This window comes from Coregonus clupeaformis, chromosome 6, assembly GCF_020615455.1.
Source record: "Coregonus clupeaformis isolate EN_2021a chromosome 6, ASM2061545v1, whole genome shotgun sequence".
NCBI lineage: Eukaryota > Metazoa > Chordata > Actinopteri > Salmoniformes > Salmonidae > Coregonus > Coregonus clupeaformis.
In genome coordinates, this window is record NC_059197.1 from 38,025,385 (window position 1) to 38,097,473 (window position 72,089).

The following is a 72,089-nucleotide window of genomic DNA, read 5'->3' on the forward strand; positions in this document are numbered from 1 at the left end:
TTGTCATTGTGTTCTTCCTCCCCACATCTAACAGCCCATCTGTATGTGTGCTCTGATGTCACGCCTCATCACAACACAGCAGCAGGAGAGGAGAGGATAGGAGTTGGCCATTTTGAACCGAGCCAGCCTTTTTCTCCCTCCAGTGTGTCTCTCTGTCAGCTGGTGCCAGTTTATTTGTCTCTGAATTAGATAAACAGAAACCTGGTAGTATTTGAGATGGATCTGTCTCCCTGCTCACGGGTCAGCATCAACAGAGACCCACAGGGAAAACAGAGAAGCATAATCCCTTTAAAGGGGTGGTGGTGGTGGCTGTATTGTTCCACAGTCTGTGTCCCAAAGGGCACCCTATTCCCTATATAGTTCACTACTTTCGACCGGAGCCCTATCGGCCCTTTGTGCCATTTAGGACGCAGCCACAGACTACTAGGCAGTCTGTCAGGAGGAATTTCCTCATTGGCTCCCAGTGGCTTACACACACAGCGGAGCACATAATAGCAATCTTGTCACCAAGCTGCAGTGAACCTGAAGAGGGGAAAGGTGGAGGCGAAGAAGGAGGGAAGGAGGCGGTAAGATGGTTGGCGCTATGGTGCTTGCCTTGGCCGGCCAGACGTCAAGTAGGCTCTGGCTAGAGGTGGCAATGGGCTCAGCTGGTGGGGGCTGGTTGGCAGTAAGGGTATGGGGGGTGATGCGGGTGGCTAGTTGTAGGATGTGGCTAGTGGAGAGGCAGGGTGAGGGGGCTGGCACTGCCCTTACCAGACCTCCGTCATCAGTGACGAGAGTAACCCCTGTGTTTATATGCTTGTCTTGCGTGGCTAAGACCACAAATGGTCTTTGTGTGTCACTGTGAAATTGAAGCCAAAGTTAATGGTATACATTGAATATATGGCACATAGTTTGCTTATCCCAGGGGAGAACGACTGCCCCCTCTCATTGAAGCCACTAAAGTTCAAGGTCGACCGCAGTACTGCATGCATTGTTAGCAAAAAACAAGATCCCCCTTTATAGTGAATGGAAAAATGTCAATCTTCATGGTCAATCTTCATGTAAATAAAAACAAATGTTTAGAGTACAATTATGTTACCAATAATTGTTTCTAATACACAAGATGTATGTTCTAGAACAGATTATTAAAAAATCGCACACAGAAGAAGTTATAAGGATAATTTGGTTGCTAATGGCAGCCTGCAGTACCCCGGTTGGCCTTCAATTTGAGTTACTTAGAGGAGGCAGCACTGAGCTAGCCTGCAACATCACTTCCTGGAGTAGCTCAAACTGTCTCCATGAGCAGGGCCAGATTAAGAAATCATGTTTCCATTGGTTCTGCAGACAGATTAGTCTTTCCTTTTCAGCAGTAGGCATTTGCTTTCCAAACTGTACGTTTTTCCCGCGATTGTATTTTGAAATCTGCAAAAGGCAAACTGACAGCTGCAACCAACCATAGCCATAGATGGCAGTTCCCACTAAAGCCAGGACTGGCATCCATTGCAACACCCTTTTAAGACACTTTATGTTGGTGTTTCCTTACTTTTGGCAGATACCTGTATGTGCTTGCGATAAAACTTAATCCACAGTTATTTTTTAAATAAACGATTGATCTTCTTTGGCTAAATTATGCTCTCTGGTGTATTTTGAACATTGAGAGCGGGCTCCTGTGGTTGGATAAAAAATATAATAATAAATTTATTATAATACATTTGGGCCCCTTACAGGCTTGGGCCCCTGACTCACACAATTGACCAGTCACATTTATTTATTATGCAGTTTATTAAAAATATATATTAATCAGTTACCCAATCAAGGTAGGGCCCCCATGTTACCCACGTGGGCCCCTTACCTCGTCTCTTCTCCCCATCTGACGATTAGCAGAGCGGCAGCAGGCAGCAGCAGGCTACACTACTGAGAGCGGGCTCCTGAATCTTCCTGTGGTTGGCGGTTGCAGGGAAGAAATATAAAATATATACTACATATATAATATATACTGTATATATAATATATTCATTATATATTCCCCCCCCCCCAAAAAATACTTTTAAAATCCTTTTTTTACTTTATATTTTTTGCTGTCGCTTGGGCCCCCCACAGGCCTGGGCCCATGGGCTTCAGCCCCAGTAAGCTCCTGTATTAAGCTGGCCCTGTCCATGAGACACCATCTTAACTGACTACATTTGGCTTCAATGAGCTATTGAGTCTTCACATAGGAATGAATGGTGTCACGTGATCTATGGCTTTGTCCATTCATATACAGTGCATTCGGAAAGTATTCAGACCCCTTAACTTTTTACCACATTTTGTTACGTTACAGCCTTATTCTAAAATGGATTAAATAAATAAAATAACTCATCCATCTACACACAATACCCCATGATGGCAAATGTATTAAAAATAAAAAACTGAAATAGCTTATTTACATAAGTATTCAGACCCTTTGCTATGATACTCGAAATTGAGCTCAGGTTCATCCTGTTTCCATTGATTAACCTTGAGATGTTTCTACAACTTGATTGGAGTCCAACTGTGGTAAATCCAATTGATTGGACAGGATTTGGAAAGGCACACACCTGTCTATATAAGGTCCCACAGTTGACAGTTAATGTCAAAGCAAAAACCAAGCCATGAGGTCGAAGGAATTGTCCATAGAGCTCCGAGACAGGATTGTGTTGAGGCACAGATCTGGGGAAGGGTACCAAAACATTTCTGCAGCATTGAAGGTCCCCAAGAACACAGTGGCCTCCATCATTCTTGAATGGAAGAAGTTTGTAACCACCAAGACTCTTCCTAGAGCTGGCCGCCTGGCCAAGCTGAGCAATCGGAGGAGAAGGGCCTTGGTCAGGGAGGTGACCAAGAACCCAATGGTCACTCTGAGAGAGCTCCAGAGTTCCTCTGTGGAGATAGGAGAACCTTCCAGAAGGACAACCATCTCTGCAGCACTCCACCAATCAGGCCTTTATGGTAGAGTGGCCAGACGGAAGCCACTCCTCAGTAAAAGGCACATGACAGCCTGCTTGGAGTTTGCCAAAAGGCGTCTAAAGGATTCTCAGACCATGAGAAACAACATTCTCTGGTCTGATGAAACCAAGATTGAACTCTTTGGCCTGAATGCCAAGCGTCACGTCTGGAGGAAACCTGGCACCATCCCTATGGTGAAGCAAGGTGGTGGCAGCATCATGCTGTGGGGATGTTTTTCAGCGGCAGGGACTGGGCGACTAGTCAGGATCGAGGGAAAGATGAACGGAGCAAAGTACAGAGAGATCTTTGATGAAAACCTGCTCCATTTTATAATAAAACTGTAATGTAACAAAATCTAGAAAAAGTCAAGGGGTCTGAATACTTTCTGAATGCATTGGCTTATCCGCATAAAACATCATATTTTTCCTGTCTATTCTAATGATGTTTTGTTACATTTAACCTCTTCTGCACCAATTAGGAACAATCTATGTGTACCTCAAGTTGGGCTAGTTGTGTATGTTTTTTCTGGGAATGTATTCTTGTTTTTTGTAGTGATGGGGGAAAAATCGATACAGTTACATATCGCGTTATAATTTTTGGATGATATTATATAGATATTTGATTTCAAGTAAAACATTTTTTTGTGTATATATTTTTTTGCGAATGTAGGTAGCGTTAGCTAGGGCTAATCGGCTGTACCTGACCCAAAAGCTTGTTCTCCATCTTCTATTTTAAAAAGTGAGTCTTGTCTCTCTGCAGCAGACACATAGTGAGAAATAGATTTGGAACATCAAATCGCAATTAATTCGCAGTATCGAATTGCAATACATATAGAATCGTGAGAATCGCAATATATATAATATCGGCACCTAAGTATAGTGGTAATATCGTATCGTGAGGTCCCTGGCAATTCCCACCTCTAGTTTTGTGTGTGTGTGTGTGTGTGTGGTATGTGTGAGTGTTTGTGTGCATGTGTGTGAGAGAGAGAACTATAGACTCTAACACTGTCATTGGACATGTTTGTTGTATTCCTTGTGCCCACTGCTCAGGGACACTTGTATTCGTGGCTGGAACAGGGATAGAGGAGGAGGGAGGAGAGGGTCGGGAGACAATAAGAGAGGTGCTGATTGGCTAAGGAGGCTCAGCCTTGGCAGCAATTGGAGGAGGGAGGAGGAGAAGAATGCTGGACACGCAAACCTCTGAAAATGAATGTCTCACCCACACAGTGTATACTCGTGCACCATCACACACATATTCCAACATGCTGAAGGAGCTGCTTCCTGTGCTTGGCCCTCCTATGTTGAACATAATAAACAGCTCTCTATCCACCGGATGTGTACCAAACTCACTAAAAGTGGCAGTGATAAAGCCTCTCTTGAAAAAGCCAAACCTTGACCCGGAAAATATAAAAAACTATCGGCCTATATCGAATCTTCCATTCCTCTCAAAAATTTTAGAAAAAGCTGTTGCGCAGCAACTCACTGCCTTTCTGAAGACAAACAATGTATACGAAATGCTTCAGTCTGGTTTTAGACCCCATCATAGCACTGAGACTGCACTTGTGAAGGTGGTAAATGACCTTTTAATGGCGTCAGACCGAGGCTCTGCATCTGTCCTCGTGCTACTAGACCTTAGTGCTGCCTTTGACACTATCGATCACCACATTCTTTTGGAGAGACTGGAAACCCAAATTGGTCTACACGGACAAGTTCTGGCCTGGTTTAGATCTTACCTGTCGGAAAGATATCAGTTTGTCTCTGTGAATGGTCTGTCCTCCGACAAATCAACTGTACATTTCGGTGTTCCTCAAGGTTCCGTTTTAGGACCACTATTGTTTTCACTATATATTTTACCTCTTGGGGATGTTATTCGAAAACATAATGTTAACTTTCACTGCTATGCGGATGACACACAGCTGTACATTTCAATGAAACATGGTGAAGCCCCAAAATTGCCCTCGCTAGAAGCCTGTGTTTCAGACATAAGGAAGTGGATGGCTGAAAACTTTCTACTTTTAAACTCGGACAAAACAGAGATGCTTGTTCTAGGTCCCAAGAAACAAAGAGATCTTCTGTTAAATCTGACAATTCATCTTGATGGTTGTAAAGTCGTCTCAAATAAAACTGTGAAGGACCTCGGCGTTACTCTTGACCCTGATCTCTCTTTTGGCGAACATATCAAGACTGTTTCAAGGACAGCTTTTTTCCATCTACGTAACATTGCAAAAATCAGAAATTTTCTGTCCAAAATGATGCAGAAAAATTAATCCATGCATTTGTTACTTCTAGGTTAGACTACTGCAATGCTCTACTTTCCGGCTACCCGGATAAAGCACTAAATAAACTTCAGTTAGTGCTAAATACGGCTGCTAGAATCCTGACTAGAACCAAGAAATTTGATCATATTACTCCAGTGCTAGCTTCCCTACACTGGCTTCCTGTTAAGGCAAGGGCTGATTTCAAGGTTTTACTGTTAACCTATAAAGCGTTACATGGGCTTGCTCTTACCTATCTTTCCGAGTTGGTCCTGCCGTACATACCAATACGTACGCTACGGTCACAAGACGCAGGCCTCCTAATTGTCCCTAGAATTTCTAAGCAAACAGCGGGAGGCAGGGCTTTCTCCTATAGATCTCCATTTTTATGGAACAGTTTGCCTACCCATGTGAGAGACGCAGACTCGGTCTCAACCTTTAAGTCTTTACTGAAGACTTATCTCTTCAGTAGGTCATATGATTGAGTGTAGTCTGGCCCAGGAGTGTGAAGGTGAACGGAAAGGCTCTGGAGCAACGAACAGCCCTTGCTGTCTCTGCCAGGCCGGTTCCCCTCTCTCCACTGGGGTTCTCTGCCTCTAACCCTGTTACAGGGGCTGAGTCACTGGCTTGCTGGTGCTCTTTCATGCCGTCCCCTAGGAGGGGTGCGTCACTTGAGTGGGTTGAGTTACTGACGTGATCTTCCTGTCTGGGTTGGCGCCCCCCTTGGTTTGTGCTGTGGTGGAGACCTCTGTGGGCTATACTCGGCCTTGTCTCAGGATTGTAAGTTGGTGGTTGAGGATATCCCTCTGGTGGTGCGGGGGCTGTGCTTTGGCAGAGTGGGTGGGGTTATATCCTTCCTGTTTGGCCCTGTCCGGGGTTTCTTCGGATGGGGCCACAGTGTCTCGGACCGCTCCTGTCTCAGCCTCCAGTATTTATGCTGCAGTAGTTTATGTGTCGGGGGGCTGGGGTTAGTTGGTTATACCTGGAGTACTTCTCCTGTCTTATCCAGTGTCCTGTGTGAATTTAAGTATGCTCTCTCTAATTCTCTCGTTCTCTCTTTCTCTCTGAGAACCTGAGCCCCTAGGACCATACGTCAGGACTACCGGGCATGCTGACACCTTGCTGTCCCCAGTCCGCCTGGCCTTGCTGCTATTCCAGTTTCAACTGTTCTGCCTGCGGTTACGAAACCCCTACCTGTCCCAGACCTGCTGTTTTCAACTCTTAATGATCGGCTATGAAAAGCCAACTGAGAGACCTGAGCCCTAGGACCATACGTCGGGACTACCGGCCGTGGTGACTCCTTGCTGTCCCCAGTCCGCCTGGCCTTGCTGCTATTCCAGTTTCAACTGTTCTGCCTGCGGTTATGGAACCCCTACCTGTCCCAGACCTGCTGTTTTCAACTCTTAATGATCGGCTATGAAAAGCCAACTGAGATTTATTCCTGATTATTATTTGACCATGCTTGTCACTTATGAACATTTTTGAACATCTTGGCATGGTTCTGTTATAATCTCCACCCGGCACAGCCAGAAGAGGACTGGCCACCCCTCATAGCCTGGTTCCTCTCTAGGTTTCTTCCTAGGTTTTGGCCTTTCTAGGGAGTTTTTCCTAGCCACCGTGCTTCTACACCTGCATTACTAGCTGTTTGGGGTTTTAGGCTGGGTTTCTGTAAAGCACTTCGAGATATTAGCTGATGTAAGAAGGGCTATATAAAATAAAATTGATTGATTGATTGACATACACACAATATATTCACTTCGACAAACACTTGCTGGCTTTAATCAGAGCTATGCAGAGAAAGATGAGGTAATTTTCAGATCATGCATCATCAAAGCAGTTCAGAGCCTCCCTCCACCACAATAGCCCATAATGAGATCCTGTTCTGTTCTGTTTGCTCCCTCCATCAACATGCATATTTCACTGAGCTGAGGTAATTATGGATTTGGATGGCAACCCGCTTCTACCACGTTATGAGTGCTGTGCTCTGATTGGTTTTAGGGCCAATTAGACTGAGCCGTAATGCTAGAGCAGAGGGTTTCGATCTTAGTTCTTAAAAGTTCTAGAGCTTGTTTGTTCTGTGTTCCACTGCCATCACCATCATTCTACTCACGTTACACAGCGACGACTCAGCGATCTCAACGACGCTCGTAGAACTCTAACTTCATCTGCTGGATAAAACGCTTAATACCTACACCCCCCTCCCATTTCCTCCCTAACGGCCTAATCCAGGGAGCACTCACAATATAATTATACATTTTTACTGATGCTTTTATCCAAAGCCACTTATTAAAGTGGGAGCCCAGTTTTATACAGTGAGGTTTAGTGGAGGCCACCAGATGTAGGCCCTACCTTTGATCAAGGGACACCGCCACAGTTAAGTGTCCCACCACCAGAGAGTTGAACCCGCCGCAGCCCCCCCATCAGCACACACACACACATACGTACACTCCCAACACACCTACACACACCCTTCAGAAGGAAGAATTCAGAGTTCCCAGGGTTCCCTCTGCTGCACTTCCTGTGGCCCCTGGTGGGGAAGCATCTCCCAGAAACCTTTGCAGTCGGTGCAGCAGCCTGGCGTGGCGTATTAGGTTGACCTCAAGATGGGTAGCTAGATAAGTTAGAGGAGGATGTGGGATGATGCCCCAACACCACCACTCTACTGGCCTCCTACATCTTCTACCCCCCCCTACCCTACCTGGTAGTCAGGGCAGGGGTATCTCTGTCTCACCCCACCAGCTCCAACGGCAGGGGCTTGAGGGAAACACGCCAAACCATGCTGCACACACACACTCCTCCCACCCTCCTCTTCTCTCCTCCCTCCCTCCCCCACAGCGGATCTCTCCGCATGTGGATCAAATCAGAATCATCCACTAATTGACTATTTACAGGGCTCCAGAAAGGCTGTAATGGACTTGATATTAAATCCCCCCTCCACTATTTAAAGCGTGTCTTCAGAGTGCCTGGGCTGGGCTGAAGGAGAGAAGGAGTCAGCGAGGGCCCAGGTTTTTTACAAGGCAACCCAGTTAAGCCCATCGGAGTGGGTCAGAGTGGGTACCACCCAGCCCAGTTGTGCGTTCCAAATGGCACCCTATTCCCTATGACGTGCCCTACTTTTGACCAGGGCCCATAGGGCTCTGGTCAAAAGTAGGGCACTATATAGGGAATAGGGTGCCATTTGGAACTTACCACCAAGCAGCTCTCAGATGGGATTATGGGACGACAGCGGTAAGGGGAAAAAAGGGCAGCGTGGAATGGAGAGAGGCAGGGGAGAGAGGCACCGGCACAGCCAGATCTCAGCACCAATGAGTTCCAGATGGAACGCTAGGCCCCCAGTCAGGTTCTCAGAGATAGGTTGCATCCCAAATGGATTTTGACTTTTGTAAGGCAGTGCACTATGAAGGGAATAGGATTCCATTTGGGACGCAGACATAGATACACTGCCATACCTCCGCAGCTCTAGAGTGGGGATACACTGTGCTCTGCAAGGGGCTTAAACTTGGCTTCTTTATAACAGAGATAGACTGCGTTTTATGTGGAAAGTTAGCATAAATGTAGATCTGCTGCTACGTCTGTCTGTTTATGCTCTATTCGAGTTAGCTACAGCCGAAAAAAGGTCATCATAAATTGAAGGATGAGAATTAACTTTCGTTTTTTTCCCAGTAGGTTCTTAAGAGTGGCTTTTGGGTGTCTCCTGTTTTACAGGCAGGTTGTTCAAACCACATGATGCTTTTATTTCTCTGTCCTCAACTCTCACACCATAGCACTGTTTCTGTTAGCCATCGTTAGCCATTGTAGGACAATCAAATCAATAGAGATTATTTTGTAGTCAAATGACTCTTGACTGAGTCTGAAATACTTAGTTTTCTGATTATAAAATGGTCCAATATTCCCTATTTTTCTCTGTTGTTGTGTTTCCTTTCTGCTCTTAGATCTGGCTGGCCCCAGCTGCAGTCCGATTCTGCTCACTCCTCCAGATCTATAGCCCTGCCCAGTAGAACCAACTGCATTCAGTTGGACATCCTCCATAGAAACATTGAGGCCAGTCTAACTCTTCAGCCTCACAACCACCATATCCGGCACACATACACGGCCATCCTAACCATACTTCCTCCTGGTCTGCACATGTGAGAATAACACACTTGTGTTTATTACAATACACATGGTTTATTACTAATTATAAACCGGGTGGTTCGAGCACTGAATGCTGATTGGCTGACAGCCATGGTATATCAGACCATATACCACAGGTATGACAAAACATTTATTGTTACTGCTCTAATTACGTTGGTAACCAGTTTATAATAGCAATAAGGCACCTCGGGGGTTTGTGGTATATGGCCAATGTACCACGGCTAAGGGCTGTGTCCAGGCACTCCATGTTGCATTGTGCCTAAGAACAGCCCTTAGCCGTGGTATACTGGCCATATACCACACCCCCTCGGGTCTTATTGCTTAATGATATCCTGTATCTCATTTTTGTCAAACATGTGATTTGTATGATGCTCTATGTCATACTCTCTTAATGAATTAGTCCAGATATTTTATATTGTATATTAGTGTAAATATTTATTATGGTGAAATTATGATTTGTACCCACAATGGTTAGGTTCTCTTGTGTAGAAACACTGCAAGGCCCCACATCCAATAATTTCTACAGCCATTTCAGAGAGGAAATTCTCTTTATTTCTTGTATCTGTGGTGTATGTATTGTGGGATGTTTGTCACACCAGTAAAAGTGTATACATAACCTAAGTTGCCCACACAGCATATGGGAAAATACATGCATAGCCACTGTCATTTTAAGTACAAATATAATTCATGTTCAAGATACTAACAGGATCTGTTTCCCTCTTATCGGCAAAGAAAGACCTAATCGCCAAGTTCTCACCCACCGTTTGACATGATAGACATTTCATTCTGTTTGAAGACCCTAGATCTCTGGCAATTGGTTTGTTGGAGTGGGAAGTTCTCCTAGAGACAGACAGAGAGAGAGAGAGAGAGAGAGAGAGAGAGAGAGAGAGAGAGAGAGAGAGAGAGAGAGAGAGAGAGAGAGAGAGAGAGAGAGAGAGAGAGAAAGGAGGTGCTGACAAGAGCCAGGGCAGAACCATCACCATAACTCAGGACCATAATGATTGCTGTGTGTGAGAGAAAGAAAGCAGAGGTCTACAGTACCGGTATGTATGTATGCCCTGGGATGACGTCCTTTACCTTTCCCATTCATCTACATACTGTACTGTACAGCCACGCTGCCCTGACACACACACACACACACACACACACACACTGACATATGACATACACACAAATTATTTCATTTGATAGATAACTAACTAACCCAGTCAATGTTCATGGTATGATGCCATTTAGGTGGGTGTAGTTGTTGTTTATGTTTAATAATGTCGTTGATAGCTTGATTGGAATAATAATAATTTGGTGGGTGCTTATATTTGTCCTATTACACAAATGTACAACTGTGTATTACTCCGCATGTGTGAATTGGAAATGTTTTTTTTCCATTTCCCACCTCTCCCTGAGACACCCTCGGAGAGTGGGGTCATGGCCAGGGTTTTCCATTATCAACGGCGACCCTGGAGCAATTAGGGTTAAGTGCCTTGCTCAAGGGCACATTGAAAGATTCAAACTAGCGACTGTTTGGTTACTGGCCCAACAATAGAAATAGAATGTATATTTCTGTGAGCCCAACGCTCTAACCTGCTAGGCTACCTGCCACCCGTAATGATTGATGTGAGCTTATGTGTCTTAGATCACCAATGACAAGTAAGTGCTAGTGGAGGATAGACGGAAATTAATTTCAGACTGAATCCAAGATAGCCAAGGTAATAACCATTACCATTATTATTACCATTACAATACATCCACAAAGATACTCTGTTGACTTATTTTTTTTCATAACGCTAAGCAACGATGGGAGGCATACAAATATTTATTTCATCAGGTGTGCAAAAGCAATATTCAAAGAAGTTATATCGAGGAAAAAAATTGTAAATAATGAAGGGATAGCGTGGGTCTGCTAGGTAATAGACCCACCATATTGTTCTATTATTACCCATTCCTACTTGTCAAGGTCAGACAGGCCAGGCCTTGCCGAATGTTACCCAGTTGTTCCTTCTTCAGTTCAGCTCAACTTGACTTCACAATGTGGCTCCTCGCCCGCCCCGCTCGGGCTGTTTTACATTTGCAGTCTTGTAAGGATTTTTCCAACGCAGTCATTTGAGGCTGGGATTTGTGCGGAGCTCTGTGTTCTGCACTAGCGTTGGCTTAACAACGATTCCTTAAGCTCCCATCTGGTTGGCCAGGGACCTTCTCTGAAGTCCCACTTCAACAGGCAGGAACGCTGCTTCGGAACAGACTGCAGGTTTGGAGCCAAAGTGCTAAGCGATTACTGCCCTATTGTGGTTCAAAGACTTGGGCTAACGCTAAGGGCCGTTTCGCTTCATGCTTAGTGTTGTCACGCTAGCTTACAACATGGCTAGCAGAGGCATATGGCTGAAGATGAGATCTAGAACTACACACACTTAAGCTCTGCTCAAATGGACTGCATGGGTGGACTTGTTGTGTAGTTCACCTGCAGCCCATGTTTACAAGTTCAACCGATTTCTACCTGGCAAAGCTTCTCAACACAAGCAGAGACGGCAAAATTAAATGAAGGCTTTACTCAAGGTCTCAATAAAACAGTTGGCCTGTTACTTCAATCTCTTTGCACATACACATCCATGTCCCACTCCCTTGTTTGCTGATAATAATATGATCAAGTTTTGCATTTAAATGTTTTTCTTAGAAACGTTAATCAATTTGCATTTAAATGTTTTTCTTAGAAACGTTAATCAATTCGTTACTGGTACATAGGTGTCCATCTTAACCCTAAACACACCACTTCAAACACATCAAAGGCATAATGGATATTCTTCACTTTGCTGAAAACATCTCCTTTTGGCATTGTTTGACATTGAACGTTTTGGATGATTTTTTAAAGCCATTATATGGCACGTTTTTGCATAATTCTATAGAGGGGTTCTTCCTCTGGAATACTCATCATCATCATAGTCACAATGCTCCTCCAGTCAGGATAACATGGGTCTAAAGGAGCAGAGCTTTTGGGCAGATGTAGGCTTCTATTGGAGTTTGGCCACTCTGATCTGCTTCTCCTCATGAGAAACTACTATGGCTTCCACTGTGCAACTTGGCAAGGTCATCATGGCTGTATTTCAACATAATCTCATTTCAGATGCCTCACAGGCAGTTCAAAGTTGGCTGGCTGGCTAGGGGGAGTCTGGTTGACTCTGGACTGACCGGATGGGTGGACATCGCCGCTGCCTCAGGAGCCACACTGCACCCCTTAGCCCTAGCTATCATTCCAGTGGGCCCCTACACTGCTCTGCCCCATCTGGTACTGGTAGGATGGGTCCCGGATGGATGGGGGGGCGCTCTGTGTTGGGAAGGCCGAGAACTCCCTGTGAGGCCGGAGAGGAGACCCAGGCCCAGGCTTCCTGTGGTACAGAGGAGGATGGACCACCGGCCTGCTATCCCTGGAACCAGGAACCGGTGGAGAGGAAGACGAGGTGGAGGATGACGAGGGGATGGCGGCCAGGCCTCGCTGTGCTGTGGCTGGACTGTAGACTCCTATGTCGGGCTGGGGGCGAGGGGGTCCGGAGGGGGTGTGGTGGGGCACCACGGAGGTGGCGGTGGCAGTACTGGTGAAGTGAGCAGTGAAGGGCTGGTAGGGGACGGCCTCCACTGTCTGCACGCTGTACCGGGGGTAAGGCTGCACCGACGCCCACATGTTGCAGTTCAGAGAGGGGGGAACCAGGTCGTCAGCACCCCCAGCCCCGTGGCCGTTCTCTCCCTCCATCCCTCCGTACATACAGGCCTCCCTGGAGTTTATGGCCTCACCGCAATATGGGTGGGACAGCAGTGGAGGCTCGTAGGAGGGAGGAGAGCGGAAGTAGTGTTCCTCTGAGACTGCTGGAAGCGCTGTGTCCAGATACGTCCGTTTACAACCTAGTTCCAAGTGCCTGGTGTTATCTGTAAAGAAATGAAGATTAAATCATCATCACTGAGCGAAAAAACTCAATGTATCACCCTGCTGACCTATGATGCTTCTTTATACTGTTTGGGACTGTGTACCAACCCATTTATATTGTGTGATATTGATGTGTAGCACCAAAAGATGTGTTGCAAGATAACAAAGTTATGATGAGGACTGCCCATTTTCTGTGATTGACAGGTGTGGAGATGTTCAGGTAGGTCTGCAGCTAACCCACCTCTGTGTTTGAAGCAGTGGTAGAGCAGGCTTGGCTCTCGGCTGGGAGGGAAGGGATTGGATTCCTGGTGGTCTGAGTTCCCCAAGGGCACCCCACCCTCGTACTGGTAGTGGGACAGGACCTGGGGGTGCCCTGACAGGTGTACCCCAGCTCCCAGCTTCCCCGTCAGGTGACCGTGTGAGGAGAGGAGCCTCTGGCGAACCATGTTCTTAGAAATCACTGGGTAGTCTTTTCTACGGAGAGGAAGAAGGAGAATCAAGAACAGAAGGATTAGCGTTACAGTGTTGGGGAAGCTACTCTGAAAATATAGTTTATCAAGCTACCAATTACTTCATACTGGAAGAAGTTAACCTACACTAAAACTACCCTTAAGAAAAACATACCTTACTTAACTAAAGTTACTTCGAAAAAGTAGTTCATTACATCCAAACTACTTAGTGAAAAATTATATCTAAATCTGAAATGTCATAGACTACAAATTGCAGTCAGATGTTAACAGAATGTGTAATTTAGCCTATTAAACACAAAAAGTTAGAATTATGTACACAAAAAGTGTTTCAAGTGAGAATTAGGCAGGTCTGATGTAAAAAGTCATTTCTTGCCCACTTCACCCATATTTTATTTTTGCTAAAAAAGTAGTGTGTAGTTCCATTAATTAGCTACACCACTATATGGCAACTACTGAAAACACTACCAAGATTTGAATTTAGTTCAACTACGACCAAGCTACAGCAAAATGTAATTAAATTACTAGTTGAACTAAATGTAGTTCACTACTCCCCAACACTTGCGTTACAGATTCTACTTTGCAGAGAGCTAGCGAAGTATTAAAGGAAGCAAGCACAGTTAATCTGCTAAAGGAAGAAATGGAACAAGTTCCAAAAGGAACAAATGTGTCACGGATCCCCCCGGTACTGCTGCTCATTCCGTTCAGTCACCTGCTTTCTAGGCGTTACTGACATGGATCATTACCACCAACCCCGGACTGTCTTGTCTCATTACGCACACCTGGTTCCCATTCCCCCTGATTAGTATGTGTATATATGTGCCCTCTGTTCCCCGTTGTCCTTGTCGATTATTGTCCCATGTCCGTTGGTTTCGTGAGTAACGTGTATTGTGCTCTTGTTGTTTACAGGTCTCGTTCCGTGTATTGTGTAGAGGTTATACCTCACTTTTTGTTTGGGTTACATCCCTTTGTGTATATATATACACTACCAGTCAAAAGTTTGGACACACCTACTCAGTCAAGGGTTTTTCTTAATTTTTCTTTACATTGTAGAATAATAGTGAAGAAATCAAAACTATGAATTAACACATATGGAATCATGTAGTAACCAAAAAAGTGTTAAACAAATCAAAATATATTTTATATTTGAGATTCTTCAAATAGCTACCCTTTGCCTTGATGACAGCTTTGCACACTCTTGGCATTCTCTCAACCAGCTTCATGAGGTAGTCACCTGGAATGCATTTCAATTAACAGGTGTGCCTTCTTAAAAGTTCATCATTACTTTAAGACATGAAGGTCAGTCAATACGGAACAATTCAATAACTTTTAAGGTTTCTTCATGTGCAGTCGCAAAAACCATCAAGCGCTATGATGAAACTGGCTCTCATGAGGACCACCACAGGAATAGATGACCAGAGTTACCTCTGCTGCAGAGGATAAGTTCATTAGAGTTACCAGCCTCAGACATTGCAGCCCAAATAAATGCTTCACAGAGTTCAAGTCACAGACACATTTCAACATCAACTGTTCAGAGGGGACTGTGTGAATCAGTTCTTCATGGTCGAATTGCTGCAAAGAAAGGACACCAATAAGAAGAAGAGACCTGCTTGGTGCAAGAAACATGAGCAATGGACATTAGACCGGTGGAAATGTGTCCTTTGGTCTGGAGTCCAAATGTGAGATTTTTGGTTCCAACTGCCGTGTCTTTGTGAGATGCAGTGTTGGTGAACGGATGATCTCTGCATGTGTAGTTCCCACCGTAAAGCATGGAGGAGGAAGTGTTATGGTGTGGGGTTGCTTTGCTGGTGACACTGTCTGTGATTTATTTAGAATTCAAGGCACACATAACCAGCATGGCTACCACAGTATTCTGCAGTGATACGCCATCCCATCTGGTTTGGGCTTAGTAGGACAATCATTTGTTTTTCAACAGGACAATGACCCAACACACCTCCAGGCTGTGTAAGGGCTATTTTACCAAGAAGGAGAGTGATAGAGTGCTGCATCTGATGACCTGGCCTCCACAATCCCCCGACCACAACCCATTTGAGATGGTTTGGGATGAGTCGGACGGCAGAGTGAAGGAAAAGCAGCCAACAAGTGCTAAGTATATGTGGGAACTCCTTCAAGACTGTTGGAAAAACATTCCAGGTGAAGCTAGTTGAGAGAATGCCAAGAGTGTGCAAAGCTGTCATCAAGGCAAAGGGTGGCTATTTGAAGAATCTCAAATATAAAATATATTTTGATTTGTTTAACACTTTTTTGGTTACTACATGATACCATATGTGTTATTTCATAGTTTGATGTCTTCACTATTATTCTACAGTGTAGAAAATAGTAAAAATAAAGAAAAACCCTTGAATAAGTAGGTGTGTCCAAACTTTTGACTGGTACTGTATGTGTTTGTGTTGGGTGGAGTAATAAAACCCCTAATACGTATTCCTTTGCCTGTCTTCTAATCATTATACAACGTGATAAAATGGTTCCAATTAATGATGTACTGTGCCAAAATAAGAATTGTTTCCATGATAAAGTAAGTATTCCATAGACATTTTTATTGAGTGGCACATTACCATTAACATAAACTCCCGAGTGGCGCAGTGGTCTAAGGCACTGCATCGCAGTGCTAGCTGTGCCACTAGAGATCCAGGTTTGAATCCAGGCTCTGTTGTAGCCGGCTGTGACCGGGAGACCCATGGGGCGGCGTACAATTCGTCCAGGGTAGGGGAGGGAATGGCCGGCGGGGATGTAGCTCAGTTGGTAGAGCATGGTGTTTGCAACGCCAGGGTTGTGAGTTCGATTCCCACGGGGGGTATGAAAAATGAAAATAATGTATGCACTCAATAATTGTAAGTCGCTCTGGATAAGAGTGTCTGCTAAATGACAAAAATGTAACATACAGAACATACCCCTGGAGTCTGGAAACACGCAGGTCCCCTTCATCACTGCCACGGAAACCCTTGGCAAACGGGTTGTTCTCGATCTTCAGCTGAGTTATCTGGGAAGACAGCAACACTTCTTGTCACTGCACTTGAGACTCATCATGAAATGTGCAGCTAGGTTCAGTCAAAACTTGTCTTTCTATGATTTGGAACATTTCTCCTGCAGATAATGTTTTGAAGACATTAGAAACGTGTCAGACTGTGTGTGCAGAAGACATTGAACATCAGATAGCAGGTGGACAACTACATGGGTGGCACACATACTGTACCTTATGGTTCTGGTACGAGGTGACGGAGATGAAGGCTGTCTCATGAAACACATGACTGCAGTAGGCTGTGTTCTTAGACCCAAAGGCGTTGTTCTCGTCGGCCTTGACGATGTGGAGCCGAGGCTGGTACTTGTGCATCGAGTTCAGGATGATCTATCAGGGGGAAAGAAGGAAAGGTAGAAGAAAATAAAAAATAAGTACAAGGTCAGACAAACGACAGCTGAGGATTTTGTTTATTCACAGTGTCTTAGGGGCACCAGTGAATGACCAGCCACCACCACAGTCTTAAGACTTTTTAAGATGTTATTTTTTTAAGAAGCTAGTTCTTCCCCTTTAAATTAATTGTTGTCCCTTGCCTAGATGCTAAATTCCAAGTGATGTAATTTTATTGACTTGAATAGACTCATAGTGTGAATTAGGTGCTTAAGATGCTCAGGTTTTCCATGACTAGCCTTTTTTGCAGGTAGGCCTATTTTAATGCTACTGGAGTCTGCATTAGTGGGCATGCAATGCTCAACTTTGTCCATACAATGTGGAAATGTGTCAATATACTGTAGTTCAATGTGTTGACACTGAAAAGTGGGCACCCCATTGTCACACTTGAGTTGCAACTGTATAGTGCATCATTCAGCATGTGTGGAGCGTGCTCAATGTTTGGTTTGGGGGGGGGCTAGGTCAGCACCAGTCTGCTCAGAGTAGCCCAGTAGCCTAGCCACATGCTCACTGGAGCGTCAGCAGGGTTGGAGCAAGGGTAATCTCCAGCGCAGCTCTGTCATGGCAGATGAGCATCAAGCTCTCCCCCACTCCCACCTCCCCTCCTCTCCTACCTTCTAGACTCACAGCCCAGTAGTACCAGGGCCTTGTCTTAAGAGGCCAACCCCTCCAGGAGGCTACCACATAGAGGGGTTAAGACTATCAAGCACAGGCAGGCCGGTGGCACCTTAATTGGGGAGGACGGGCTCATAGTATGGCTGGAATGGAATAGATTGAATGGTATCAAACACATCAAACGCATGGTTTCCATGTGTTTGATACCATTCCATTCACTCCATTCCAGCCATTATTATGAGCCATCCTCCCCTCAGCAGCCTTCTGTGCTATCAGGACACAGGGTCATAGTTGCACCCTGAACAGCCCAATGCTCACATGCCCCTGCCCCCTTTTGCTGAGGCAAGGTTCAGACAGAGATAAGCAATTGGTTCATTGGCTGGCTAGAGACTCTGTGGTGACCTAAGGCAGAGAACGGATAGAGATAAGCTACTGGTTGGTTGACTGGAGACTCTCTGGTGATGACCTTTGTCTAGTCTGCTAGTCTGGCCAGTGTCTGTCTGGAGGCAGTGCAGGAAGGAGTCTGACTCTCTCTGTGCTGTCTGGTTGCATTGAGAAAGACAAGCCTTCCTTGGATCAATCCAGAACCAAATCATGCATTCTCTCTTTCATCTTTTGGGTGAAAATGCCAGCCCCAAACTGGTTTATAAACCAAGACACACTGCCTCACTCGGTGACAGCTGGGAAGTGACAGTATTTCAGGAGTGATTCCTTGGACCATCTCTTGGTCGACAGTAGCATGGGTCAGTGGGAGCCCAGATCCCAGATCTGCGATAGTTTTTTGCGAAGGGAAGGGCAGCGTTTGTGGGGGATGGTCAGGAAAGGGAAGGGCTGTCATAGATCTGAGATACCTCTGGGTTGAATCAAGCTGATGGACATCCTGCTCTGGACTGGACTAGCAGCCATGCTGACCCACATACTTGCACACACAGTCATGCAGACTCTCACATACATAAACAAACACACTTGAAAAGACACACTCTCAAATGCATAAACAACAGAGTCTGTCATTGACTGTCATTAGCTCACTTCACAGGCTGTTTTATTTAGACTGTGGGTCAGTTTAGAGCAGGGGTGTCAAACTCATTTTGCACCGGGGGCCGCATTCGGTCTTCAATGAGGTCCGGAGGGCTGCATTGAAAATATTTTCAATGCTCCCTGACTGTCTAGCTTTCATTTCAGTGATTATTAGCGAGCTGGATTTGACCCCCCCATGGGCCGTATGTTTGACACCCCTGGTTTAGTGGGTCAGGTAGGTGGTGGATCCAGTGCTATGCAGGCCAGGGAGGAGAGGCTCTTTGGCTCCCCTGCTGGCGTGGGCTGTTCTATGGCCATCAGCAGGGCTTAGTAAGACCGGGCCCCTCTCTCTCTCTCTCTGTCCTCATTACTCGCCCTTATCACTATCCAGACGGTGGACTCAACCTGACAGCGGGCCCCGCCGCTGATCCCAGAGGTTATGAACCTAATGAGCTCTCCTTCTGACGGGATGACTTTGGACAAGCCTTCCCAGAGTTCCTCTGGGCAGCACTGCCGCCGCCGTCACACTTCTCACTTCCCTCTGTGGCAAGACCCTCACTTTCTCTCGTGGCAAGACGCTCACTTTCTCTCATATGCTTTCTCTCTCTTTCCCTCTATTCTCTCTCTGTCACTCCCTCCACTTCACTCCCTCTTTCACCCTCTCTTCCTTTTCCTCTCTGGCCATTTTTCCTCGACTCCTTCCCCCTCTCTCCTCTCTCCCTCTCTTTCAATCAAGACAGCTTTATGACTCTGTCTCTTGTTAAAAAACACCTCTATTCTGCTGTGGTTTTAACACCAGTCTATTGAAGTCTCATCCCCTGTGTAGGTTTTACTAAATTAGCTGTATCCTGTCACCTCTCTTGTTTTACATGGCCAGGAGAAGTGAGAAGCTATATTGTGTGAAATGACCCTGTGCCTTCCTGGGATGTGGATTGACCTACATTGTGAGGCCTCAGTAGCTAACCATTCCCCTCTCTCTCACTCTCTCTCTACCCATTTACAGTTAATTGAGCTTAAAGATTATAGACGTTGTTGACATTATTTTGAGCAGTCAAGCTGTTGATCACTTGGCCCTGCTGATGCAACTGATGTGACAGGCAGAGCACTTGGCTCTGTGACAAATAACTCCCCCAAGTGTTGGTGATCTAAGTGGCTTTAAGGGCCAAGTGTGGGGTCACCTGGCCAAAGTACCTGTTGTTCTTGGGCAATTGTCCAGCATATACCCATAGTTTTGTTGTGGTCTGTTCTTGGTATTACTGTTACACTACTGTTCAAAAGTTTGGGGTCACTTAGAAATGTCCTTGTTTTCGAAAGAAATGCAAATGTTTTGTCCATTAAAATAACATCAAATTGATCAGAAATACAGTGTTAATGCTGTAAATGGCAATTATAGCTGGAAACTGCTGATTTTTAATGGAATAAATACATAGGCGTACAGAGGCCCATTATCAGCAACCATCAGTCCAGTGTTCCAATGGCACGTTGTGTTTGCTAATCCAAGTTTATCATTTTAAAAGGCTAATTGATCATTAGAAAACCCTTTTGCAATTATGTTAGCACAGCTGAAAACTGTTGTGCTGATTAAAGAAGCAATACAACTGGCCTTCTTGAGACTAGTTGAGTATCTGGAGCATCAGCAATTGTGGGTTCGATTACAGGATCAAAATGGCCAGAAACAAATAACTTTCTTCTGAAACTCGTCAGTCTATTCTTGTTCTGAGAAATGAAGGATATTCCATGCGAGAAATTGCTAAGAAACGGAAGATCTCGTACAACGCTGTGTACTACTCCCTTCACAGAACAGCGCAAACTGGCTCTAACCAGAATAGAAAGAGGAGTGGGAGGCCCCGGTGCACAACTGAGCAAGAGGACAAATACATTAGAGTGTCTAGTTTGAGAAAAAGAAACCTTACAGGTTCTCAACTGGCAGCTTCATTAAATAGTACCCGCAAAACACCAGTCTCAACGTCAACAGTGAAGAGGCGACTCCGGGATGCAAAGAGTTGCAAAGAAAAAGCCATATCTCAGATATGGTAATATTTTATGTATCATTAAGGAAAATGTTGGGAAATGTCAAAGATAAAATATAGTAAACATGATTGACATTTTATAAGTCCAGATGCATGTCTAAATAAGGAATATAGTCAATACAATGTGTAAACATGCTTTGATGAATGTATGTATTTAATTTTTAAAAGTGTCTGAGCCATGCCACCAATATAATGAGATAAGGGAAAGAGGCAAAAGCGCCCATGGCCTTTTGGAGTAAACAACATGTGTTATTGGACTTTCAAAGATAATAGTGGCGTGGCAGTTAAAGATGTTAATCAGTAATCTTAAGGGGAGTAGCTTTGTAAGCTATGTATACATGACTGTGCATTTGTGTGTGTATATAAGAGATCTCTAAGCCAAAGAGAGACAGCCGTTCCATGGAGTGGCTCGGCTTTGTTACGCAATAATAAAGCCTAATTTCTGGATTCACAAGCTCCAGTCTCTTGAGAGATATTTTTGAGTTGACTATTTTTTAGTCAAATATTTCTACGACACAGACTGGCCAATAAAAAGAAAAGATTAAGATGGGCAAAAGAACACAGACACTGGACAGAGGAAGTTTGGAAAAAAAGTGTTATGGACAGACAAATCAAAGTTTGAGGTGTTCGGATCACAAAGAAGAACATTTGTGAGACGCAGACCAAATGAAAAGATGCTGGAGGAGTGCTTGATGCCATCTGTCAAGCATGGTGGAGGCAATGTCATGGTCTGGGGGTGCTTTGGTGGTGGTAAAGTGGGAGATTTGTACAGGGTAAAAGGGATCTTGAAGAAGGAAGGCTATCACTCCATTTTGCAATGCCATGTCATACCCTGTGGACGGTGCTTGATTGGAGCCAATTTCCTCCTACAACAGGACAATGACCCAAAGCACAGCTCCAAACTATGCAAGAACTATTTAGGCAAGAAGCAGTCAGCTGGTATTCCGTCTATAATGGAGTGGCCAGCACAGTCACCGGATCTCAACCCTATTGAGCTGTTGTGGGAGCAGCTTGACCGTATGGTACGGAAGATGTGCCCATCAAGCCAATCCAACTTGTGGGAGGTGCTTCAGGAAGCATGGGGTGAAATCTCTTCAGATTACCTCAACAAATTGACAACTAGAATGCCAAAGGTCTGCAAGGCTGTAATTGCTGCAAATGGAGGATTCTTTGACGAAAGTAAAGTTTGAAGGACACAATTATTATTTATATTAAAAAATCATTATTTCTAACCTTGTCAATGACTACATTTCCTATGCATTTTGCTATATTTCCTATTCAAACTAATTTCATGTATGTTTTCATGGAAAACAAGGACATTTCTAAGTGACCCCAAACTTTTGAACGGTAGTGTACTTTTTGTATATTTGATCAGTCGAGGCTCCTCAGAGGAGGAAGGGGAGGACTATCCTCCTTAGCGAATTTCATAAAAATAGTGAAACATTAAAAAAGTTAGCCATTTTAGATAAAACTATACTAAATATATTCACGCCACCAAATAATTGATTAAAACATACTGTTTTGCATTGAAGGTCTACAGTAGCCTCAGCAGCACTCTGTAGGGTAGCACCATGGTGTAGACAGAGGACAGCTAGCTTCTGTCCTCCTCTGGGTACATTGACTTCAATACAAAACGTAGGAGGCTCATGGTTCTCACCTCATTCCACAGACTTCCACAGTAATTATGACAACTTCTGGAGGACGTCCTCCAGCCTATCAGAGCTCTTGCAGCATGAACTGACATGTTGTCCACCCAATCAAAGGATCTGAGAATGAATCTATTACTGAAAGCATAAGCTACAGCTAGCTAGCACTGCAGTGTAGTGCATCAAATGTGGTGAGTAGTTGCCTCATAGAGAGAAAGACGATAGTTTAACAGTTTTGAACAAATTAATTTCTTCCAAAATTAAGGAGAAGCGAGAGAGAGAGAGAGAGAGAGAGAGAGAGCTAGCGATATTTGGTTGTATTTTTATTTTATTTCACTTTCACTTAGCTAGCAAATGTAGCTAGCTAGTTTAGCCTACACAAACACCCAGCTCAAACAGAGAGGGATGCTATGTTAGCTAGCTGGCTATGGCTATCCAACACTGGAACTCTTCCAAATCAAGGTAAGCTTTTGGTTTTATTAATTTATTGCCACCGGGGCCTGCCGGTGTAACTGCTTTCTGACTGTACACTGGGTTTACTAACGCTTAAGTTCTTGTAGTTCTAGTTGACTATGACATGACTACGATGTAGGCTGTGTGTAGCGGTTAGCGGTCATGATATGAAGGTTTGGCTTGGAAAGGTTTTTTCGCCATGTCACAGACAGCTGATGTGTTGTGCACTGAAGTCCACAAGCGAAGGGAAAAAGTGAGAGGAGGAGAGCGCATAGATAGTTGTGAGATCTAATTATATATACAACGAGCAAAGTGATCATGCTGTTTTTATGTGGCTGCTATGAAAGTGAATTGTTTGTGTGTATTCATTCCGCCGATTCTGTTTAAAAAACGTTTCTTAAATGGAAGCAAACGGAACGAAATGGGGATAAACATACCTGAATTTGTCCAACAGAAACTCTAATTTGCAACTGTTGGACTAATGATTACACCCTACATCAGCTAGATGTAGGCAAGAGTGTGCAAGGCGGTATTGAACGTGTCACTGTCTGTCACCTTGATTACTCAAAATTCTCTCAACCTGTGCACCTACGTTGTAAACTTTCATTCATAGGCTAGGTTGTAGCAACCTCATGATGGGTACAGGGAAAATTAGAGTATCATGTAGTAGCCTAAACCTATCGATGTTACATTGAACTGGGTGAATGGAATATGAATGACAGTCATCCAATATGCTATAATAGAAATAAAGCCGTGCTCATAAAAAATATATAATCCTCCCTCATCTTAAACAGCACCGACCGCCACTGATTTGAGTGAATGTTAGCCTGTGTGCTGATGCTGTAGGTAGGTAGACTGAGGGTCACTCACATGGCCAAATGGGTCCAGGTGGTTGTTGGTGAGCTTTAGCTTCTGGAAGGACACCAGCTGCCTCATCCAGTGGGCTCCTGTAGCCGGGGAGTCTGGATGGACATAGAGCCTCCCTGGCATGGCTGGCTCCGCCTTGCCTGCCACCATCCTGAGTAGAAAGAGAAGGAGAAGAAGAAAGAGAAGAACGAGAGTGGGAAGGAGAGAGAGGGAGATTAAGAGAAATTAAGGTGCATCATCATCATCATAAAGACCCCATGGCTAGCAACAACCAACGGCCATTACTCTGCCAAGATGGCTCAGCCATTGTGGTAATCCAGCAACCATATACAACCCAGCAGTGCTGTGGTCTACCAAACCCTATTGTCACGGCATAGCCAAATCTTCCAGCAGCCACACAACTCCATTCAGGCTCACTGATGGGCCACTGAGAATGAAGGATCCCTTTTTATACCAAACACATGTAGCTACAGTCAGTAATGATAAAAAATGGCAGCCGTTTCAGCCCTCACACTATGGGCTATGGGAACCATTCTCCCAGACTGGAGGTGGTGGTGGTGGTTGCTTCAACCCTGATGAAGACAGCTTGTCTGTCGAAACGTTGGTTATTGGGTTATTAAATTATTGCATCTGAGCTCCTAGAGTGTGCGGCTCTACTTTTCATTTTCAAAGGTTGCTTCAACCGTAACATCACTGCTAATTACGCTCCTCCAAGGTGTCGCTGAGATACTCCAGCAACCCACGCTGGCAAACGCTGGGATTCCAGGCCCTCCCAGGCTATCCCACAAAGATCTGGAACAAATGGTTGTAAAAAAAATGGCTGGGTTTCTGCTGGAGAAAGCAAAGCACGTGGTGCATTTTATGGAGGCTTTGTCTGAGTCTTAAATGGTACCCTATTCCCTACATAGTGCACTGCTTTTGACTATGGGCCCTGGGATTAGGGCGCTTATTTGGGACGCAGACTTTTCTTGGAGTAACGTCGGGTTCTGGTTTCAGTACACCCTACACTGGATACAGTTGTTTTGTCATTTGCACGGCCAGCAGTGGCAACGGTTGATGCCGCTCCGGTGGGCAGTGGCAGATGCAGGCTATGGTGGCATCACCGGTCATGGCTAGAGGGATACAGTTTGTCAAATTGACGTCAAAAGTTGCATTTTTTTGCATTTTAGCTAACCCTAACCCTTTTCCTAACCTTAACCTAATTCTCCTAACCTGCTACGTTAATTCTCCTAAGCTGCTGCGTAAGTTCTCCTAACCTGTTACGAAAAGTCATTTATTTCAGGTCAATTCTGACATAAGCTGTATCCCATCTAGTCAAAACCGGCATCACCCAAGGTATAGGGTCACTGGAAGGACAGCGGGTACAGCCCAGCAGGCGGCTTGCCAGTGCCCTGCGGTAATGAACTGTGTGCTAATGACAATCTGCAGCTACAGTTTAGCTAGCACAGCGACTGAGACATGGGGTACTCTTCTTGCTGTGCTCTAAAAGAACAAAGGAGTATGCATGGCATGGCATACTATTATAACATGACCTCAATAGTAGTCCCGTGTAGCTCAGTTGGTAGAGCATGGCATTTGCAACGCCAGGGTTGTGGGTTCGATTCCCACGGGGGGCCAGTATAAAAAAATTAATGTATGCAGTCACTAACTGTAAGTCGCTCTGGATAAGAGCATCTGCTAAATGACGTAAAAAATATATAATAACAACAAAGCTGCCTGTGGACAGACTTGTCACTTAAGATTTCAATGATCATCATACTGTATTTGCGTCCTCGTTCTGAGAAGTGGAAATTTTACTCTGCAGCCAGGCGCTCCTTTTCACGAGAGCAATGATTAAATTGACAGAAACCAGTCGGTTTTCCTCATTATTCAACCACAACAGACTAAATTTAGGCCTTCCATGACTGGAGGCAGCAAGTGCCTGGACTCATGCTCCATCTCTCCATTCCATCAATGAATGGATACAGATGAACGAATGAACAGATGAGTGGGAGATTAAAATGTTGGTCTTGAACACAAAGAAAATATTGTTAGCCAATACACACACAAAAATAAGGGTTCCTTACCCTTTGTGAAGGGTGATGGTTCTATGTGGAACCATACTGACCCAAATAACCCTTTGAGCCCTTAAATGGTTCTTTGCAGTTTTTAGAATCAAAAAAGGGTTCTTTCCTCTTTTAGTGATAAATAAAATGTAGGGGCGGTGGCTCATTCGAATATTTTGGGGCGTGGTTTGCACACCGCTCTTTTTGTACAACAGAGAGTGTCATTCCAGTTTATCTAATTTTTTTATTGAAAAATGACTATGGCCAGTGACGGTGTTTTGTGAAAAACTCATGTCTGGCCTTGTATCAATTGAGAACTGTTGCTTAAGTCAGTGGTTCTCAATTCTCTCATTAAGGACCCCCAGACGTTCCAGAGCTAGCACACCTGATTCAACTTGTCAATGAACACAATAATAAAACCTATGGAATTTTAACAATATAATATGGCTAACCAGAAACAAATAACCCTGTATGGTTCTTCAAAAGGTTATTTGTAGAACTTTTGAGATTGAGAATGGTTATATAAAAACCTTTCTCCATAAAGGTTCTATAAAGAACCATTAAGGGTTGTAACCATAGCAGAACCCTTTTTGGTGCTATATAGAACCTTTTTTATAGTTCTTTATAGGAAAGAGTTATTTTAGCAACATAAAGCTTCCATTTAGAACCGTATTAGCATGGTTATTTATAGAACCTTAAAAAAAGGGTTCTATATAGCACCAAAAAGGGATCCGCTATGGTTACTATCCTTTTTGGTGCTGTATGGTTCCACATGTAACAATTTTACATTATCCAACATGACATTTATTTGGTTTGCATAATGATGTCACAGCATGTAAAGTGTTTGTTCCAGAGCCTGCCGAGGAAAGGGCCACCAGGGATATGTGTGCGCGTGTGTGTGTGTACTGCTTGTCTGTGTGTATACTGTATGTGGGAGGCAGCATCACCTCAAGCATATAAAACTGTCTGAGAGTGTTAAATGTCTCTCTCATTTGCACCCACCGTTATTGTCTACTCTACGGCGTTGGTGATTATTTTCCCATGGTGAGAGGAAGGCCTCTGCAGAGCGGTGGAGGTGAAGCTATGGGGTTGAGAAGATAATAGCTACTTTCATCTTCCTTAAGCTCACCGCTCCCTCCCCACCCTCCCTAACCTCCCCATTTCTTGACCCCCCCCTTTCCATTTCAAAACGTCCCTGCCTCCTGAGGTCTAAAGCCAAGCAGCATCTGAGACAGAGACGAGTGGGTGGATTTCTCATAACAACCATTAAGGAGGTTACTCATCTAAGCCCTGACCTTAGAAAATAACTTGAGCAATACTGCAAACTGGAAGAACCACTCTGACAAGGTTTTTGGCAGGATTCTATAATTGTCTTTGTATATTTTCTATACTGGTGTGTTATATGTATTGCTGTATTGTCTGTTTTTAATATGTACATTTTTGTATTGACTGTATAGCTGCTGTCTTGATGACCAGGTTTCCCTCATAAAGGAGATCCCTTATCTCAAGGGTCTTCCAGGTTAATTAAAGGATCATATTTTTTTTTAAAGGTGTCTCTGACTAAACTCACCACTTGTTGTCACAGAACTTGTAGCGATGGTTGTCGGCGGGGACGATGTCTGTGAGGAGGATGTACTTGGTTTTGGGGTTCATGCCCGTCACTTTCACCTTGTAGCTGGGGAACATCCTCCTGTGAAGGACACAAGAGAAGGGACATTCCCTAATGATGATGATTTCACCTACCATAATACCCACTAGACCTAATGCTCGCTCCCCAACTCACTCAAACACGAATTGGGTCAGCAGGTGTTTTGTTATTGGTGACTAAGTCACCTCTTCCTGATCCAATTTGGAAAGACTTGCCATTAGCTTCTAAGCACCTTTAGTATCGTAAGACCCGTAAATACAGAGGTTTATTTAATGCCTTATGTCTTTGTGCTGCCCTCACACCTTGGAGCTTTGAGGGATGTTGAATGGGAATCAAGGTGATAAGGCGCTTTGGACAATGATGTCACCCAAGCTTTTTGAGCACCTAAGTACCTTCCCTCACCTAGCTAGCTTACACTGGAAAAGATTTCCCTCTTCAGATGAGCTAATGAAAATTGGCTTTAGCCCCAAGGTGTCTCTCCGTGGGGCTGAGCGCACAGGGTAAATATGCATAAGAGGCTCTTCTCCGGCTTTGCAGGAGGGTTTTAGCCAGCCCTGAGTGTAGCATCAGAACGGAAAGTGTTCTCACCACGGCAGATGAGTGGACGATTAGCACTCAGAAAGCGGCTCAAGCCAGGCTTAGAGACTGATTGGGACGAGTAATTAGTTAGAGAGGTCAAAGGAGATCACAGCGTTGAGGGAGGTACAGTATGTAACCACAAACTGGTTGAATCAACGTTGTTTCAACGTAATTTGTCAACGTATTGTGACGTGGAATCTACATGGAAAATACATTGGATTTGAAAAAAGTCATCAACGTAAAATGTTGTTTTGAGGGTGGAATTTCAACCACAGGATTGTCATCATTGTAACCAATTTTCAACATACAGTGCCTTGCAAAAGTATTCATCCCGTTGGCATTTTTCCTATTTTGTTGCATTACAACCTGTAATTTAAATGGATTTTTATTTGGATTTCATGTAATGGACATGCACAAAATAGTCCAAATTGGTGAAGTGAAATGAAAAAAATAACTTGTTTCAAAACATTCTAAAAAATTTATAACGGAAAAGTGGTGTGTGCATATGTATTCACCCCCTTTGCTATGAAGCCCCTAAATAAGATCTGGTGCAACCAATTACCTTCAGAAGTCACATAATTAGTTAAATAAAGTCCACCTGTGTGCAATTTAAGTGTCACGTGATCTGTCACATGATCTCAGTGTATATATACCTGTTCTGAAAGGCCCCAGAGTCTGCAACACCACTAAGCAAAGGGCACCACCAAGCAAGCTGTCACGATCGTCGTAATGAGTGGACCAAGGCGCAGCGTGATATGCGTACATCTCTTTTAATGAGTACTTTTCACAATGTAACAAATAACAAAACAACAAAACGAAACGTGAAGTCCTCGGTCATACACAAACCTACACGGAACAAGATCCCACGAATCACAAGTGCACCAAAGGCTGCCTAAGTATGGTTCCCAATCAGAGACAACAAGCAACAGCTGATTCTCGTTGCCTCTGATTGAGAACCACCCCGGCCAACATAGAGACACATAACCTAGAACAGAACATAGGAAACGAAACATAGACACTACACAAAGAAACTAACACCCTGGCTCAACATACAAGAGTCCCCAGAGCCAGGGCGTGACAGTACCCCCCCCCCAAAGGCGCGGACTGCGACCGCGCCAACATAAACCCAACAGGGGAGGGGCCGGGTGGGCATTCCACCTCGGAGGCGGATCCGGCTCTGGGCGTGACCACCACCCTCTAACAACCCCCCCGTAGCGCCCCTGGTCTGGTCTGGCCCCGCTGGCTGGAGCTGGACTGGACATCGGTGGAGCGGATTGCTTAGGCTCCGGTGTGGAGCAGCTGACCGGTACCTGACCAGGCACCGGTGAAACAGGCACGGGCTGTGCCGGACTGACGACGTGCACCACAGGCTTGGTGCGGGGAGCAGGAATGGGCCGGACCGGGCTGACGACGCGCACCACTGACTTGGTGCGGGGAGCAGGAACGGGCCGGACCGGGCTGACGATGCGCACCACTGGCTCGGTGCGGGGAGCAGGAATGGGCCGGACCGGGCTGACGACGCGCACCACTGGCTTGGTGCGGGGAGCAGGAACAGGCCGGGCCGGGCTGGCGACGCGCACCACAGGCTTGGTGCGGGGAGCAGGAACAGGCCGGACCGGGCTGGCTACGCGCACCACAGGCTTGGTGCGAGGGGCAGGAACAGGCCGGGCCGGGCTGGCGACGCGCACCACAGGCTTGGTGCGAGGGGCAGGAACAGGCCGGGCCGGGCTGGCGACGCGCACCACAGGCTTGGTGCGAGGGGCAGGAACAGGCCGGACCGGGCTGGCGACGCGCACCACAGGCTTGGTGCGGGGAGCAGGAACAGGCCGGGCCGGGCTGGCGACGCGCACCACAGGCTTAGTGCGAGGGGCAGGAACAGGCAGGACCGGGCTGGCGACGCGCACCACAGGCTTGGTGCGGGGAGCAGGAACAGGCCGGACCGGGCTGTGGAGACAGACTGGAGGTCTGGAGCGAAGAGCTGACACAACCCGTCCTGGCTGAATGCCTATTTTTACACACTCTGTGTGAGGCATCAGCACAGGACGTACAGGGCTGTGTACTCGTACTGGCACTACAGCACGTGACACTGGCGCAGGATATCCGGGACCGAGGAGGGGTACTGGAGGCCATGAGCGTTGAGCCGGCACACTCCGTCCTGGCTGCATGCCCACCTTAGCACGACACGTGCGTGGTGCTCGCACAGGACGTACCGGACTGTGCCGGACCACTCGCGGCACAGTACGCAGTTCCGCATACCTCGGAACCTGCCCAGTCTCACGCTGCCTAGCCTGAGTACGGGGAGTTGGCTCTGCTCTACCTCTAGGCTCCGCCAACCTCCCTTCCAGCCCCCCAAACCCGGTGGCCTCCTAATCCCCAAACTCGCCCTGTAGCTGCCTCCAGCAGCCCCGTCGTCCATGCCGTGTGCCCCCCCCCCAAAAAAAAATCTTGGGGTTGCCTCTTGCGTGTCCGACGTCGACCCGGTTGGCGCCGCTGCTCCTCTCTATGGCGCGCCTCCACCGTCTCCTCCCACGGACGGCGATCCATTCCGGCCTGGATTTCCTCCCAAGTCCAGGACCCCTGCCCGTCCAAGATCTCCTCCCAAGTCCAGGCTGTCTGCTCCTGGACACGCTGCTTGGTCCTTTGATGGTGGGATCTTCTGTCACGTTAGTCGTAATGAGTGGACCAAGGCGCAGCGTGATATGCGTACATCTCTTTTAATGAGTACTTTTCACAATGTAACAAATAACAAAACAACAAAACGAAACGTGAAGTCCTCGGTCATACACAAACCTACACGGAACAAGATCCCACGAATCACAAGTGCACCAAAGGCTGCCTAAGTATGGTTCCCAATCAGAGACAACAAGCAACAGCTGATTCTCGTTGCCTCTGATTGAGAACCACCCCGGCCAACATAGAGACACATAACCTAGAACAGAACATAGGAAACGAAACATAGACACTACACAAAGAAACTAACACCCTGGCTCAACATACAAGAGTCCCCAGAGCCAGGGCGTGACACAAGCGGCACCATGAAGACCAAGGATCTCTCCAAACAGGTCAGGGACAAAGTTGTGGAAAAGTACAGATCAGGGTTGGGTTATAAAAAAATCTCAGAAACTTTGAACATACCATGGAGCACGATTAAATCCATGATTAAAAAATTGAAAGAAACTGGCACCACAACAAACCTGCCATGAGAGGGCCGCCCACTAAAACTCACAGACCAGGCAAGGTGGGCATTAATCAGAGAGGCAGCAAAGAGACCAAAGATAACCCTGAAGGAGCTGCAAAGCTCCACAGCAGAGATTGGCGGTTCTGTCCATAGGACCACTTTAAGCCGTACACTCCACAGAGCTGGGCTTTACGGAAGAGTGGCCAGAAAAAAGCCATTGCTTAAAGAAAAAAATAAGCAAACACGGTTGGTGTTCGCCAAAAGGCACGTGGGAGACTCACCAAACATATGGAAGAAGGTACTCTGGTCAGATGAGACTAAAATTGAGATTTTTGGCCATCAAGGAAAACGCTATGTCTGGCGCAAACCCAACACCTCTCATCACCCGAGAACACCATCCCCACAGTGAAGCATGTTGGTGGCAGCATCATGCTGTGGGGATGTTTTTCATTGGCAGGGACTGGAAAACTGGTCAGAATTGAAGGAATGATGGATGGCGCTAAATACAGGGAAATTCCTGAGGGAAACCTGTTTCAGTCTTCCAGAGATTTGAGAATGGGACGGAGGTTCACCTTCCAGCAGGTCAATGACCCTAAGCATACTGCTAAAGCAACACTCAAGTGGTTTAAGGGGAAACATTTAAATGTCTTGGAATGGCCTAGTCAAAGCCCAGACCTCAATCCAATTGAGAATATGTGGTATGACTTAAAGATTGCTGTACACCAGTGGAACCCATCCAACTTGAAGGAGCTGGAGCAGTTTTGCCTTGAAGAATGGGCAAAAATCCCAGCGGCTAGATGTGCCAAGCTTATAGAGACATACCCCAAGAGACTTGCAGCTGTAATTGCTGCAAAAGGTGGCTCTACAAAGTATTGACTTTGGGGGGGGGGGGGTGAATAGTTATGCACGCTCAAGTTTTCTGTTTTTTTGTCTTATTTCTTGTTTGTTTCACAATAAAAAATATTTTGCATCTTCAAAGTGTTAGGCATGTTGTGTAAATCAAATGATACAAACCCCCAAAAAATAACTTTTAATTCCAGGTTGTAAGGCAACAAAATAGGAAAAATGCCAAGGGAGGTGAATACTTTCGCAAGCCTCTGTATACTATTTAGGCCTATATAGCATTTGCAAAGTCATCAACAGCTTTTGTTTCAATTCAACCCAGGGTTCAACTAAAATTATAAACTGGGTGGTTCGAGTCCTGAATGCTGATTGGCTGAAAGGTGTGGTATTTCAGACCGTATACTATGGGTATGACAAAACATTTATTTTTACTGTTCTAATTACGTTGGTAACCAGTTTATTATAGCAATAAGGCACTTCAGGGGTTTGTGGTATTTGGCCAATATACCACAGCTAAGGGCTGTGTCCAGGCAACACATTGCGTTGTGCCCAAGAACAGCCCTTAGCCATGATATATTGGCCATATACCACACCCTCTTGGGCCTTATTGCTTAAATAGACAACACATATAGGCCTAGGGTTTCAATCTTTGGTTGATTTCAAATGTAATCTTCAAGTTAATCATTAATATGTTGGATTCACGTCTCCATCTCAACCAAAAGTTAAAGAATTGGACTAAATCAAATCGTATTTTATTTAAAGTGCATTTAAAGTTTGATTAGACAAGATTTAGTCCTATACTTTAAATTGTATTTTTGGTTGAGATGGAGACCTGAATCCAACATATTAATGATTAACATGATTAGAAGTGAATCCAACATATCAATTATTCATTTGTAGACAAACTGGATATTGAATTGTCTTTGGTTGTCAATGGAACCAAATATCAACATTTAAAGGAGATGCATCTTCTGCTTGGATAGGTCCATCTGTGCCACTGACTTAGTCTGGCTTTAATTCCAGTTTCTCTACACATTAATCATTGCTATGTTGGATTCACGTGTCCATCTCAACCAAAAATCTAACTTAAAGAATAGGACAAAATCAAGTGAAACGTTAAATGCACTTTACATAAAGTTTGATTTGATTCAGTCCTATACTTTAAATTTGATTCTTGGTTGAGATGGAGACGTGAATACAACATATCAATTATTAATTTGTAGACAAACTGGAATTAAAGCCAGACTAAGTCAGTGGCACAAAATATACATCTCCTTCAAATGTTGATATTTGGTTGCATTGACAACCAAACACAATTCAATATGGGGCCAATTCCAACCCGAGTTAAGCGAGCACAAATGGAACATCATTCCCTTTTTATGCACTTTTCTGTCTACGCGTATACTGACCTTGAACTTAAGCATGAGAATAGCATGCTATTCACCCGCTATTCTTTTGGGGTGGAGATCGAATAAATGAAGGTGTGGCAGAGGTGTGTCTACAGATCCGCCTTATTCTGACCTTGAATTAATTTCCTCATAATTCCACCACCTTTACGTGCAAGGAAACCATAAATAACGTCTAGCGAACATACCGGTTCCAAGTGGAAAAAGTATCAACTTAATTTTTTCCCGTTAGAAATAACACCATTCTCCATGCACTCTAATTTACAACTTGATAAGAGCTATTGATAAGAGCTAGGTAAATGAGTAATCCGTTTGGATAAGGGAATTGTAAATATAAATGACACTTGTTTTAGATATATTTTACCTTATAATCGCTGGAGACAAATGGCAGCAAACATAAGCATATCAACATATCAACTTTCCCACAGTAAAGTTTATGAAATGCAGAATTTAAATTGTACAGCCTTTTAACTTTCAGGGATAGGCATGTCTTAATTATAGGCTACCCGACTTTCTCTGTTTCCTATTTCTATCAGGTTAAATATTACCCACTATCAGTATCGACCATCAGTAGGCCTAATATCAACACATATTCAACTGCCAATTTACTGTTAGCTCCCTTCAGTTGGTATAGCCTACATTATCATTCCATTTAATTACATTGTTTTGTTTACCTTCATTTGCTTCCTCTGTAAACGCCGTCACGGCCATGTGGTTGTTGATGAGGATTATTAGCAACAGTTGATAATATATATATTTTTTAAAGACATGTAGGCTAATCAAATCGTTATGGAGCAGAGCGCAGACCAAGCCATAACAGTTTGAACCCGATCCTTGGCTGTGTCATCACACAATTCCATGGTTAGTGCAGGCAATAGACGAGGGTATAGCCTACTATTATACACTATTCTCCCTATTATAATTTTATGTACACAAATGTTCCAACATTACCATTGGTTGAAGAACTGAATGTGGCAATTTTCAAAATTAATCAAACCACCGTCTTCTTTCTTTTGTGCATAAAGGCTTTCCTAACCTGTTTTTATGATTCCTAAATACTTTCCTAACCCTAAATAATTTATAAGATCAGAGTATTTTTTAAATCTACCAATTGGTGCCGAAACGTAGAAGAATATGCATATATTTAGATTACTTTCTTTCATGATCTCTAATATTCTGAACCCATTCTCTCGATATATTCTATTGAGTCTGTGGACAAAATTCAAACTAAAAGGTACACCGTATTTAAAGGGATGGCTTAAGATAAATGTCCTGAAAACCTTATTGAATGAAAACTCCACGAGAAAATCTGTTGGCCACCAAGTGGAGGGTTTTCAGCGGTTTAATTATATTTATTCAGCATGTGCAAGGGAACCATGCATGCAAATCCTGTTACACACCTACACAAGGTAAGTCTGAATACTCACTACTGAGAGGTGCGTAGGAAAGGCGTTCCTAAATCGGAATCGGCCCTTTCACTTTTGTAATACAGTAAATAGCCTATTAACTTGTCAGTAAGTTAACAAATTAAATGTTGGATTCACGTCTCCAACTAAACCTAAATTAAAAGTTAAAGAATAGGATTAAGCCAGTGGCTATCCAAGCATTAGATATCCTTAAAATGTTGATATTTGGTGGCGTTGTCCACCAAACACAATTCAATACAGTAATACAGCCTAAAGTTAAGGCTATCTTACAAACTAATGTAACAGCATTTATTCAACCTTAAAATGCGTAACACATCCATGGCCACATTTTGAGGTTAGCCTACAGTAACTATAAATGTCTTCTTATGTTATCATAGAAAGAGTGCATGTTCAAGATAGCATGCAAAGGTTGCAGGTCTGTGGAGCTCTTCACAATTTCTATAATAATCTGCGCAGAATCTCCAACAGCATTGATGCACTTTTTATGTAATCTCAACTGCAATCCAGGTCATTTGGTTGTGCTATTAGATGAAATATAGTGATAATACATTAAGTTGTTGTATAATTACAAAATATCTGACATTGTATTCCTATTTGAACTTTCTGTTCTTTTAGATGGTTGAAAGCATAGTGATAACACATCGGGAATTCAACAAACTTATGGCTGTCTTTTTGAGTGGGTGAATAAAGGTTGACATTTAATTGATTAACATTTCAACCAAATATTACCCACATTTCCATGTTGAAATGACGAGGTGTGCCCAGTGGGCTGTTCCTACAACTCACCTGATGGTTTTTGAGAGGGCATCGGCAGCAGCGCCATAAAAAGACAAGTGTGGGAACGCTGTGAGTGTAGCTCTCTGTTCTCATCCGTCTCAGAGAGAGAGAGAGAGAGAGAGACTCAGGAATGATAGACAGAATATGCTAATATAGCAGACAAGGCCATAAAACACATGAATAGCGCTACCTTCCATGACCTCTTCCCTGAGAAACAGCTCTCTTTTTCATCCCATCTGCAAAGCAAAAAGTTGCAAAGGGATCTGCAGCACCCCTTATAAACCCCTAAGTGCTTTTTAATGGCGGTTTGGATTGGACAGCACTTTGTACATCTGACTTGTCATCGTACCGCATCACCCCCTGACAGTAGGGTCAGTCAAAGGGTCTGTACTCCAGTACAGTTGATCTGCTGCTTCCCCTTCTCCTGACAACAGGTTAAAATAGTGGGAGTGTGAGACACACTTCTGAAAGGCTGACGGTGACATGCTCTCTGAATGGATGAGTGTAAGAGCGGGCAGATAGCGGGCCCCCTAAGCAGGCCAAGCATAAGGCTCTGGGTGCATCAAAGATAGTGCACTATGTAGGGGATAGGGTGCCATTTGGGACTCAGCCTCTATCTGCTCCTAACGCACAAGGCTTCAAAGGACCCATCGCAGATCTTTCTGGCCTGACAGGAGCCCTAGCTAAAGCCTTGTTCATGGATCACATTACTTGAAATACTCAACCCGTCCCGTACGGTAGAGGGGATTGAAGGCAGGTAATCTCTCTCCGTCTCTCTCAGGCTCCAAATCCAATCAGTGAGGAGATCAGTCCTGGTGTCATGCTCACAGAAAGACGTTTTAATCTGAGGGGAACATCCAAAACAGACCTGCAGCTCATCCCAGCCCCACTCACACCATCCAACCAGGCCCATATGGAGGCCTGTGTCAACAGATCAGGAGGTCTCAAGAAGGATATAAGGCTATTTCTATGTAACCCAGCCTGCCATTATTGCAATTGGCTTTTCAGCACATCCATAAGAATGATTCCATTTTACCACACAGACATGACTCATGAGTCGAAATAGTGGTGTACAGTAACACCTCAGTTACTGTGGAAACATTGTTCGATCGGGCCCCAGAATTACCATCTCCCTATCTGAGTCAATTTCCAAAAGACTCCGCGAAGGGGTACACAGTGGATCACATAGCATGGCTAATGACTAATCGGGGACCTCGATGGCTCAGCCACCTCAGCCCTGCCTGATGACAGATGCTGTGGTTTCCATGGCAAAGCTGCCAAACAGCCATGATAAAATATCCAAGTTTTACTGTCCATCCCCTTGAAGTGCAGGACTTTACTCGAAAGCACGTCTTTGTGTCATCCAAAACGGAATATGACAATGCATGAACAATGGAAAGGGATGCATTTGTTAGAGCGAGTGCCTGTCAAAACTCAGGAGCAGTCAGGACCAGCTGATTGCCCCATTTTCCCAAGGCATGCGTTTTCTGTGCACGTGCACTGCGTGCCTGAGAGAGTGTTTGTGTTGTAGAGGACTGGAGAGAATGAGAAATGGAGATGAAGAATGTGTATGATATCAGTGTCAGTGTGTGGGTGTGTGTTTGTGTGGCGTGTGCCAGCTGTTTCTTTCCTAGCAGCCCAGCACTATGAGCCTCCTAGGCCCTCCAGTCCAGGGATCTATCCAGGCTGCGTCCCAAATGGCACCCTATTTAATTTATAATGTACTACTTTTGACCAAGGCCCATAGGGCTCTGGTCAAAAGTAGTGCACTATACAGGGGATAGGGTGCCATTTGGAACTCCCATCCAGTATCTGGGAACCTCCAGCACTGAGGGAGATCAAAAGGAGTGGCGGGGTGATGATGGAGCGCTCCAGGCCCCGCTAGACGCTGCTGAAAGCGGGCGCCGGGCTCCTCTTATCACCCCTCCGCCACCGCTCCCACTGACGGGCTGTGTACAGAGAGAAAGAGAGGAGAGAAGGAGCACCGTGTGTACAGAAAGAGAGAGAGGGGAGAGTTGGAGCACTGCCTGGGTACGTTAAAGAGCAAGGATTAAGACTGAGACTGTGGCACTCACAATAACAAACTACATCTACGTTCCTCAGTCAGGAGTTCACTGACTGCACTGTATGAGGCTGAAGGGCCAAGCTGCACTTCAAGAAGCTTAAGGACTAAGCTGCACTTTAAGAGGTTGAAGGCCAAGCTGCACTGTAAGAGGTTGAAGGGCCAAGCTGCACAGTAAGAGGCTGAAGGCCAAGCTGCACTGTAAGAGGCTGAAGATCAAGCTGCACTGTAAGAGGCTGAAAATCAAGCTGCACTGTAAGAGGCTGAAGGTCTGAACTGCACTGTAAGAGGCTGAAGTCCAAGCTGCACTGTAAGAGGATGAAGGGCTGAACTGGCAGTATGTTTCTCAAGCCATGGTCTAATCTAAAGACACAGCCATAACTTCTTCCTAGCCCTGCCACTCTGCCCCTTCCAAGGAGAGATGACCGGATGCCCTCTATAGGGTGTTGACCTCCCTTCCAAGAGAAAATGTTTCTGAGAACCATCATTCATTAATTTATTCATTTGTTCATTCATTCATCCTTCATGTACTGAGGGATTAAAACCTGCTAGCTCGTCAGATCCTTTAGCATTTAGCAGCACCTAGCACTACTGCTTGATGTTCCTTCCAGATTCCTCCATGAAAAAGTATCTGTTGGAATAAATTGGCATTGAATTGTTTTGGCAGTCTCAGCTGCACCTTGAACAACAATATTTCTGTTAGAGAGCAAAATGTCTAGCTAGAGCTGGTGTAGCAGTGAAGCAGCCTTGCTACTGTATGTTTACTCATCATTTGTACATAGAGATATACCTGCAAAAAAGTCAGATTACGATTTTGGCCCCTAGTTTTTCTTTATCCTATCTACAACATTCTCGACATAACCAACTCTCGCCCACAGTGTTGTGGCCTACAACTGGTTTAATTTACAATAAATGTTTATGTTCAATAACATTTTATACTTCACATCAGTTCAGACAGAGTTCATTCTTAGAATTGTTGAATTACGTACTGTTGCTGCTCCTGCTCCATTACCGAGCAACATAAACCTGGCGTGCGTCCCAAATGGCATCCTATTCATGCTCACCATGGGCTCGAGTCAAAAGTAGTGTACTATAAAGGGAACAGGGTGCCATTTGGGACGCCGCCCTGATTTTCTCTGGCTTCTCAGGCTGACTGACTGTATAAGCCTAGTCAGTCAGTCAGGTTTTCCAGCTGAGTGCAGCTGGTGGAGCTGCGTAGCTAAGCGTCACTCTGAGGCCGGGCCCTTCAAAGGTTTTAAGGGATTCTCAGCGCACTTTATCAGCTGGACAAGGGAAAGCCCATCTTTCACAGTGATGCGGCATTAAAGAAAAATTGTGGTGACCTTTTACATTTTGGACTGGAAAAAAAGCCCCTGTGAGGAATGAGGGGTGGGCGGAGGTTGGGTAGAAAGCGTCTACTCATCTTCTGGTTAAAGTCCAGGTTAAGGGCCAGACTGTCTAATCCACGGGGCGGCATTAAATCTAACACACAGAGCAAGGCTGTGGGTTTGTGTTTTCAATTAGATATTCACTGGGGCAGAAATGATGTCTCTTCATTTACTTTACCTGAGACCCAGGGCGCCATAACTGTAGCATGGTGTAATTGGTTGCCTTAGCGCCAACAGATGGTCATAGCTGCTCAAAATGGAGGTACCATAATTTACATTTACATTTACGTCATTTAGCAGACGCTCTTATCCAGAGCGACTTACAAATAATGACTATATTTTAACACTATTGAAAGCAGCTACGCAATTAGCAGAAGTAACCCATATTTTTGGAGAGTCTTAGATGAGTCTAGTACAGTTTAGCATAGTTTAGTATAGTATAGAATGTGTAGTGCTAGTCTACTAATATGGTATATCCCATGTATTTGCTGTGATATATGAACTGTAGGTACTCACCTGCCTGCTTTCGTTATGATCATCTCCGTTCCCGCCTCATGGAACTTTTTCCACAGCTCCCTCTCATGAAGAAGAACCTTGATGTTCTCAATATTCTAAATAGAGAAAGGTAGAAACAGCCATGAGGGTTGGCAACCTGTTGTGGGCTTATAGACAACTCAGATTATGCCATCTGCATTTTCAAATTAAACCAGTTAATTCTCAATAAATCATTCCCAATTGATAGGGTGTCGACTAGAAATAAAAACACCCACGATTTAATACGGCCAATAATTTTGTTAACAAGTCAAGTCAACAATTATTGAAATTGAGAGCAAGGACACGTACCCATTTGGCCATTTCCAAGAATAGGAAACTTCTGAACATATAATACCTTTGCAGTTGTGGTTCTGGCTCTGTGTTGAGAGCCTACAATACCCACGATTACCTGGTCTGGCTCATTGCCCTGGGGGAGGCTGGGAGTTGTAGACAGGCCCAGGCGTGAAGAGTCAGGGCTGAGGTCTGGGGGCCCTCCAGGCTGGACCCCAGTCACACTGTCATCCGTCACAGCTGAGGCCTTCTTCTGGAGCATCTCTATGAGACAAACAACAGCTTCAGTTCAATACACAGACTTACAAAACACAGACTTACAATACATGGACCATAGAATTACATATAGAACTTATATAGAACTTATATAGTAATGTAATAGGATATCTGTGACACAGACTTACTATCATACTAAAATAAAACAGAGCATCTCTACAGATTATAACAGACTTACAATACACAGACAGACACTAAACCAATACTACACTGTCTCTTAAAATACTTAAATATATCACATTCCCATAAAATGGACTGGACTAAATATGTTCAAACAAAATACACTGTGCACGAACAAAATGTAACATCCCTTCAAGCTACAAAGATAAACCCCGCCCCCCAAAAAAAGTAGCCTAATATTTCATCATGACTAAATATTTAGTTATAATTAATTTTTTTAACTACTAATTGACATTAAGTACATTTATATAATGTACTTATACAGCAATTGCTATTCATTTTGTATTTCTACAATAACAATCCCTATTAATACTGTAAGGAAATTAAACACATCTTACTGGAAAGCTGCTAATTAATTCAATATTTTCTAATGAACATTTGTAGAATGACCAATGGGAGGAAAAAAACAGAACTTATGAACTAAAGGGGACTCCATACACAAATATAAATAAATCAGATCATTAATTGTCGTCATCCACCTTGAATGACGTTCTTCAATGGAATTCCTGTCTGTTTTAGAAAGAGAACCTGGTCTATGTAAAAGACAAGTCTACTTTAATTTGTCTCTATTATTTACACAAGAAAATGATATATTTTTTATGAATTACTATTTATATTGAAAGATACATTTTTAAACGTTTCTGGTAGATACAATTATTTCATATCAAACCTTACAAAGAAATGTCAAGAATACACACTTGAAGGTGTGTACTCAACAACAAAAATGTTGCAATGAGGGAATAAAAAATGTAAAACTCTTTACTGCATATTAATTCATTCAGGCATGCTCTCTCATTGTGGGATATTTCTTAGAATAAATTTTTCAGTTCTTGGAAACCAGGTTACTGTTTTGTCGCCAAGCTACTAACTATTGTTAATAGAAATGTCTGTTGAATTCTGTAGGCAAAGTAATTTCAAGGTGGATCACTGCAGCAAGGGCCATGTGCCATTGGGGGAATTTGGTCACAATGACCCAAATATGATGATGGGCCCTCATTCATGCAAAATAGAGTCGATCTAGGTTTGCAGTGAGGTTCCATGTGAGTTTAAAGGAGGAACTGCGTCTGAATCATCTAGTGTATACTATATCCTCAGCTCTGCTCTCCACTCATATGAAACATGGAATAGTAGAGAGCAAACTTGGTTGTTCCACACATAGAATTATAATTACTGGACCCATTAAAGTGAAGTAATTCCCACGTACAACTACACTGTTGTCCTTGTTAGGTCATCATAAATACACAACTACTAGGTAATCGTAAATATTCAAGCAACATTCTGGCCATAGAATTAGAATTACTAGAATGGACAATCCCATTCAAGTCTGCGCTCTGTGATGTGTGGACCAGCGGCCATATTGAATAGTTCTATTTCTGTTATTCTGGTACCATCGCCAATTTGATTCTCTGACGTTTAGTTTGATAAATAAAATGACAATATTCCTAATATATATTTTCATATTAACTTGTAAATCATAAGAAACTCTAGACATAAGCTAATTACTCAATCTGCATGCTTGGAGACCACGATATTAAGCACACAGGGTCAAGATTAATTTGTTCGTCAGAAGAGTTGGATTAAATATTTACTCTTCTAGCATTACGGTGGGATGGTTTTATTTAACGGCTCCTAAACACTGTTCATTCCATTAGTCCAGGTCACCAGCTAAGTTTTGGTCTCTCACGGCTCTAAACCCAGCTCAAAGACAAACATATTTTCATGAGAGACACAGACACACAGAGCTGGTATAGCCTCATCTCCTCCATACAGTTCAGTTTCACAAGGCCCTTTCCTCTCCCATAGCAACCATTCCCCCAGCCATTTTACCATAGAGACTCAAACTGTAGGTCTACGTCCCAAATGGCAACCGATTCCCTATATAGTGCACTACTTTTGAACAGTCCTATGGGCCCTTGTCAAAGTATTGCACTATATGGGGAATAGGGTGCCATTTGGGAAGTACATATAAAGGTCTACAGTGTATATTTCTGAGAGTTTTTACACTCACCCTGGCCCTCCCTTAATCTCAGACATGTAAACAATGAGAGTGCTCTCTCTCAGGATGAAAGAGAAGGGGCTCAAACTGTAAACCAACGCAGACATTTGCTAAAGCGAATAAAGATAAGGCGCGATGCAAATCAGCCGTGGTACTTTTTTACCCTCCTGAACAGGGCCCTTTCACTTACCCTGTTTAACTAAACACGGTGAGCTCGCCCTCTGTTTATATCTGTGTCACTCCCAGACATATAATCCACTAAACTATTCATGGCAGATTGTCCTGTGTGTGTGTGTGAGTGTGTGTGTGTGTGTGAGTGTGTGTGTGTGTGTGTGTGTGTGTGTGTGTGTGTGTGTGTGTGTGTGTGTGTGTGTGTGTGTGTGTGTGTGTGTGTGTGTGTGTGTGTGTGTGTGTGTGTGTGTGTGTGTGTGTGTGTGTGTGTGTGTGTGTGTGTGTGTGTGTGTGTGTGTGTGTGTGTGTGTACCCTGGGTGCAGTAGGGAGGCTATTCTCAGTTGTAAGTCTGATATGCTGGGAGCTGGCCAAACTCAATTAGCAACTGTTGCTTTTAGGCAACTCTTGAGTTTTTTATAAGGAGCAATACCATGACAGTAAATGGAGGGGAGAGCATGCAATGTACTGTATCTGTATCTCAGTACATTTTGTGTCGTATTTGTCTGTCTGTGTGTGTGTGTGTGTGTGTGTGTGTGTGTGTGTGTGTGTGTGTGTGTGTGTGTGTGTGTGTGTGTGTGTGTGTGTGTGTGTGTGTGTGTGTGTGTGTGTGTGTGTGTGTGTGTGTGTGTGTGTGTGTGTGTGTGTGTGTGTGTGTGTGTGTGTGTGTGTGTGTGTGTGTGTGTGTGTGTGTGTGTGTGTGTGTGTGTGTGTGTGTGTGTGTGTGTGTGTGTGTGTGTGTGTGTGTGTGTGTGTCTTTGCCTGTATCTGTCTGTGTACAGTTGAAGTCGGAAGTTTATATACACTTAGATTGGAGTCATTAAAACTCGTTTTTCAACCACTCCACAAATTTCTTGTTAACAAACTATAGTTTTGGCAAGTCGGTTAGGACATCTACTTTGTGCATGACACAAGTTATTTTTCCAACAATTGTTTACAGACAGATTATTTCACTTATAATTCACTGTATCACAATTCCAGTGGGTCAGAAGTTTACATACACTAAGTTGACTGTGCCTTTAAACAGCTTGGAAAATTCCAGAAAATGATGTCATGGCTTTAGAAGCTTCTGATAGGCTAATTGACATCATTTGAGTCAATTGGAGGTGTACCTGTGGATGTATTTCAAGGCCTACCTTCAAACTCAGTGCCGCTTTGCTTGACATCATTGGAAAATCAAAAGAAATCAGCCAAGACCTCAGAAAAAAAATGGTAGGCCTCCACAAGTCTGGTTCATCCTTGGGAGCAATTTCCAAACGCCTGAAGGTACCACGTTCATCTGTACAAACAATAGTACGCAAGTATAAACACCATGGGACCACGCAGCGGTCATACCGCTCAGGAAGGAGACACGTTCTGTCTCCTAGAGATTAACATACTTTGGTGCAAAAAGTGCAAATCAATCTCAGAACAACAGCAAAGGACCTTGTGAAGATGATGGAGGAAACAGGTACAAAAGTATCTATATCCACAGTAAAAAGAGTCCTATATCGACATAACCTGAAAGGCCACTCAGCAAGGATGAAGCCACTGCTCCAAAACCGCCATAAAACAGCAAGACTACGGTTTGGAACTGCACATGGGGACAAAGATCGTACTTTTTGGAGAAACAAAAATAGAACTGTTTGGCCATAATGACCATTGTTATGTTTGGAGGAAAAAGGGGGTGCTTGCAAGCCGAAGAACACCATCCCAACTGTGAAGCACAGGGATGGCAGCGTCATGCTGTGGGGGTGCTTTGCTGCAGGAGGGACTGGTGCACTTCCCAAAATAGATGGCATCATGAGGAAGGAAAATTATATGGATATATTGAAGCAACATCTCAAGACATCAGTCAGGAAGTTAAAGCTTGGTCACAAATGGGTCTTCCAAATGGACAATGACCCCAAGCATACTTCCAAAGTTGTGGCAAAATGGCTTAAGGACAACAAAGTCAAGGTATTGGAGTGGCCTGACCTCAATCCTATAGAAAATGTGTGGGCAGAACTGAAAAAGCGTGTGCGAGCAAGGAGGCCTACAAACCTGACTCAGTTACACCAGCTCTGTCAGGGGGAATGGGCCAAAATTCACCCAACATATTGTGGGAAGCTTGTGGAAGGCTACCCAAAATGTTTGACCCAAGTTAAACAATTTAAAGGCAATGCTACCAAATACTAGTTGAGTGTATGTACACTTATGACCCACTGGGAATGTGATGAAAGAAATAAAAGCTGAAAAAAATCATTCTCTCTACTATTATTCTGACATTTCACATTCTTAAAATAAAGTGGTGATCCTAACTGACCTAAGACAGGGAATTTCTACTAGGATTAAATGTCAGGAATTCTGAAAAACTGAGTTTAAATGTATTTGGCTAAGGTGTATGTAAACTTCCGACTTCAACTGTATCTGTGTCTGTGTTTTTGCCTCCCAGTCTGAAATATAGATATGATGCATGATGCATGTTATTGAGACAGCTGCCATAAATTCAAACCTGACCTGCCATTTTGTGCAGAAGCCAGTCTCATGCATCTGGTGTTGTGTTGCAGAGAGAGTGAGTGAGAGAGAGAGAGAGAGAGAGAGAGGGGGGGGCTGTCTGACTGTGCATCAGTACATTGCACCTTTGTTGTTGTATGTCTCTGGCAGGTACAACTCAGATATGTCAGTAGAATCACATCACGTAGCCTTGGGCTTGTTAGCCCGCCATTAGCGCAAATCATTTTGGATGTGAAACTGACCTATCACAACAAAAATGTAACGGCACCAAAGTAGTAAGTGAGTATGGTGCTGTAAAATCTCTCACCTGGAAAACAAGTCTCTAATGTTGGATTCCCTCCACAAAAGTAGGCCTACGTTTAAAGCAGTTGTTTTGTTGATTGATTGGCTACAAATGTCATTATTTAGACTCCCATATGTAGATAGGCATTTTTTGTTTGTAATTTGTGATCATATAATTCTAAAAGCATATTCTAAAATCATTATCTGGTCTGTATAAACTAATTAAGTATATTATTGTGAATAATAATGATAGTATATATTATCATTATTAATGGTTAACTGTTATAATAATGATACTAATAATAATATTTGTAACATTATTTATTATTATTATATTATTTATTTAAGGATAATAACTCTAATAAGAACATTGTCTTTTTAATCTTAAACAGAACAGATAGAATTGTTGTTTGTTTAACTTTTTATATTACCTTAAAGCTTGAATCCATAGTTGCTACATCAATTTTGGACTTATAAATGAATACACCCATTGATTCTTGAAGGATATGACTTATAAATGCCTCATGAGCTTAGTTCAACTGTCTTACCCCATCAGAACCCAAAATAAAAGCTTTTTTTACTCCAATGTTTCTAAACAATGTAAATGTAAACAAACACTGTATAGCCTCAAAACATGGTTAAAACTATCATTTTAATATAATGGATGGTCAGTCCTTGCATCCTTAGTTCTCATAACTTTAATGTCAATAAGCTCTGAATACCTTCACAGGGCCCTGAAACATGCATCAGACTGGTATTTTGGTGTTTAATATTACATTTAATGTCATTTCTACACAGCATCTGGGCTACTATCTATAAAGAAAAGTACAATCTCAGACAAGGGCTCTTGAAATGTTTTAGAAATTGAGTAAACAACTGTTCTTAACTTGTTGTGATTTTCATCATATTTACAGTAACCTAAAAATCATATTGTGAAAATAATAATTATTTAGCCTATAACTTCTTTGAGTATAGGTGAAATGTATTGAAATGGTGACTTTCATATTTTACTATAGGCTGCATGTTCATATCAGTTATAACTTCATTTTTTATAGACCGTGTGACCATAGACTGTTATACATCTCCATAATATTATCGCATCATACAACAACGGTTTAGGACACTGCTTCAGCTTTTATTCTTGAAATAGGCGACAGACACAGCGTTATCACGTTCACCATCACTATCAAGGCAGTCAAGTAGAAAGTATATCCTAACACTAATCGCATTAAAGAAGCTGAGCCTATCCAACTACGCCGTTTTCAGATTGACTCCATGCCTGAGCTTGTTTACAAAGCATGTAGATAGGCAGATTACACTGAAGATAGGCAATAATGTTATTACATTACCTCATGAAATATTATAAACTTGAATCCATTTAATTTCCAAATGGTAATTTTCTGTCTTCACGAAGGAAATAGCAGGAAGTTACGTTCCATTGAGACGTAGTTAGGGCAAGTCGTCCAGCATCTCATCTTAATAGACTTGCTTATCTTTCTCCGGTATAACGGTTCTCGAGTAAACTCCCGGTCACGCGTTAGCGCCCGTGTTAACCCTGCCTTGGTGTGATTCAACAGCTCTTGAACTGAACTGTAGCCTACTCTGCGCGTGTGCAGTGCGGTTTGAGCTTTAGAGAGAACGAATTTAGCGCGTGATTTTTTCTTGGAAACACTAAAAAGAATTTGCTCAACCCCTTGAATTGTTAAAACACCGGGACGAGTGAATTATTTGGCACGTTCCCCCCCTCCCCCCTCTCCCTCCCCTCTCACCGTCGCAGACCTGACGTCGCTCCCCTACCAACGAGAATACCTTACAGCGCGATGCACTGCTACTCTGGAGCCAGAATCTCTCCACCAACGTCTATTGGACTAATAATCGTTATGTATGACATGAATATAACCTCATCTCGTCCGCCATCCCACTGGCTATTGCTTACATCATTAAAAATACTAACCCCATGCTATGTATTGCCTATAAATGGATATAGCTGCAGAGTTTGATAGGGCCTATAGGCTATTAATATGCATAATATAGTAGACCTATAGGCTTCATTAATAAACTATTCAGAGAATAATTAATATTTGACCCGATAGACCTTTGCTACTAGATATTATTTCCAAATCCAAATCAGGATTGTTGGGGTCGAACTGAGGCTCCTCTGTTCCAGTGAGAGCTCAAATGACCTCTGAGGGCCACAGTGAAGACGAGTGGACAAGCCTATAGCCTACCCATCGTCTGGTTCAGTTATAGATGGTATTTCTGGACCGTTATTTCGCACGCCATGTTTCCCTTTCAAAACAGCAATAGCCGTCAAAGAATGATGCTAAAACGCTCATACATTTTCAGGTGAAATATGGTTGTGGTTTTGGAGTAAATGGGTCGAAGCAAGAGGCTGAAAGACCAATAAATCAACAATATAAGTTGGCGGGTGGGGTTGGTCGGTGAGAGTTTTACTTATATCTACTGGTGACATGACCAAATGAACGAGAACAGCCTAAATGTCCTTCCCGCGACCGTTTGTCATTTCCCACAATGTGTTTTCAACCCTTTCAATATTTCTCAGCCAAAATATGGCTGGTGAGGGCCTCCTCTGTTGGTAGAGCATGGCGCTTGCAACGCCAGGGTTGTGGGTTCGATTCCCACGGGGGACCAGTATGAAAAAATGTATGCACTCACTAATTGTAAGTCGCTCTGGATAAGAGCGTCTGCTAAATGACTAAAATGTAAATGTAAATGAGGAGGCATCGAATAATCAAACGACAGTGGTCGTTGTTTGAGTCTGTTGAATGTTTGGACATGGGTGATGTATTTTATCGGTTAATGTCAGGTTTTAGAGACCTATTGATGATTTGTTGGCTCAGAATATAGATTTTCATATGCATTATAATTAACAAATGGCTTGATTTTGGTCTCATTTTGAGGTCAATAAATGGCATTTGGCTGATTGTATTTGTCAGTTTGTTGAAATCATCTGTTTTTTAAAGTGCGAATCATAGGCTGAAATTTAACACACTAGTTTCCTTTAATTTATTTACTTTGTCGATGGGGTGATTTTCGTTTTATGTTCGTCCGTTTAACTTATGAATGAACAAAAACTGTACGAATAATAGTTTTAATATTTATTTATTGTGAACATATCCTACTACAACTACAAATAGCTTACTAATAGGGTAATTATCATAGGCTAATACTTTTTTCGATAGGCCTGTCATCCTTATTGTATGATTAATCAATATAATTAATATTGACGTTTTTTGTCAGGGAACAATCATGCAGAATAGTCAGTTTTCTATGGTTTTCCATCTCATATTGCTATATCAACCCCTTTGCTGAATGGGACTGTAATCTTTATTTAGTCATGTGGCGCCAAAGCCTCGAGTTCACGTGAAGGCCTTTTGTTCCATATCGAACATACAGTCCATCCAAGATCGAATGCAGTCCTCTAATTTGCGCGGGAGTAACATATTTAGGGAAGCATGTAAATATTGACCCTAAATTCATTGCATCATATAAATACAACGCCAGGCTGTGTTAACGCATAGGCTATGCTAAGTTTACACAAAAGCCTCGTAAATATATAAATTATCAACCTACCTCATGAAAGAGAAAAAGCAATGGTATGACCATTGACCAACAACAAATATGCAACAATTAAAATGACCAAAGGCTCATACTCAATTCTGTGTAACTGGCCCTCACAAACATAACACGTGATGTAAAAGTAGCCGTACTTACCTCCACGTTATTGCTCTGCCCTTCACACGAACTTGACCTCTGCTCTGTACACCCCTTTAGCTGTGCTTTTCTTCAGGGAATCTTAGTCCCACAAGGACAAACCTCAGCCGCCGTTGTATAGAAGATGCTTCTGCTATAAAATGGTTGAATTTTTTATAGGAGCTGAATTGAGTTGGGTTTTGAAAGGGAGTTTAAATTTGACTCACTCCCACCGTCACGTGGTGCAGAAATTAGGAACAGGAGTCCAGTGGGGTTGTGGTGGGCTCGTGGACTTGGAGTAGGGCTGGGTGTTGCTGAGGGGACAACTCAAGCGTCGTTAAAAACTCCCATATTATATACACCGATTCCTTGGCGTTTTGGTCTCTGGTCCGAAACTAATAGTGTTAGTTGGTTTAGAAGTTATGCTATATTGATGTTTATGAGAAATACTAGGCAAAAAATATATATAGACATTTCTGTTCCTTTTATTCACGTGTCAATAGGTTACCTATGGCTTTGATGGGTCCATTAGTAAACCTTGCTAATGTGGTCATAATTTTGGTTTTATTAATGAAAATATCTGTTGCCAAAACATTAATTCCAATACATACATCAGCTTGTTTTCACAAGTCCTATTTGTATAGTCTATTTTGAACCATTTTAATTCGTTATTTCGGTAACAAATTAAACCAGAAATTGGTTTTTTCAGACTTAAAAAGACATGTATGATGAATGAACATGTCATTGACCTTTGGCCCTGAGTAGATAAGCATGAGGTGCAGTAGTCGCAAAAAATTCAGGATGCGAGTATGACATTTCAGTGGTCCTTAGAATATAATAGTTTGCCTCATGGAGGTATACCACTATTTTACCTACAAATTATTATTTCTAAAAAACTTTCTAGCAGAAAAACCTAGGCTTCATGCAAATATCAGTGAAATTATTTTTTCAAAGGTTACCAGACATTTTGACTTCTAAACCCTATGCTTAATGTTTTTGGTATGATACGTATTTTTTTCTTACATTTTCAGCAATTAGAATAGCAGATATTTTAGTAATTATCGTGATTGGATGGAAATACACTAACTGTATATATTATTGTTGGTTGATGCCTATTCAGAACCAATTACACATCTCTAACGAATTTGACATTTCAAATACAGTACATAACAATGAGATATTTTCACATATGTGGCAATTTTACCCTAAACTCTTTAATGTTCTTAACATTTATACAATGTTGTATGAGTGTACATGTTCCCTCCATCTATTCCATCTGACTGTATAGAAGTAGACTGAGCTCTGTAATGAGTTGTTTACACTAAATTAGTTGACCTTTCCCCTCTCTGATATATTGCCATACATACATACCATTGTATTATTTAGAGGTTTGACACCACTCAGGCTTTTATGGTTTCAGAATTGTTTTTATGCTTTGTGACATGGACTTAAATTGGGGTGTGGGGTTAAAATAGGGATTTTCTATTCTGTTTGATAAAGGACAATGCTTATTTAGCTGGAGTTGTGTGTTAGTGATATTGTATAACTAGGGTTAGCATTGGTGTCACAGCATACAGAGTAGTCCATTGACTGATTTATGTTGGAGGGAGTGAGGGTTTTTCTTTCCTTGGGAAAACATTTGCCTGTGTAATAGGCAGTGGGTGAGAGAGAGAGGGGTCTCGGCTAATAAACAACAAAAGAGGGGGATGAAGTGGTCCCCCCTATCTCTCTCTCTCTCTCTCCCGTCGCTGTCTTCCTTCTCTTTAAAGCCACACTCCGTAAGGTATGCATATGTCATATTTTTACATAATTAATTAGTTGAAATCATCACTGTGGCTTGAAGAAGCCTGTGCCTCTCCTTGCTAATTTGTGTGCAGTCAAAATGTGGGAGATAGAGTGGTGGATTTGGGCTTATTACAACTACAGTGCTCAAATGCCTATTAGTTTAGCAGTTAGTACAGTGCTAGCTAGCACACAGAGGCTATTTCCCCCACTTACCCTGATGCACTGTATACTGTATGTGTGCCCACCACCCACCATTGCTCAGTGTCCAATCGGACTGGTCCTATCCCCTCCACTGGCCAGTCTGGGGGATAGAGAGCCGGTCGGACCAGCTGGATCTAAAGAGAGAGAAGAGTCACTTCTCTCTCTTTAGCCACCCATGGTTCTGATTGGCTGCTCACACAGGAAGTGTAAGTGACTATTCTCTCTCTATAGATCGGCTCTCTGTCCCCCAGGCTCCACTCTATGGCCATGGTGCATCATGGGAAATCAGAAGTGGCCAGCACATTGCCCAAACATGGGGCAGATTAACTGTACAGGGGGCTAATGTGTTGACCCTGTTACATCATGTTACATTTAAATGTTCATTGTTAAATGTTAATGATGTTACAGAGACACACACACCATGTCTCAATCATCCCAGCTTTATTTATAAAGCAGGCACAATTTATATATTTTTCTAAGTTATCCACCCCAATCTAAATTTCTTAAATGGATAATACCTCATTACCAAAGAACAATGACCTTGATAAAAAATTTAAACTTAGCTCATTATTTTATTTCTGAATATTTATAGGGCAAGCCTACAGTAGAGCTTGTATTAAATGTCTTCTTGGCAGGATGGAATTTCAGATCCTTCTTGCAGCTCTAGGGGGTGTTTCAATCTGAGGAGGCTGGTGGGAGGAGCTATAGCAGGACATGCTCATTGTAATGGCTGGAATGGAATCAATGGAACGGAGTCAAACATGTGGTTTCCATATGTTTGAAGTGTTTGATACCGTTCCATTTTTTCCATTCCAGTCTTTATGATGAGCCCATCCTCTTATAGCTCCTCCCACCAGCCTCTTCTGGTTTCAGTCCAACCACAAGCAGGCTGGTCTACTCTGAAACAACAGTCTCAAAAGAAGCTTTAACCCTACTATTTTTTTCAAACAAGACTTTAAAAGCTTTTTGTTTATTTCCAATTTAAGTGACACACACTATTAGGTTGTTTTGAATGATGTAAAACATTAAGTATCCTTAATTTGGGAGGTAAAGTTGAGTCCAAATAAATGTGTGGTTGGATTAAATCGAGCATAAATCCCCAAAGGCCAATTAAGGTAGAAGTTGTGCTTTGTTGAAAAACATTTTGAATGCAGTCAAAGGTTATCACAGATAATGAGGTTGACAAGTATAAGAAGTTGGGTTTCTCTTTTCACCCAATTTCTGACAATTCTATACACTTTAGGGAGCATTTATAGATATTTGGCCAAGTGACAAATGACATTGTCCAGTACTCTCTCCAGTGAATATTAGCTCAAATATTGAATATGAAGTGAAGTCCCAGTGCAGATGATTATACTGTATAACAGGGTTTCCCAACTGGCGACCCACGGGTGGAATTTGGCCAGCGGGTGGTTTTATTTGGGCCCCCACATATTTGGGGGAGGGGGGGTTTAAATACAGTGCATTCGGAAATTATTCAGACTCCTTCACTTTTTCCACATTTTGTTATGTTACAGCCTTATTCTAAAATGTATTACATTATTTTTGTACCCCATCAATCTACACACAATACCCGATAATAACAAAGCAAAAACAGGTTTTTAGAAATGTTTGCAAATGTATTAAATATAAAAAACAGAAATACCTTATTTACATAAGTATTCAGACCCTTTGCTATGAGACTCGAAATTGAGCTCAGGTGCATCCTGTTTCCATTGATAATCCTTGAGATGGTTCTACAACTTGATTGGAGTCCACCAAGCCATGAGCTCAAAGGAATTGGGGAAGGGTACCAAAACATTTCTGCAGCATTGAAGGTCCCCAAGAACACAGTGGCCTCCATTCTTAAATGAAAGAAGTTTGGAACCACCAAGACTCTTCCTAGAGTTGGCCGCCCGGCCAAACTGAGCAATCTTGGGAGAAGGGCCTTGGTCAGGGAGGTGACCAAGAACCCGATGGTCACTCTGACAGAGCTCCAGAGTTCCTCTGTGGAGATGGGAGAACCTTCCAGAAGGACAACAATCTCTGCAGCACTCCACCAATCAAGCCTTTATGGTAGAGTGGCCAGAAGGAAGCCACTCCTCAGTAAAAGGCACATGACAGCCTGCTTGGAGTTTGCCAAAAGGCACCTAAAGGACTCTCAGACCATGAGAAACAAGATTCTCTGGTCTGATGAAACCAAGATTTAACTATTTGGCCTGAATGCCAAGTGTCACGTCTGGAGGAAACCTGGTACCATCCCTACGGTGAAGCATGGTGGTGGCAGCATCATGTTGTGGGGATGTTTTTCAGCGACTGGGAGACTAGTCAGGATCAAGGGAAAGATTAATGCAGCAAAGTACAGAGAGATCCTCGATGAAAACCTGCTCCAGAGCGCTCAGGACAACGACCCTAAGTACACAGCCAAGACAACGCAGGAGTGGCTTCAGGACAAGTCTCTGAATGTCCTTGAGTGGCCCAGCCAGAGCCCGGACTTGAACCCGATCAAACATCTCTGGAGAGACCTGAAAATAGCTGTGCAGAGACGCTCCCCATCCAACCTGACAGAGCTTGAGAGGATCTGCAGAGAAGAATGGGAGAAACTCCCCAAATACAGCTGTGCCAAGCTTCTAGCATCATACCCAAGAAGAGTCGAGGCTGTAATCGCTGCCAAAGGTGCTTATACAAAGTACTCAGTAAAGGGTCTGAATACTTAGGTAAATGTGATATTTCAGTTTTTTTTTATATACAGTACATTTGCAACAATTTCAACAAATCCGTTTTTGCTTTGTCATTATGGGGTATTGTGTGTAGATTGAAGAGGGGAAAAAACTATTTAATTAATTTTAGAATAAGGCTGTAACGTAACAAAAAAACAAAAACTAAAAAATCACCAAGAAATCAGCTCCAAGTGATTTACTTTTTGGAAATCTGTTCCCAAGTATTCCCACGTATAATAGAGCGACACGTGATCGTATACAAATGTAAGCAAGGTTTGAAATGATGATGTTTTAGTCAAATATTATATCTGTTTGGGCTTCTTGCGGTCAATTTGCAGTCTACATATTATTTGCAATTATGTTCCGGCCCACCGACCATCCGCTCAAGAAAAAATCGGCCTGCAGCTGAATCTAGTTGATGATCCCTGCTGTATAATAAATATATAATCATATAATTCCTATGTTTTCATATACTTCTCAAAAGTTGTCATTCCCATTGACAATATTTAATGATGAAGCTACTGCCTTGAAGTTTGCACAGGCGCTGAATAGCCCTGCTTACATTCAAATCACAAACCAAAACAGAGCCATTGATGACCAGTTAACCCCTAAGGTATGGGAAAACATTTGGATAATAGCAGAAACTTGGGCTCACCCATACAGGGGCTCACCCCACATGGGAAAAGTAACTCAAGTGCAGTTGACATCTTCTGGCTTTCTGTCAAGGCAAATGGACAGTTTATACACATGGTTCAGAGCTGTCCGAAGCGAATGAAACACTGAGCCCTGGCTGTCAGCTAGCCGAGGGTGTCATGCTACAAATCTCAGTTGAGACCCACTAGGTTGTTTAGCTTCAGACTCAGGCAGAGGCAGTGGAGAGGCAAGGTTCGCATTCCTATCTGAGTGTGGAGGTACTGGACTGGTACAAATGACCATGTTACATCTCTGCCAGAGCCATGTATTTAATTCAATATACACTGCTCAAAAAAATAAAGGGAACAATTAAATGAATGAAATAATCTTTTGCAATACTTTTTTTTTTACATAGTTGAATGTGCTGACAACAAAATCACACATAAATTATCAATGGAAATCAAATTTATCAACCCATGGAGGTCTGGATTTGGAGTCACCCTCAAAATTAAAGTGGAAAACCACACTACAGGCTGATCCAACTTTGATGTAATGTCCTTAAAACAAGTCAAAATGAGGCTCAGTAGTGTGTGTGGCCTCCACGTGCCTGTATGACCTCCCTACAACGCCTGGGCATGCTCCTGATGAGGTGGCGGATGGTCTCCTGAGGGATCTCCTCCCAGACCTGGACTAAAGCATCCGACAACTCCTGGACAGTCTGTGGTGCAACTTGGTGTTGGTGGATGAAAAGAGACATGATGTCCCAGATGTGCTCAATTGGATTCAGGTCTGGGGAACGGGCGGGCCAGTCCATAGCATCAATGCCTTCCTCTTGCAGGAACTGCTGACACACTCCAGCCACATGAGGTCTAGCATTGTCTTGCATTAGGAGGAACCCAGGGCCAACCGCACCAGCATATGGTCTCACAAGGGGTCTGAGGATCTCATCTCGGTACCTAATGGCAGTCAGGCTACCTCTGGCGAGCACATGGAGGGCTGTGCGGCCCCCCAAAGAAATGCCACCCCACACCATGACTGACCCACCGCCAAACCGGTCATGCTGGAGGATGTTGCAGGCAGCAGAACGTTCTCCACGGCGTCTCCAGACTCTGTCACGTCTGTCACATGTACTCAGTGTGAACCTGCTTTCATCTGTGAAGAGCACAGGGCGCCAGTGGCGAATTTGCCAATCTTGGTGTTCTCTGGCAAATGCCAAACGTCCTACACGGTGTTGGGCTGTAAGCACAACCCCCACCTGTGGACGTCAGGCCCTCATACCACCCTCATGGAGTCTGTTTCTGACCGTTTGAGCAGACACATGCACATTTGTGGCCTGCTGGAGGTCATTTTGCAGGGCTCTGGCAGTGCTCCTCCTGCTCCTCCTTGCACAAAGGCGGAGGTAGCGGTCCTGCTGCTGGGTTGTTGCCCTCCTACGACCTCCTCCACGTCTCCTGATGTACTGGCCTGTCTCCTGGTAGCGCCTCCATGCTCTGGACACTACGCTGACAGACACAGCAAACCTTCTTGCCACAGCTCGCATTGATGTGCCATCCTGGATGAGCTGCACTACCTGAGCCACTTGTGTGGGTTGTAGACTCCGTCTCATGCTACCACTAGAGTGAAAGCACCGCCAGCATTCAAAAGTGACCAAAACATCAGCCAGGAAGCATAGGAACTGAGAAGTGGTCTGTGGTCACCACCTGCAGAACCACTTCTTTATTGGGGGTGTCTTGCTAATTGCCTATAATTTCCACCTGTTGTCTATTCCATTTGCACAACAGCATGTGACATTTATTGTCAATCAGTGTTGCTTCCTAAGTGGACAGTTTGATTTCACAGAAGTGTGATTGACTTGGAGTTACATTGTGTTGTTTAAGTGTTTTTTTTTAGCAGTGTATATTTAAGCAATAAGGCACAAGGGGTGTGGTATATGGCAATATACCACAGCTAAGGGCTGTTCTTACGCACAATGCACCGTCAACCGTGGTATATTGGCCATATACCACAAACCCACAAGGTGCCGTATTGCTACTATAAACTGGTTACCAACGTAATAAGAACAGTAAAAAATAATATTTGGTCATACATGTGGTATACAGTCTGATATTCCATGGCTTTCAGCCAATCAGCATTCAGGGCTCTAACCACCCGGTTTATTATAATAAATATATGGCTCTGATCACGGCCAATCTGTGTAGGGAGACAGAATGTTGAATATATTGGTAGCCTGTTACTTGCAATCCTTTGTTTGTTCTAGTTGTAGCAGCTCAATGTTGATCGTGAACCCAATGAGCAGACTGATCATGTAACTCATGAAGCTGATTTTAGTTAGCTAGTCTCTGAAGTGTAAAGAGGCCTACATCTAAGCTGCGAGAGAAAAAGCAAGAGGTCAGGGGTCTCAATACAACCACAGAACCACTCATATAATTTGATTTTCTTTATCCACAATACAAACAAGCACTACTCTGATCTCTGTAAAACCATTCACAAGTTTGGTGGTATTGCCATCAGTACTCCATTACATCACCATAACCATCATAAGATCCTTAGCTAGCGTTATTATTAGAAAAGTCAAAAGTGCCATGCACTCTGTTCTTCTGAGGTAAGCCCTTCAAGCTTTCACGTGAGATGGGGTTTGGACTGTTAGCGTTCAGTTCATGGCAGTGCTACGAGACATTAGTGTCAGGGTTAATTGGTGTGTTTAGTCCAGTTTAGTAGCTCTCTCGGCTCTCGCTCGTGGTCAGTATGTAGGCATCATGTGCTGTGTGGTTCAGGATCCGGTCAAGCAAGCCCCATAGTCTCACTAACACAACACACACACTTACTTACACAACACACACTGTGACACACACTGTGACACACACTGTGACACACACACACACACACACACTGTGACATCTCCTCCTGTCCACCGCTCTCTGATCCCCAACCATGTTTGGCCGTCCGACATTACAGAAGCCGTGGGGCTCGGCCTGCTCCAGACGCTGTGTGTGTGTGTGCGTGCCATGCCACTTTGACCTCCCAGGGAGCCTCCAGCATCCCAGAATCCCCCTTTAACTTACATTTACATTTACATTTACGTCATTTAGCAGACGCTCTTATCCAGAGCGACTTACAAATTGGTGCATTCACCCTATAGCCAGTGGGATAACCACTTTACAATTTTTTTAGGGGGGTTGGAGTAAAGGGGGGGTAGAAGGATTACTTTATCCTATCCCAGGTATTCCTTAAAGAGGTGGGGTTTCAAATGTCTCCGGAAGGTGGTGAGTGACTCCGCTGTCCTGGCGTCGTGAGGGAGCTTGTTCCACCATTGGGGTGCCAGAGCAGCGAACAGTTTTGACTGGGCTGAGCGGGAACTATGCTTCCGCAGAGGAAGGGGAGCCAGCAGGCCAGAGGTGGATGAACGCAATGCCCTTGTTTGGGTGTAGGGACTGATCAGAGCCTGAAGGTACGGAGGTGCCGTTCCCCTCACAGCTCCATAGGCAAGCACCATGGTCTTGTAACAGATGCGAGCTTTAACTGGAAGCCAGTGGAGTGTGCGGAGGAGCGGGGTGACGTGAGAGAACTTGGGAAGGTTGAACACCAGACGGGCTGCGGCTTTCTGGATGAGTTGTAGGGGTTTAATGGCACAGGCAGGGAGCCCAGCCAACAGCGAGTTGCAGTAATCCAGACGGGGAGATGACAAGTGCCTGGATTAGGACCTGTGCCGCTTCCTGTGTAAGGCAGGGTCGTACTCTCCGAATGTTGTAGAGCATGAACCTGCAGGATCGGGTCACCGCCTTGATGTTAGCGGAGAACGACAGGGTGTTGTCCAGGGTCACGCCAAGGCTCTTCGCACTCTGGGAGGAGGACACAACGGAGTTGTCAACCGTGATGGCGAGATCATGGAACGGGCAGTCCTTCCCCGGGAGGAAGAGCAGCTCCGTCTTGCCAAGGTTCAGCTTGAGGTGGTGATCCGTCATCCATACTGATATGTCTGCCAGACATGCAGAGATGCGATTCGCCACCTGGTTATCAGAAGGGGGAAAGGAGAAGATTAGTTGTGTATCGTCAGCGTAGCAATGATAGGAGAGGCCATGTGAGGATATGACAGAGCCAAGTGACTTGGTGTATAGCGAGAATAGGAGAGGGCCTAGAACTGAGCCCTGGGGGACACCAGTGGTGAGAGCACGTGGTGCGGAGACAGCTTCTCGCCACGCCACTTGGTAGGAGCGACCGGTCAGGTAGGACGCAATCCAAGAGTGAGCCGCGCCGGAGATGCCCAGCTCGGAGAGGGTGGAGAGGAGGATCTGATGGTTCACAGTTTCAAAGGCAGCAGACAGGTCTAGAAGGACAAGAGCAGAGGAGAGAGAGTTAGCTTTAGCAGTGCCGAGAGCCTCCGTGACACAGAGAAGAGCAGTCTCAGTTGAATGACCAGTCCTGAAACCTGACTGGTTTGGATCAAGAAGGTCATTCTGAGAGAGATAGCAAGAGAGTTGGCTAAAGACGGCACGCTCAATAGTTTTGGAAAGAAAAGAAAGAAGGGATACTGGTCTGTAGTTGTTGACATCAGAGGGATCGAGTGTTGGTTTTTTGAGAAGGGGTGCAACTCTCGCTCTCTTGAAGACGGAAGGGACATAGCCAGTGGTCAAGGATGAGTTGATCAGCGAGGTGAGGTAGGGGAGAAGGTCACCGGAGATGGTCTGGAGAAGAGAGGAGGGGATGGGGTCAAGCGGGCAGGTTGTTGGGCGGCCTGCAGTCACAAGTCGCAAGATTTTATCTGGAGAGAGAGGGGAGAAAGAAGTCAAAGCATAGGGTAGGGCAGTGTGAGCAGGACCAGCAGTGTCATTAGACTTAACAAACGAGGATCGGATGTCGTCAACCTTCTTTTCAAAGTGGTTGACGAAGTCATCCACAGAGAGGGGGGATTCAGCAGGGAGGAGAATGTGGCAAAGAGCTTCCTAGGGTTAGAGGCAGATGCTTGGAATTTAGAGTGGTAGAAAGTGGCCTTAGCAGCAGAAACAGATGAAGAAAATGTAGAGAGGAGGGAGTGAAAAGATGCCAGGTCCGCAGGGAGTCTAGTTTTCTTCCATTTCCGCTTGACGGCCCCTTCCTGTGTCTGCTTTTAAAACACACATCTTCCTTGTCATCGTTGGGCCACCACGAGCCAGAACAGCTTCAATGCGCCTGGACATAGATTCTACTAGTGTCTGGAACTCTATGGGAGGCATGTGACAGCATTCTTCCAAGATAAATTCCCTAATTTGGTGTTTTGTTGATGGTGGTGGAAAACGCTGTGTCAGGTGTCGCTCGAGAATCTCCCATACGTGTTCAATTGGGTTGAGATCTGGTGAGTGAGATGGCCATGGCATATGGTTTACATCGTTTTCATGCTCATCAAGCCATTCAGTGACCACTCGTGCCCTGTGGATAGGGGCATTGTCATTCTATGGGGGCTATATAGGGAATAGGGTGTGATTTGGGACGCAGCCTGCGTTTCTTTTAGTATAGTAATTAAATATGGTTTGTTTCTGGTGAGCCTTTGGATGATGGGACTACTTTCCTAACCCCTCTCTTCTTTGTGTTGCTCTCTGCTCTCTATATGTGGCATAAGGGAGGCCATTTGTCATGCAACACTTAGCTTGTTCCCTCCATTTTTATTGGGTGCGATTGACTTGTCAGTGGTCATCTAAAATGTATTTCAAAAGACTTCCCGAGTACTTAGCCTTTGTTCTCGAGGGAAGAGTAGCGTTGTGAGTCGTCGATACACAGAAACACCTGGACTAGAGGAGACAGACACTAGACAGTGAGGAAGCAACATGGGACGCCCACACTGCAAGCGTACTGGTGACATTGATACCCCATGAGTGTGCAGGGATGACGTGTTGTGAGATGTGTGTGTGAACACGTGAATGTGTGTTTGCATGACTGCATGCAAGCTTTTGAATAGAAATATGTGCGTATGTATATGTACTACACAGTGAACCAATACGTTTTAAACATCTGTCGCTCTGTCTATGGCCTAGATTCAATCAGATCAAGCATTAACCGGCGATAGCTGACACCCGCATAGCTGATGTTTTGCCGGTGTCGGAGGTGTAACTGCATTGGAGCTGTCACATCGGTGAGCAGCTGCTCTTGTGATTGTCACGAAGCAACACCCGTCCCACTCTCGTTAGAAGTTCAGAACGATAAAGTGTAGGCTATATAGAAATAATGATGCTCAAATTGAAAATCATTCAACAAAATAATGAAGACTTCTATCAGCCTAATCAAGGTGTAGGCCTAGATTATATCACACATTTCAGTGTTCGAACTTGTAAACTCGGCTGCATGGGTTTCTTTTGGAAAAAAGGCAGTGGTGTAAAGTACTTTAGGAAAAATACTTCTTAACTAGTTTTTTGGGGTATCTGTACTTTACTTTACTATTGATATTTTTGACTACTGTTACTTTTACTTTACTACATTCCTAAAGAAAATAATGTACTTTTACTCGATACATTTTCCCTGACACCCAAAAGTACTTGTTACATTTTAAATGCTTAGCAGGACAAATGGTCAAATTCACGCACTTATCAAGAGAACATCCCTGGTCATCCCTACTGCCTCTGATCTGGCAGACTCACTAAACACAAATGCTTAGCACCAACTGAATTGTTGGTTAAGGGCTTGTATTCGGCACGTGACAAATAAAATTTGATTTGATTCATTTGTAAATGATGTCTGAGTGTTGGAGTGTGCCCCAGCTATCCGTAAATTTGCTTAATATAAGGAATTATACATTATTTATACTTTTACTTTTGATACTTAAGTATATTTGAGCAATTACATGTATTTTTTATACATAAGTATATTTAGAACCAAATACTTTTAGATTTACTCAAGTAATATTTTACTGGGTAACTTTCACTTATACTTAAGTCATTTTCTAGTATGACAATTGGGTACTTTTTCCACCACTGAAAAAAGGGTTCCAAAAGGGTTCTTTGGCTGTCCCCATAGGAGAACCCTTTTTAGTTCCAGGTAGAAGTCGTTTAGGTTCCATGTAGAACCCTCTGGGGAAAAGGTTCTACATGGAACCCAAAAGGGTTTTACCTGGAACCAAAAAGGGTTCTTTAAAGGGTTCTCAAATGGGAACAGCCGAAGAATCCTTTTAGGTTCTAGATAACACCTTTTTTTCTAAGAGTGTACTAATGTGACTGTGCAGCCAATGTCTGCGATAGCTATACCGGGAGCTCTAACGCGGTTCCACCTCTAACCCGTCAAAACACCAGCTATGGGGGTGTCGGCTAGCGTGAATCTGATTGAATCAAGCTCTATGTCTGTGTCTGCGTGTGCACAGCCATTGTGACTGTTTCTCTCTGTGCTTAACCCGGGGTTGTGTGAGAGGATTGTATGTTTTTAGAAGAGCTGGCTGGTTTATCATGACAAACTCTGTTAGTCTAAATTAATCTCCTATGTTCATCTCTGTGTCAGGACCAGGGGCGCTGCGTGCTAGGAGCAAATGATTTCTCCCCAGTCAGATCTGAAAAACTCTCACCGCTCCTCTGCAGTGTTTTATGTCTTCTTAAACATGTCCTCAAGGACCCAGGAGATCAAAAGACACTTTGGACGTCTACTCTGTCTACTCTACAGGTCCTACAGGATGCATGGAGCATGTGTCTGAGACTTGGAATGTGTCCCAAGTGGCACCATATTCCCTATATAGTGCACTTCTTTTGACCATGGCCCATAGTCACAATGTAGGGAATAGGGTGCCATTTGGGATACACTCTTGGGTTCAAGAGCTCACATATCTTTAGTATAACATTGTTTGGTTTATTATTGATTTACTGGTTTTCCTATTGTAATATTTTAGTTTATACACATATTTTTCCAGTGGTGTAAAGTACTTAAGTAAAAATACTTTAAAGTACTACTTAAGTTGTTTGTTGGTGTTTCTGTACTTTACTTTTCTATTTTACTTTTTACTCCCATAAATTTTCCCTGACACCAAAAAGTACTTGTTACATTTTGAATGCTGAGGCAGGACAGAATTATGGTCAAATTCACGCACCTATCAATATAATGCATTGTCATCCCTACTGCCTCTGACCTGGCGGACTCACTAAACACAAATACTGTGTTTGTAAATTATGTCTGAGTGTTGGAGTGTGCCCCTCTCTGTCCATAAATACAAAACAATTGTGCCATCTGGATTGCTTAATATAAGGAATTTTATGTATAGCATTTACTTTTACTTTGTACTTTTACTCAAGTTTGAACATTTAGTACTTTTTCCACCACTGTACTTAAGTACATTTAAAACCAGATACTTTTAGACTTTTACTCAAGTAGTATTTTACTGGGTGACTTTTACTTTTACTTGAGTAATTCTTCATTAAGGTATTGTATCTTTACTTTTACTCAAGTATGACAATTGAGTACTTTTTCCACCACTGTCCTTTTCAAGGAGAGTTGTCTGTACATTAACAATTTAGCCTACATTACATAACAAGACATGGTAGGTAGTCTTTGCTCAGGGCCTCCTTAAGGCATCCTTCTCAATAAGTATGGCTATACATACTGTTGGGTGCATACACACACACACATTTTAAATTTGAATCCACCAATCACATTTACAAAAAAAGGATCCAAACATTTCAAAGGTCCCTGTATGCATGGCACTCAAGGGTACAGAAAGCACCTCCTTCTCCAAACAGCTAGGCTGCCAATGACAGCTGAAACAGAGCAGTACCTTGCCAATTGCTTTGCCCTAGTTTTTGTCAGGCCCACAATCTGGAGGCCACACACACACACACATTATTAGGTCGATGTACACTTCTTTTATTTCAAAGCTTTAACTCTCAGTACTGGAGAAGTTTGAATGAATTGGAACCATCACTAATGTGTTAGAATTCATACATTTTGCTTAATATTTAGAACATGTACCTAATATGCTTATTTTTGCTTTATTTTGTTGTTGTTTTTTTCAACTTTTGTGACATATCACGGAAGAACGCTTCACTAGGAGATAAAATGATTAATTGATCTCATACTGATATTTCCCCAAAAACCTGGTTGTTTTTCAAAAGTAAGTAGTTGTGACATCTAGTGGTGAATGGTGGTACTTCAAAACAGTTTTGCGTAGGTCTGCTTAGAAGGGCAAGAACAAGCAGAAAGTCAGAGCCAGAGGCGGCAGCTCCAGCCCACATTATGTGTATGCAGGTGATAATAAGGAAGTTTATAGGATATTTATGGTTATATTAAGATGTGATTATATTTTATCTCAATAAACATAGTGGTAATGGTGTAAGAATTACAGGGGACCTACAAAGGACAAAAATATAGCAAATTCCATTTTGACTTTGCTGTGGGGTTCACTTAATTTCATAAACCTGTGCCCAGGAGGGGGAGACGGCTTGCAAATGCAATCTCCGTGGGGCCTTATTAGCAACAGTTGTTGTAACTTAGAGTGAGACAGACAGGCACCTTTCTATTGTGAAACAGTGCCTGTCAAACATTGACCAGTAGAGTAAACAAACAATTCTTCTTTCCTCACTCTCTACAAACTTTACTGACTGTGAGGCAGGCATGAACTACTACCAAGAATGTTGAAATACAAGCATTTGTGCCAGGCTTAAAAACTATTTGCCATGCGTAAAATGGCATTTCTTCCATGCGTAAATAGCAGGCATATATGCAATTATCAATTAGAGAAAAAATATATGTATTCTGAAACAAGTTTATATCTACGTTGAATTATTCCATAATTGAGGGAGTATATATATATATATATATATATATATATATATATATATATATATATATATATATATATATATGGAGTGAAAGGTCATGGCAAGTGTCTTTTCGAACCACAAAGCAGGTGAGAGCTTCCAAGGAAATGTTTAGTAGGTTACAGTGAAGGCTCCCTCCCTCCTTGCCAGTCTATTCTGGGCTGATATCTGCTTCCTTGCTTTTTATCTCCTCCAGGAGATCTGTCTCTACTCCTCCAGGAGATCTGTCCACTCCTCCAGGAGATCTGTCTCTACTCCTCCAGGAGATCTGTCTCTACTCCTCCAGGAGATCTGTCTCTACTCCTCCAGGAGATCTGTCTCCACTCCTCCAGGAGATCTGTCTCCACTCCTCCAGGAGATCTGTCTCCACTCCTCCAGGAGATCTGTCTCCACTCCTCCAGGAGATTTGTCTCCACTCCTCCAGGAAATCTGTCCACTCCTCCAGGAGATCTGTCTCCAGTCCTCCAGTGGTGGGTTGTCCTTTTTCTCACCCAGCTCACGTTCTGAGATAGCCAAGGCATGGGGCACGAGATAGGATGGAGGAGAGACTCCTCTTGCCCCCAAGATAATTACCAGCTTGTGTACCTAACTTACACTGATTGGCACACGCCAGGAACCTCGATAAGTTTGTTAAAATAACGTTTTTAAGTTTACTTTAGCAAGTTAATCAATAACTTGTCTGTTGTCTGTGTGACAGACCGCTAAGCACCAGAAAATCACCAGCTAATCACCAATGGCTATAAGTGAATAGGCTACTGGATCTGTAGCATAATATTATTCAGATTATATCAATTGTGGAAAGTTGAGTTGGGAGCAATTAGCCAAATAAGAAGAAGAAAATGTATTACTTTAAAATGGAGATAGCCTCAATGTCGCTGTCCATGCTGTCAATAATGGCACAGATACAAAGATTAGTCCTCTATCTATTTCTATGGCCTGTTGTTCACACATGCATCTGCCCTCTAGTTACAGTGTTTAATGGTGTATGTTGTTTGTATAAAAATATTATTAATCTAACTCAAATCATATTTTCATAAATATTGTTCCCGGTCTCCCCAAATTATTTGCTATTTGGTGGAACAGACAACAGATAATGGGTGTTTTCCTCTGCCCAAGGGTTGCTGTAATCACATCGTTTTGTTATAGCAATCTCACGCAAACATTGGTTGATGCATGCAATGCAATGTCTGAGCAGGGGAACACGACCAATGCATTTTTTTTTAGTTTCTACACAAAAGCTATTCTATAGGCTATCTATTTGAGCTCAAAGATTTTTACGGGAAAATTAGGCCTTGTGATTGGGCCACAGTCAGGCAACAGTGATCCAATCAGCGAAACACCTGCCTCTATGTGCACATTGCTGATGGGTGGTGAATGCACTCCGCAATCTAATACCCAGAGAGATGTTTGGAGATTCAGGTAAGTGTAAACATCAGTGAATCTACAGAAGCACACAGAACACATATATCAAGGCAGCGGTGATGGACAAATAGATTATCATCATCATGTCATTGTCTGGCCCTGATTTTAGTGAAAGGAGTATGTAGCCTACTCATCATGAGTCATGCTGGGTTGGTTGGTTGAGATCAGGAAGAATGACATTTTCTCATACCCATGGGAATGCATGTGAAAATTTGGTCAAAACTGAATATTCAATTAATGTAGCTATTTTTGTGACAAAAAAAAAAAAACATGAATAACCATATAAATAATTATAACCTAATTATTGCAGTTAATGATGAGCAAGAGAATTGGAGTTATCTCGGTTTAGGCTTCTCTTGTGCTCTTTTGAGTCATGCACACACTTTTAATTAACTCGTGCTCACATCTTATTTAATTTCGTTCCACCAGGCCCAATAGAGGTTCCATTCATGTATGTTGTAGAAACAATAGAGAAATAGCGGCCTACAGTGATCACTGAACAAAGTTGTGAATAGTCTTGGCCTTTTTACCCCGAACCGTCACCAATCATTAGTCGCGATCCATGAGTCTGCTAAAGGAGCCTATTGATCAGTCATTGACTGATTGCTTTAGACAAATAGTTTGTTATCCGAAAGTGCGAGGTCGAGTAGCTCACTCTTTTAATTGAAGATAACAGAGTGGGCAACAATGGCCCCATAATAGAATGAGAGTTTTGTGATTATCACTGCAGAAAGAAAATAAAAGAAACAAGAAGGGGTGCTCTAATTAGAAGAACCGTGGCTCGCGGGATCTCCCCCTGCTCCCCCTGCCATTGTGCGCGGGTGTGGGGAGGCTGTGTGGCCGGCAGGCAGGCGACAGGCGCCGGTTTCTGGACAAAGGGCTGTCTGCAGCCAAAGAACCTAAGCGTCCAAGCACCCATCCTCCCAAACTCCCAGCCTGAGCTGTGGCGCTTAACCCTTTCACGGTGATACGGGACAAGTTGTCCCCAACCAAGCTCACGCGTAAAATATGTCCATACAATAATAAAGTGTTCATCTGTACTACCTCGTGTGAAGACAATATTGGCGTAATTTCTGGAAAGTTATGCCTTCAGTTTCTGTAAGCCATTCGTCAACAAAATGCTTATAAGGCCTATGGCATGTTGGGCGCTGCTGTTTAATTTAATTTGTGTCTAATTTCTTAAGGAAAAATATATTTCATTTGACCCTTTTTATATGTCAATTCTTGTTGATTTGAATAGACTTATGGACTACCCTAGGCTACTGTATGTGTGTGTCATACAAATGGTGATCAGTTTTTCTCATTCACTCAAACGGTTAACTGCGTCTATAGACCAAGTGCTATTGAAAGTGCAGAGGATATGTGCGGTTGAAGTGGAGAGGGGGAGAGGGGGAGACGGAAGTTCCGTGTCTCGCCCTCCTATAAATACTCCTATATTACTATTATATTCTATTAATAGTAGAATACAGACAATACTACAGGAAACACTGATATAAACACTAACAGTGGCTCAGTTTAAAAATAGAGGCCTTGCATAATTTGTAAGTCGCTCTGGATAAGAGCGTCTGCTAAATGACGTAAATGTAATGTAAAATGTACTCACGCTCCTCTATTCAACGGCAACGCAATGTAAATATGACAATTATAGGCCTATAGGCTTAATTGTTATAAGAATAAATTGACTTGTAACTAATGACAGTTATACATTCTACATTGCTCTTATGAACAGAAACCTACAATACATTGATTTGCCATTTCAAGATGTTATAATGTAATATTTCGTTTGAATTTGTTACACAATCATCACTGATAAAGAACTAGAGAAATACTGGGCTGAAAAACATGAATTTTATCCTCAAATATACTGCCGACAGAGGGCGCCATACACTCAGTGAACTACTTAGGTCTTATTTCACAAAACCGTGTGTGTGTGCGTGTGTGTGTTTTCAGGTGTTTGACCATTTAAAAATTATATTTTATAAGGGGTATTATCATTCATTTAGAGGCCTCATTCATCTGATGTTGGGAGATAATAATGATAATAATACTACTAATAATAATAATGATAATAATTAGGCTATAATTCTAATAATAGGTAGACTATATACATTATTAATAATTCATTTAAATTATTATTATTATTATTATTATTATTAAGAATTTCAAATGTACTTTACCTTTATCCAGTAGGTACAAAATATGAGTGAACAAAACTTTTTAACACATGTTTTTATTTTTATTGAAATTGTGAGATAATTCAACAAAAAATGAATGTACCCGGACAACCAGCATAAGCAAGATACGCTTTCAATTTTAAATATATTTATATATAGATATGCATTATGCCCCATTTAAAGAGAAATGTTATCATCCTCTCCTGTGTTGGAGTGAAATGACCTGAGGTTTTCCTATATCTCTGCCTCTCCTGCAGATAATAGTCAGGTAATGTGACAAATAGGCAGCTTTCTCTCTCTCTTTCTCTCTCTTTTCTGATATTAGTTTTTGCAGACAGAGATTGCAGATAAACATGGCACACATGTTTGTTTCCTTCACGTGTCACAGGCAGATAATCAGCAATGCATTACAGATAAAGACGTTCTGGTTCAAACCAACAAGCGCTAAATAGCTTTCATTTACAGTATACGTTCATGTAAAATAAAAAATAATAAAAAGCAACGAGTTAAACTCTAAATATTATATACACGCCAATGTACAGTCTTAAATAAATTAATACCAATTGCATATTCTTGGATTCCTTTATAGCTTATTTACAGAATTTATTTTAATTACATAAATAGTTTTTAAAAAATTCTGCCAGAAATTATAGGTCTAAGCGTTCTTCTAGCAATTATTTTTCACGGAACGTTCATTTTATCCATCCCTTTTGAAATTATAGCCTATGTTTTATAAACTTTTTGGATGTAGCTTGTTTTCCTGTTGTTTTACAGGTTTCACCTTCTCCATAATGCGGGCAAAACGCACATCAATGTTCATTCAGTACTTATGTTGCTGCAGTGCTCTCATCATAAAACAAAAGCACGTCTATTGATTATAGTTTGAAACAGTTCTCTCTTCAGTCCCTAAAAACAATGCCACGACGTTGCCACTGTCGTTTTAACATCAATATGCTCTACATGTTGTTGCGGTATCCTCTTAGTGTGCTCAAGTTTTAGCCAGCAGCCTAAAAATTCAGTGCCCACTCTTGATTTTCATATTATTTCGATGCTTCAGTTTTCTATAATATTGACAGCGTTCAGCACACAGTAACAGTAGGTGACGCCGCTGGTTCTCTCTCCTTAATTCCCTGCCTCTGTTCTCAGTCCAGGCGCGCGAAAAGGTAGGCCTGTATTGCCATTTCCTCGCGTAATGTGCTGTACAAAATGTGTAATAAAGTCCTCTGATATTTCAAGCCAAGTCGTGGTGGAATATATTATTCCATTAGTGAGATCACTTAGGAGAGTCTCTGGGGGGGTACGTCTCTCTCTGGCTCTCCAGTCCGCTCACTAGTCTCTGGATGTTTTGGAGCTCATTGATAGAGTCCTTCATCGATTTGGGGGAGCTGGTCCTATGACTCGACCCCACTTTGTGGTTGTGGAGCTCAGGCACGGGACTCGTCTCTCTGCTGCCCGATTTGGAGGACTCGGAGCTGGGGTTTAGGCCGCCTGGCAGGCCGGTGGTGAGTAGACTTGTGCTCTGGGCCATAGACACCGGGATCTGGTAAGGGTTGAACCGGATCCGGGGGCGGGAGCTGGTGAGGAAGGGATTCCTCGAGAGCGAGCTGGTTGTAGTGCTGGCGGGCAAGGCGGAGGCCGCGGCTGCAGCGGCAGCCATGTAGGTGTAGGGGTAGGGGAACAGGCCTCCAAAGGTTGGCATGGGAATGCCCTGAAATCAGACAGGAGAAAATGGCTGTTAGTACAGGGACGGTGCTGGTGATAGTGATATATTCAGACCACGATATAGCCTACTCAAATGACTAGGCTTACTGAACCTTGGGGAGCCCGCTCAACGACCAAATTACGCACCGCCTGAATAGCTAGTTCACTTCAATAATTAAACCTACAAGGAAGTCGTCTTCTACCATGTTAAAGAACCCTTTAGAATAATGAAGGCTATACGGATTGGATGTTGAAAAGGAGAATGCTTATTCATAATCCAAAGGGAGGTAAATAAAAGCAAGGCCTCGCGTTTTTACTCCCACACATTCCCTATGAGTGGTTGTTTTATGGGTGGTCTTCTAAAGCATGTTCTTTTAAAACAAATATCAGACTGCTTTGAAACACCATTAACAGAACTGTTGTTCAAAATAATAATAATATATATATACAGGCCTAGACATTTTTTGGTCGCTCTTCTGGCAGCATGCTTCCTATCACTATGCAAGAGCCCCAAGACTCCCTAATCTTAGTGGCAGTGACCTGATAACTCAACAACATGCTGCGCATTTTAGTTCTGCGCAGAATAGGGCCTGCTAAATCTGGCCAGTCAAATGGTACAATGCAAGGCGTCTACAGTGGACTTTAGGCACTAAGTTTGCACATACTTTAGGCCTACTTGTAAGACTCGTGCTTTATTAGTCAAAGCCTATTCTATGGCTAAATAATACCGGCTTCAACGGTTTTGGTGACATCAAACGAGCATAAAGGCCTATAAGTGATCACTGAGTTCAAACAAGCAATTTGTTGCCATGTAGAATTAAAGCCGCCCTTACCTGAGAGGCGAGCATGTGCTGTGACAGATGGAAGGGGAAAGGGTTCGGTGTGCCCCCCGTGCCCTGGGCGGAGAGGCTGCCGTTTTCCATACCACTTGCTCCGGATACTGAGGCCAATAGATGGCCCATGCTCATGGCAGAAAACGCTCCTGGGCCCATAGCGAACTGTCCAGGGTGAAATAGCATTTGTCCGGCGTTCATAGGATTAAAAAACTGCTGGCTGTGCAAGCCAGACAAGGCCAGACTCTGCAGGTGGCTCGCGCTGAAGTGTGAGGGGCTCTCTGTTTGAACCATGAGCGGGGAGAAACTTTCTTTGGTTGCGCTTATCGCGCCGCTGTCTGTGGTGTCCTTTTTTGACGAATCTGTCGTGTCTTTCCTGTGCCTGTTCTCCGTTTTGTCTCCTTTCTCAAGGTTCCTTATACTGAATATGGAGTCGCTCGGCTTCCTTGAGTCCGGATAGTCGTCTTTCTTTTCCAGACTCGGCTTATCCTTCACCCGGTCCTCGCACCTCGGGCTGAAGGGAGAGGGCGGCTCCGGTCCAGGGCTGTTCGATGCGGTACAACGCTCGTCCTGATTATCAAGTTCTTGCTCACTGTCAGTACAGGTTTTATCATCTGTTATAAAAAAAAGTAGTAGTCAGAATTAGCTGTATGTTTGTGGGCCTAAATGTAAAATAACTGACAAAATGCCATGTCATGCTCAGACTTTTTATTTTATTTTTTAAGAGCATTAATAATGGAAAGTAAAATAGAGGTTGAAACGGCATTGTGTAAGTGTAAGTGATGATTTTTAGTGTACAGTCATGATTTAGTGTTAACATGCCTTTTCTAACCGTTTCCTTCCTAGATGTCAGCCCAGGTCTTATTCATTAACATGGGACGTTCATTAACATGAGCATTAACATGGGACGTTTGTGTTGTATTTTTAGGAGGCCAACTCTCTCTGTTTCCCCAGAGTAAATAGACTTCAGTGATGAATCGAAAGTTGAGCAGTCAGCAGTTGCTGTTTTTCGATGGTCAAATAGCCTGATTAAGTCTATGCATTACAACACGAAACAATTATTTAATATTTAAATAATAAGTGAGTTGAACAAATAGCCTGTCACAAAATAACATTTTAAATCTAAAGAACAAGAGCTGCTGAAAACTATCAAAGTACATTTTGTAATTAGAAAATGTACTATAACACTGTGTTTTCTTGGTAAATTGCACATGTATTTGTATTCTGTGAATCTAAAATGTATATTACTTGGATATAATAAATTAAATGAAGTGAACACAACCCGTATACTATTGCAATGCACAATGTGGATATAGGCCTATAGACTATTCTCTCAAATAGGCTAAATTGTTAAAGGATTTGGCCTATAGCCTACATATTTCAGCCACCATAAGTCTAAATGCCATTGGCCACAATTGCATTATTATGTTTAAGCCTATCAAACGAATTGAGATTTAGGTTAAATATAATGTATCTTACCTCGGCTGATTCGACTGAACCTAAGCGGGCTGGATCCAGGTCCGATTGGGGAGTGCGCACCATCTCTGCCGGTTGTTGGTTCGCTAGAGGAGGCATCTGAGTCACCCCCGTCTCGGTCCGCTTTGCATTGGTCTTCATACATCCGGAGGGAGGGAAGGGTCAACTGTTTCCTAGAGTTGAACGGTTCCCTTTTAATAATAGTGGGTACATGTATTCAAGTAAGGCATCCATACACCATTAACATGACATGAGGGCAGCAGTAGGCCGACCTACATTCAATGATAAGCCTACATCAGAGTTGAGAATAGCATGCATTTTGTCATTTTTTGGGGGGTTAACTAATAAACAGGTTAAAAGGAATAACGTTG

General features: G+C 43.2%; 2 protein-coding genes across 5 annotated transcripts in view; both read right to left on the reverse strand.

Annotated features, from left to right (window-relative positions):
- Nucleotides 1-10,764: 10,764 nt before the first annotated feature.
- On the reverse strand, nucleotides 10,765-46,960 carry LOC121567888 (T-box transcription factor TBX4-like). The gene is made up of 9 exons (XM_041878243.1): nucleotides 46,672-46,960; nucleotides 40,063-40,208; nucleotides 39,636-39,730; nucleotides 27,382-27,501; nucleotides 23,770-23,917; nucleotides 16,926-17,078; nucleotides 16,624-16,712; nucleotides 13,486-13,718; nucleotides 10,765-13,246 (listed from the first exon to the last, which is right to left on the reverse strand). The coding sequence occupies exons 2-9, from the start codon at nucleotides 40,204-40,206 to the stop codon at nucleotides 12,567-12,569; spliced, it is 1,662 nt and encodes a 553-aa protein (XP_041734177.1). The 5' UTR covers nucleotides 40,207-40,208; nucleotides 46,672-46,960; the 3' UTR covers nucleotides 10,765-12,566.
- A 20,794-nt stretch (nucleotides 46,961-67,754) lies between these two features.
- The window catches only part of LOC121567889 (T-box transcription factor TBX2b-like), a 9,945-nt gene continuing 5,610 nt past the window's right edge, over nucleotides 67,755-72,089 (reverse strand). For 2 of the 4 annotated variants that reach the window (XM_041878244.2, XM_041878245.2), the window contains exons 5-7: nucleotides 71,722-71,909; nucleotides 70,243-70,856; nucleotides 67,755-69,416 (exon numbers count right to left, since the gene is read on the reverse strand). In XM_041878244.2, the coding sequence (XP_041734178.1) occupies nucleotides 68,982-69,416; nucleotides 70,243-70,856; nucleotides 71,722-71,909 (1,237 nt within the window). In that variant the 3' untranslated portion in view covers nucleotides 67,755-68,981. The remainder of the gene's footprint in view (nucleotides 69,417-70,242; nucleotides 70,857-71,721; nucleotides 71,910-72,089) is intronic. The other 2 variants (XM_041878246.2, XM_041878247.2) reach the window with 1 other exon arrangement.

Coding starts and splice junctions, on each gene's coding strand:
- LOC121567888 (XM_041878243.1), bottom strand. CDS start 40,206: ATGCTCCAGAAGAAGGCCTCAGCTGTGACGGATGACAGTGTGACTGGG. Junction 16,713..16,925: donor CCTCGTACCAGAACCATAAG/GTACAGTATGTG, acceptor CTGTCTTCCCAG/ATAACTCAGCTGAAGATCGA. Junction 13,247..13,485: donor CCACTGCTTCAAACACAGAG/GTGGGTTAGCTG, acceptor ATTTCTTTACAG/ATAACACCAGGCACTTGGAA.